Source organism: Zea mays, chromosome 1, assembly GCF_902167145.1.
Source record: "Zea mays cultivar B73 chromosome 1, Zm-B73-REFERENCE-NAM-5.0, whole genome shotgun sequence".
Lineage (NCBI taxonomy): Eukaryota > Viridiplantae > Streptophyta > Magnoliopsida > Poales > Poaceae > Zea > Zea mays.
In genome coordinates, this window is record NC_050096.1 from 135,000,850 (window position 1) to 135,072,938 (window position 72,089).

General features: G+C 49.0%; 1 protein-coding gene across 2 annotated transcripts; it reads right to left on the reverse strand.

Moving 5' to 3' along the window:
* Positions 1-2,246: 2,246 nt before the first annotated feature.
* On the reverse strand, positions 2,247-48,138 carry LOC103638898 (alpha-L-fucosidase 2). 2 transcript variants are annotated; one of them, XM_008661686.4, is made up of 10 exons: positions 47,775-48,138; positions 27,985-28,130; positions 26,955-27,886; positions 22,665-22,797; positions 14,180-14,338; positions 13,269-13,493; positions 13,036-13,137; positions 12,807-12,942; positions 6,806-7,001; positions 2,247-2,806 (listed from the first exon to the last, which is right to left on the reverse strand). In XM_008661686.4, the coding sequence occupies exons 1-10, from the start codon at positions 48,013-48,015 to the stop codon at positions 2,500-2,502; spliced, it is 2,577 nt and encodes an 858-aa protein (XP_008659908.1). In that variant the 5' UTR covers positions 48,016-48,138; the 3' UTR covers positions 2,247-2,499. The 2 variants fall into 2 exon arrangements, with proteins under 2 accessions (XP_008659908.1, XP_008659917.1); XM_008661695.4 differs by lacking the exon at positions 6,806-7,001 and having other exon boundaries at positions 2,283-2,806.
* Between the last annotated feature and the right edge of the window lie 23,951 nt (positions 48,139-72,089).

Consider the following 72,089-nt stretch of genomic DNA (forward strand, 5'->3'; position numbering starts at 1 on the left):
AAGTTATAAATTTCAGTTCCGCCTATCCACCCCCCTCTAGGCGACTTTCAATAACCCACTTTGGGATTTTTAATGGCAATTATAAGATATATCGGGATGGCCGATAGCACAAACCGCAGTAATGTTGTCCTCCCGGCCAAATTGAGTAAACGAGCCTTCCAATTAGGAAGCCGATCTGCAATCTTATCTATCCACATCATAAGATCATTTTGCTTCAGTTTCCTGTCTGAAATTGGTAGCCCCAAATAGTTACAAGGGAATGTGGCCAAACTGCACCTCATCACATTGCATCCCTCCTAAACCACTTGCTCCTCACATCTTATAAGAATATCATAACTCTTATGCATATTGGTAACCAAACCGGAAGCTGACCCAAAGCAATTCAAGACCAATCTAACATAATTTAGGTCCTCTTTAATGGGTTTAACAAAAAGGACCACATCATCAGCATAAATGGAAAGCCTGTTTCAGATTCTTGCTCCTTCCAAACTATGAAGCAGTCCCCTGCTTTCAGCAGCCCTAAAGAGACTTCTAAGAACATCCATGATCAACACAAACAACATAGGGGAAAGTGGGTCTCCCTGACGAAGACCTTTGTGATGCCTTATATGATTCCCAGGAGGCCCATTCAATGACACTTGCATAGAAGAAGAGGCCAGCAGATTGGAAATCAGATTGCGCCAAATAGGACCAAAACCCAACTGAGATATTACTTCAAGAAGAAAAGCCCACGAAACCGAGTCGAAGGCTTTGGAAATATCTAACTTCAAAAATAGACTAGCAACTTTCCTCTTGTGAAGGGATTTGATCGATTGTTGCACCAGCATAAAATTATCATGTTGACCTTCCTCTAACAAAAGCACTTTGATTAGATGCTACCAGTTCATACAGACGAGGGCACAATCGATTAGCAAGCAATTTTGTGACCAACTTAGCAACACTGTGAATTAGGCTAATTAGCCTAAAATTACCAGCCAAAGAAGCATCCATCTTTGTAGGGATCAAAATGAGATAAGAGGAATTTAGCGGCCCCATCTTCTGAGCATTGCCTTGGTGAATGACAGATAGAGCCCCCAGCAGGTTCACCTTAATGATACTCCAACAGGATTTGTAGAACCTCCCTGTACCATCAGGCCTTGGAGCCTTATCAGACGAGAGGCCTTCAATAGTGTCCAGCACTTCCTATTCTAAGAAAGGGCACTTAAGATCGCTGAGATCCACTGCATCTCTATGACAATTCATCACATCAATAGTATGTTGTCTCTGAAAATCAGCATCCAAAAGACTGGAAAAGAACCCATCTAACACATCATGCATATCCTCATGATTAGTAATCACTTTTCCCTCCTCCGATTTTGAAATGAAATTCCTTTTCTTCCTAAATCAAGCCTGCATATGAAAGAATTTAGTATTTACCTCACCTTTTAGATACTTGATTCTAGATCTCAAACGTGCAATTATTCTTTCCATAGAAGCATTAACAAAACAGTGTTTCTTTAGCTTTCCTAGCAACCAAAGTTCATCTCCTGACAAAATTCTGTTGTCATGCGCTGTTTCCAGCCTATGCATCACCTCCTGAGCAAGGCCCAACTGGTTTTTCACGTTACCCACCTCCTTATGCCCCCACGATTGCAAATGTTTAGCGAGCCTCTTAAACTTTTTTGACAACCTCTCCAAAGGGCAGGACTGCAAGTTTGAAACCAATATTTCATCAGAATTCCCATTTGAATTTCTAGAAACACATGACACTTGTATACTTGCAGCGAGCAACATCATGAAAGTACTGAAACAAATGGATGGATCGTTGAGCAACGAAGTATGAATGCATGATTATAGAAGCTCTGCAATGTTGTCTTTTCTCCAGCTGAAAAGGGGAGCACATCTATGACCATCTAAGAAGGGAACATATCAAATGCAAACCACGTTTTAGTGCAAACTTCGTGCAAACATACTAAAAAAGGTTTCAAAATTTTTTTTTAAAAAATATGAATGTACATCTTAGCTTACCTCAACTATATACAAAATTTCATGGCCAAATTTATCTTACTCTAGCAGTTAAAAAAAGAACAAATTTCTAACAAACAGTAATAGTTCAAATGCACCAAAATTTGTTTTTTTAACTGCTAGAGTAAGATAAATTTTACCATGAAAGTTTGTATATAGATAAGTTAAGCTGAGATGTACATTCATGTTTTTTCAGAATTTTTTGAAACTTTTTTTAGTAGGACGAAGTTTACACCAAAACGTGGTTTGCATTCGATATGTTCCCATCTAAAAAAATGTTAACAGAATGCACATGCAGTCGTGCACTGTATAGCACTTGGCACGGGCAACGAGTAAACATGTATACAGTGAAATGTAACTAAACATACACAGTAAATAAGAAATATGATACGTGTTATGATTGATGTATGAAATCGATTATTTTCTTGCCAGCCAGAAGTTTTCATGAATTTTTGCACAATCAATCGTATCTTTCATTTCAGCAAATGTGTGCTATCACAGGGGCCAAGTCTTCAAGCACTTCAAATCCATGCTGAACCTGTAAACTTGACCCGATGATAGGCTGACGGTGGCAATCTGGTCCCCGTAGTGCAGCCTTGAAAGGGTATTCTGCCCGCCGCTAGACCATAGCAGAGCTTCATGGAGGCTCCCTTCCTTCCAGCTGATGTTTACAGTAACACCACCTCGGGCCTTCAGACCTTTAACGTAGCCTTGAGGCCACTTGTTGCGGGGCAGAGCAGGGAGAAGGTACAAGTCGGTCCCAGTGCTCTGTACCAGCATTTCCGACAACGCAGCTGGGAACCTGTAAGAGAACCATTAGGACAAGCAGAACGTGGCCCTCTAAATAACAGTTAGACCCCGTTTGTTTCGTTAGAATTGAATTCCATTTTAATAATTATAATTTAGACAAAACTAATTAAGTTGATATATTTATATATGTAATATATTTATATATTATCCTAAATTATATGAGAGGGATAGTTATATACTATATTTATATTATAGCGAAGCAAATAGAAGAGTGTGCTATAAGTTGTACATCAGAAAAATAGTATGTAAATCTATAGAATCAATTATCATCTCTCACTCCATGAATTTGAGATAGTCTTATATGATAACTTTGGAAAGTGGTGAAATGTCACAATCTAAAAAAATAGCCTATTCCATTAGTAAGATTTCAATTCCTCAAAATGAAAGGAAACAAACGGGACCTTAGACTATTACTAGTTTTTTCCCCTGGAATTCGAAGTCTGCTTCATTCCGCGTGTCCAGTAGCATTGGTATAGGGTGATTTGAAATACTCCCACCATCCTAAAATAGATGATTTTAGACCGTGTCTAGCAGTTCACCCATATGTTCATACAAAACACTGTTTTGTACTGTTTGCAGAGTGGAGTTTGAATATGGAGGTGGAGATGGGTAAGTTGCTGGAGATATTCTTAGAGGTCTAGGCATGGGAATTTTTTAGGAATGAAAAAGATTTTGTGCACAGAAACCGAAAGAGATAGATATGTATTGGGAAAAGAGAAACGTGTAGTGAAAGAAAGGTGCATTGATATGGTATGAGGTCAAGTATTTTGGGACAAATTTTGAATCCTACAAAGTCATTTATTTTGGGACGGAGGTAGTATCTGTTTCCTACCTTCCATATTCAATATTAGTTCATATGTAGCTTCTCTAAAGTTGTTGGAGAGAAGATTGAATAGTGTATGTTGGGGTAGGGCATTAGTAGTGTATTCACTGTTACTGTTAACAATGCTTATTCTAATACTTCTACAATTACTCATCTGATGACAATCGATAAGGACTGGATCGTCTCCAGGAAGATTAGATCAGTTCAAAAAGTGTGGAGATAGAGAAAATATCTGATAGGAGTCTGTTTCATTAGATGTTCAATACCTCATGTTGGATTCTGCAGTGAAATCTGAGAAGGCATTATGTAGTTAGTTAAAGATAACAAGTTATTATGTATCTCATTTTTGTGAGGGTGGTGTGATCAAAGCAATTGATAAAATTCGACGTGGATTCCTTTGGGCAGGTCGTCATAACGCTAATGGAGGTAATCGCCTCGTCTCTTGGAAGAAAGTTCAAAGGCCGTTGCAGTTTGGTGGCAGGGGGTTCTCAACCTCGAAATAATGGGATGAGCCTTACGCATCTAATGGCTTTGGCTACAAAAAAAACTGATGCTTTGGGAAGGGCCCATTCAGGTACCCCGTAGTGCCCAAGGTTTCTTTCATATGGCTGTGGAAACAGAGTTTGAAATGGTGATGATACTAAATTCTGGACTGGCCGGTAGGTGCATGGTAGCACAATGAGAGAGCTGGCCTCTAATCTTTTTCAGTTAACTCCTAAGAGAGCAAGAAGACAACGCTCTGTATCTGATTATAGCTATATGTTAAAATCATAAATGTATTTTTACTCGGGCTACGTCCCGTGCCTATAAATAGGTGAACAGTACCCCCGTACTATTCACGCTAGATTGTAATTGTTTTCGCGTCAACATCTTCAATCAAACCGAAGGTATCAATGTAATACAAAATCTGTTAATGTTTATGTATATGTATTATGAAATAAATATATGAAGGGATGAATGAATAAATAACATCTATTATCTCCATGAACATCATAAGTGATGAATGTGTGACCTTCATGACCTTCGTGTGAAGATCATTATATCCGAAAGTAGATAATGCTTCGGAGGACGAAGGTCCTTAATCTTTAACAATTGTGTTGCCTTATTTTTAATTCACAGCATTTGAGAACAAGTGACCAACAGGTAGAAAACATATTACCTTTGAACCTGGTGATTTAGTATGGGTGCATTTAAGGAAAGATAGATTCTCTGATATGCATAAATATAAATTACAACCAAGAGCTGCTGGACCATTCAAAGTGCTTCACAAAATTAATGATAATGCATATAAAGTTGAGTTGCCTACAGATTTTGCGGTCAGATCCTCTTTTAATATTGCAGATTTAACACCATACTTGGGAGAGAAAGACATGTTTGAGTCGAGGATGACTTTGTTGCAAGAAAGGGAAGATGATGAGGATATCATTATAATTGATATAACCACACTAGTGATCACTTCACCATTCGTAGCTAATCAAGGACCAATGACACAAGTCCGTGCACGTAAACTTAATTATCAGGTGAACTCTTTATTTGCTGTTGAAGCTAATTCTGAAGCTAATTCTTCTTTAAATGAGGTATTAAAGCCTTGCTACGAATTTATTATGGTCAGGTGTTTGGGAGGTGAACCATCTTGGAGTGGAGAAGGCAACAAGGCAATAAAAGCAGTTGCACCCGAGATGATTTTGTAACTGCGGCAAGTGCATGTTTAAGAGGGCATATCTTTCAACTCCCATGGTTGTTTAAAACAAATAAGCACTTGTTGGAAAGGTCTCTTCATCTACTTTCTAGTGGATTAAAAATCAACGAGAGATCACACACTAAGTGTTTAGGAACTACCGAGTGAACTCCTCCTATACTCAAGTCAATTTCGTAACTGCAACATGCACCAGATTAAATGGAGCATATCTTTCAACTCCCAAGCTTGTTTAATGCAAATAAGTACTTGTTCAAAAGATCTCTTCGTCTTCTTTCTGGTAGATCAAGAATCAATGAGAGATACCAACTGAGGCGTCCAGAAAATGCGAAGAGAGACTCGTTACTCCACCAGAACTCCTTATTTCTATACCTCTATTTAAGCAACTAGCAGTCACCAAAGAACTTGGGTTTTGTTTGCTATAAGTTTAGCCTTTGCTACTTCCTTGTAAACGTGTGTGACAGCTAAACCACCCGGTTACTTGAAACAGGACCCCAACTTCATCAGATCTGTGTCTTCTTGTTATCTTGTTCTTGTTTGTTCTCGATTGCTTGCAGGTTCAAGGCTGTTCTAGGCACGGTAGAGCAGCAACAACAGGAGCCGATGTAAATATCGCTAAGGCGCAGCACCCTTGTGGTTGTTGTAGTCGGATAGCACAACGTCGACCTACACTCCAAATCGTAGTTATCAGGAGACACTGTACTTGTCGCTCAAGACGCCACACCATCTTGTTTGTGGTAGTCGGCTCCAACAAAATTTCCACCTCCATCATCTCTCATTGAAAGATCGGGCCCCTCCTACCCGTGGGGTTTATTACCTTCTGTCAGCTAATAATTAGGTCAAGTTTGATCACGGTTTGGTGGCTTCTAAAAGGCCGATGTAGTTGTAGTTCCCGCATTTAGTCATGGATGTGTTCATGTATGCTTGTTGGTGGCCGCCGTAGCGAGGTCTTATGATGTATCTGTCCTCTAGGACTTCAAACTCTTTCTTCTCAATTTAATGACGCGCAACACTCCTTTGTTTTCGAGAAAAAATAATGATGCACGGCTCTGCTGCGTGTTCGAGGGAAAAAAGAGGTTTGTTTGTTGTTTGTAGTTATTGGCAAGCCACTTTTTGTGAGTGTTCTGTATATGTGGTGTTGTATGGGCTCTCGTGCGTATTTGAGGAAAAAGCGTATGAACCCATGAGCGAAATGCCTAAGCCACAACTTCACTCTCCCCTTTGCCTAGTATTTTGTAATGTCCAAACTCTCTTATTTTAAATAAACATGCAGATTTGTGTAGCTTAATCAAAAGAGCTTATCTAGATCTTTAAAATTTATTTCACAGAGCATTTAGACTTAATTCATTATGGTAATAGTTTAGTGTAAATAAATATCAAACCACTTTAATTCGATCTATAAACTACCGCAATGCCAAACAGGACTATTACGCTATGCTGTATAAACCAGATTCAAGTTTAATGATGTTTACCCAAAATTTGCATCAATTTGGAAAGGTGGATGTGCAGTGAACAGATTGCTGTATAGGCCTCCTTCTCTTGAAACCTCATGTTCTGGATCCACCAAAGTGATTAGCTGCAGTATCATTTTGTATGCATGGTCACTGTTGTGAAGGCGAGCCCATAGGACCATTTTCCATGAAGTAGACCAGCCTGGGCCTTCGTCACCTGAGCAATGGATGTCACTAAACAAAGTGAACATTGCTAGTAGTGTCATGAAACTTTTAAAAATTTTAATATTTACAAATTGGCTTTATATGGACCCACAAAAGGTAAACATCCAATCCGTCAGCAAATAAATGGATAAGCCTTTGCAAGTTTCTGACCGAGCATAACGAAGAAAATGATTTCGATGTGTCAAAGAAAACAACTTTGACATCCATACTATGATCACTTCGGGCATGCCACCCCCTCTCATAATGAGAGGCAGCGTTCTTAGAGGAATATGTTTTAAGTAGTTTTACTTGAACTTTTTTCTCGAATACACGAGGGCTGTGTATCATTTCATTAATAGAAGAAGATAGCAAAACAAGAGTACAAGAAAGGACCACACTCACACCTTACAACCAGATCTAGCTACGTAATCACGAACAAACGACCTAATAGACGACCTCCTAAAAACATGAAGGCTCGGACTAGGTCAGAAGTAGCCTCCAGGAGCTGAATATCCTTAGCTCCTGCCCTATCCCAGTACCAAAGATCACTCTCAAACATAGATAAGTCAGCAGCAAGCCGAGGGGGTGCCTTCGAATAAGCAAACATTTCTATGTCTCCACCATGTCCAGGCTCCCAGGATAATGTAACACCCTGAATTTGAGGGTTAAAATTTCTTTTCTGATATCCACCAAATTCAGATGTTACCCTCTTCTTTACTTGCTTTTCTTCTCTTTTTCTAAATAATGGACAATAATTTTATTATATATATAATATATATGTTTTTAGCGTAGTAAAATAAAATCTTAGAGAAGCTTTGATTGTTGCATTCATGTCGTTGCATAGTGTTTATCAGTACAAAGGTTTTCAAACTATATCGAATTATCTTGTTTAGGTTTCCGGAAATTTTCAGGAACCTTTAAAACGTTTTTTTAGTATTAAATATGAATTTAAGATATTTCAGATATTATTTTTAATCCCTAACATTTAATATCTGTGAAAACTAAAATATTCTGAAAATTCAATAATATGTATATGTGTGTGTATATATATCTTCCTTTCGTCGACCCGTTCTTGATCTCATGCCCTTTTCGTGAGATCGTCGAACCGCTTCTCGCGAACGACATGTCGCTCGCATCTGCTATCCCTCGTCTACCCCTTTGTCTACCCCGTCTATCCTCTTTTCTCTCCTCGTCGTACAATGTTCCTCACGCTGTGCGTGCAACCGCCTGTTCCCCATCACTCGTTTTTCTTGCTGTCATCCCACGCCAGCATGTCAGTTTCATCTTCTCAGATCGTCGCCTTGGTTCCATCTATCATTATCTTCATATTTTTTTATCGTGCAGACTCATATGTCGCGATGGTTTTCTCTGTCTTGGTTTGATTTCCAAACTTCCCTCCGCTCGACCGGCTGGGTTCGAACCCACGTCAAAAACGGAAACCACCTCGGCCCCACTTTTCTCCTCACCCCAACACCGCGGTTGCCCATTCGCCCACAAAAAGGGTCAAGTTCTATGCAGTTTCGCGTAGCACACACGACTCTCTCCCTTTTCCCCCTTGTTCCCATAACGCAGTAGCACTCCATCTCCCTCACACCTGGCGCCCTTCCTCCCCTGCACTGCGCCGTCACCGGAGCTCTGTCAGTTCAGCTGAGAAATCCCCTTCTCTCTCTTCCCCAGCCTTCTTCCCCATCGTTGCCACAACCCCTTGCGCATGGCCAGGCACGGCCGACGTGCGCGCTGTCGCGACCAAGCCCGAGCCGCTCGCCCCTGCGCTGGCAAGCGCGGCCAGCCACTCCCTCCCCTTGCCAGCGGTCAGCAGGCCCTCTGCCGCGCCCCTGCACGCCTGCCTCACCACCGAGCGCCGCGTGCCCAACGAGTCGCGCCGCTTACGACACCGCCCGCCTTCAGTTGTGCGCCACATCCGGCGCCTTGCAGCATCACCATGGCCCCCTGCCACTTCTCGTCCCTAGCCCCTTCGTGCCCCCCGCGCGGCCAGCAGGCGCGGTCAGAGGCCTGGCGTGGCCAGCCTGCTGGCCCTCCTCCCGCCGATGTCGCCCCACCCCTGTACCCTTGTCGTCCTGCAGCGGCGGCCGACCTCTCCCATGGCACGCGCTGCTCGCTTCCTCGCCGACGTGCGTGCCCTGCTCCCTTGCCGTGGCCAGCCGAGTCTGCGAGCCTGCACTGTCACACAGGCAGCTTCCTAGCCCCCACGCGCATGATCTCCCTTTCCTTCTCCCCTGTTGTTTGCGTGCGTCAGAGCTTGAAGGCAGAGGAGAAACTGCCACCGGTGGGACCCTCATGCATGGCGTTTTTCCCTCACTCCCTTGGCGTGCGTTTGAGGAAGACCACTTGGGCCCCCACACATGCATGTGCATGTACCCTCCTGCACGCATGATTCCCTGCATGTGTCGAGCCAATACAAAACTGCCTCATGATGATCTCCTATGCCTGCAAACTCCGTGGCCCTTCATGTGACTTATCTCCGACCAATCATGTTGCACCACTTCGTAATTAATTTGTGAGCTATTAGTTATTCAATATATTCTATGTTACGATTCAGTTTCGATTCATTTCATATCGTTAGCTTAATAATAACGTCGTCAATATATTAGTAACATTATTTTGTCTCGACGCAAATTTTAATTAATTAGTTAATTATTTGTTCATCCGATATTTATTAGAATCACAATTTAAATAAAACTAATTTTATAGTTTTATTTGCATTTTTTATAAATATATAGTAATGTGATTAATGCCAACTCGCATGTTCTAAATTAATACTCGTTTATAATAAACGCGATATTTGTTAGTGATTCTCGCGTATCGCGAGTGCTATCGCGCACGCTGTTCGGGCGTTATTTCGCGTGTCATTCGCGCGTTGTTTACATGTCGTTGCGCTGTTCGCGCGTGATGTGCTCGTTGTCGTGCTGTTCGCGCACGTCGTTCGCGCGCTGTCGCATGCGTTGTTTCGTGTGCCCTCCGCACGCTGTTCAGCAGTGTCGTGCATCGTCACGCGTCATTCACTTGTTTAGCGCGCCGCTTTTTGCGTATCACGCTCTGTCTGCGCGCGATATCTATGCTCAGGTAAAGAAGAAGAAAGTGTCGAGGCGGATCTACAGGAGTTCCAGGACTTCGACGAATTCAAGGATTAGGCTAGCGACCTCCCCCAGTCAGCTGCTTGTGGTGAGTTTATTTACGTTGGCTACATTTCGATTCTGTGTACTTTAATTTATATTATGTAAATGACTCTAGTCTAATATTATTACTTATTCTTTATTGTTATTCGAAGCATTGTGCTACGATGAGTCATTTATGTAATCGTTGTGTACGTGAATTTCTGATCCTGGCACGTACATGGTTCGTATTCGGTTTACCTTCAAAACCGGGTGTGACAGATAACAATAGAGTTGAGACCTTTTTGCATGAGTAAAGGAATAGAGGAAGAAGCCTTCCTCCACCAATCTAGAAAAGAGATTTCATCAAGCTGTGGGGCGAGGACAGCCAGGCCAATCCGGCTAAGGAAAAGAACCAGAATTGCATTGAAAAGACGAAAGAGACAAGGAGATGGTCTAGAGTTTCAGGAACCTGGTCACACGGGACACAAACCTCATGGTGGGGCAAGCTTCTCCTTTGGAGCTTATCAGCTGTCCAACATCTGTTGTGAGCCACAAGCCATATGAAGAAAACACATTTTGGTGGAGCCCAGGTGTTCCATATTCTCTCCCAAGGCTCAAAGATTATTGAACCTTGCATGATTGCCTCATAAGCTGATTTAACAGAGTATTGCCCAGAGGTGGAGAGTCACCAGAGAATCAGAGATGCTTGTCTGGTGTTCCTGGCAACAGCTGCACCCCTTCCAAGGCCTCCCAACAAACATAGAATTCTTGCAGCACTTGCCAGGAAACCACTCCATGAATATCCTGGATCCATCTCTTGTTTGTCAAAGCTTCCACAACTGTTCTCCGGTTTGTAGTTCTCTTCGGAACCATGCTGAAAATGACGGGAGCAAGTTCTTTAATGCGCTGTCCGAACAGCCATCTGTTTTTCCAGAACAGGGTGCTACTCCCATCTCCAATCTTAGTCGTCACTGCCATGTTAACAATGCCTCTCACCACCTTACAAGACTGCAGCTGGAACGAGGCCCAAGGTCTTGTAGGTTCAGTTTTCTGTAGCCATAACCATCACGTCCTTAGAGCCCAGTTCAGCCCCTGCAGATCAGAAATACCTAGACCACCAAGTTCTTTTGGCCTGGTAATCTTGGGCCAAGATATCATCCAATGCCCTGCTCTGGTCTCTTTTCTCCCTCTCCACATATAGCTTCTTATAATCTTATCAATTGCCTTAATAAACCAATTAGGCAAATCAAGGGCCATGGTATGATAAATGACTGTGGATGTGATAACAAATTGCACATGAACCGCACTTCATCAGCTCAGATTTCCAACCCGTAAGAAGGTCTGCAACCTTATCAATTAAAGGCTGCAACTGGTCCTAGTGAGTTGTTTAATCGCCAATGGGAGTCCAAGATATTTGATGGGAAATCTCTCCATTTTTTTACACGGCAGGAGTTCCTGAATTGTCTCCAGCTCCCCAGGTGTGCATTGGATGGGCACCAAGTTGGATTTTTGGATATTAGCTTTGAGACCTGAGGCCTCACCAAATAGCCATAGTAAATCAAGCACCGAATCAATCTCCCTGGCGATAGGTTTGATGAAAAGGACCACATCATCTGCATACAAGGAAAGGCGGTGATGAATAGGCGGTGATGAATAGGCCTGGAAGCGGGCGGCTGCAAGAGACCCACATCGGCTGCCCTAGAGATTAGCAAATTCAGGACATCCATAACAATGATGAAAAGCATTGGGGAAAGGGGATCCCCCCTGACGAAGACCCCTGCGATGGTTAATGAATTCCCCTAGACTTCAATTGAGCAATATTTGGGTAGATGAAGTAGAAATGAGGCCACTAACCACATCTCTCCAAATACTACCAAATCCCAGCTTCTCCATCACCTCAAAAAGAAAGGGCCAAGAAATTGTGTCAAAGGCCTTCGTGATATCCAATTTGAGAAGAATACCGGATTGTTTTTGGGCATGTAAGAAGCGAGCAGTTTGTTGCACCATCATAAAATTATCCTGAATGAACCTCCCCTTGATGAAAGGCACTCTGATTCTTTGACACTAGCTGGTTTAAGTGACCACATAACCTATTAGCCATAATCTTTGTGATTAGTTTAGCAAAGTTGTGGATAAGGCTTATAGGCCTAAAATCAGATGGTGCCTCAGCAATCGCTTTTTTGGGCAGCAGCGTGATGAAGGCTGAATTGAGTGAGCGGAAATTTCTGAAATCTCTTCTCCATACTGTTGCAATAGCTGCCAAAATGTCTCCTTTAATGATTGACCAACACATTTTATAAAACATCCTGGTGAAACCATCAGGCCCGGGGGCCTTGTTGCTAGGTAGCTGCTTTATAGTGCTCCAAACTTCCATTTCGGAGATAGGGCTGTCCAGGGCTAATAACTCAAACTGGGTCAAATTCAATTCATCAACGTTTTTCTTCTTCTTAAATATAATTATATGCAGCTCTCCTGCATATTCGAGAAAAAAAAGAGAATTGCACCAAGGTGTTGTATGTATCAACCCGAGAGGAAAGCACCCCCCCCCCCCCCCTGCCAATTTATCTTTCCAAGCGACTATAATACCTCCACTTGCTCCCACAGCACGAATCAAGATAAAATTATCATCAAACGCAGAACCGAGCAAAACAAAAAACTAAAACATGTCCTTATGCACATTTACTTTAAGAAAAAAAAGGTACCTCTTTTATAAAGACTATTGGCAACAGCTCTGCAGAGGTCAGGTGTTTCCTCAAGTGACATAGTATGTCCAGGATAAAGACCAAACAAGTGAGACACATGTCTGTGATGAATCTCAGGATCCTGAAAGTCTTGTGCCTGCACATAGAAGAAAGAACACTAGTGTTAAGACAATATTGTAGCAGAATATGAGATGGAATGATAGCAAAAGAAAGAGCAGTATCCACTTACCCACTCCATGATTGTGCCATCTCTAGCAACTTTCATTGGTGGGAGATTTGGCAGTGCTTTTTTTATTCTCTGCACCACATTAGTGTCGGATTTACCTAAAATCTGATAAATGTTCACAATGCATTTTTATTACTTACACAAATAGATGATTCAGGAGAAAATAGAAATTAAGTTATTATTCTTATTTTCAAACTATAACACTGCAGTAGGGACAAAAAGGACAAAAGACTTACGTCAGCAGACAATATAAGAGCTGAGAAAACTTCCCTTATAATTGAGATGTCCATAGTTGTTGAGTAGCTCACACAGGCCTCCTTACCATCTGGAGCAATAAAATAATGTTCTGGAGATGTAGAAGGATTGGTCTCCAAATATCCCCTGTGTCCTTCAATTAACCAATCCAACAAAAACCTAGCTGATCCTTCCAATAGTGGATACGCTGTTTTCTCTAAAAAATGCTGCAACGAAAGTGGAATAACTCGCATCTGATCTTGTTCAATTTTATGTAAATTTTAAAATATTCAGGGAATGTGAGCATGCAATTTGTTAAAAGAAAACAGTCAGTTCAAAGCTATCGACATGCGTTCCCTCCTAGTCAAGGGCATTAACACCGAAACTTCACCATGTAATCAAAATAAACTATCCATATATTACAATCAGTAAAGCTTGTGTATTAGTAAATGACACTAGTGCAGTTTTTAGGATATCACTGAAGTGCAGCATGTGAATCATTGAGCATCTTCAGCACACTATTGACATAACAAGTTGGCACACATGAAAACATACATCTTTCTGGTGCTAGATGCTACATCTAACACATGTAGTTCAGATGATTCTCAATTCCTAACACCCTTTCTAGTGTTCATTGTATTGTGCTTTTAGTGTTGAAAAGACAAGTACCTTGACCAAATAGAGAGCATGCCATCCCAGGATGACAGCAGATGAGACTCAACTAATAGTAGCACAAGATATTGCCCAGAAGAATGGAAGTGTCATCAAGAGGTCGCAAAATAAAAATGACCATGAAACTACTCTTTGTCTCTTTTAATATCTAACTATGGAAAAACAATTTTCTCATTTTAGTTTGATACACGAAAGTAAATAAGTAATGTATATTACTATATTTTGTTCTAGTGCGGCTCACTTTGTCCAAAGTAAAACAGTAATGCTCCCAGAGATGAGTTGCAAGCCAAGGCCCACCCATTGGCCATAGAGCCCATACAGGATCACCAGCATCTGGTGATGTTTTTGCCCATAAGTCTGTGACTTGATGACTGACCCAACCACTAGCCTCATAATTCACCTGTCAGGAAAAAATATAGAAAATCAGATATAGCAAAACATGAAATCTCTAGCTTTAGTCTGTTCCGTTAGAATTTGAGGAGTAACTGTTGTCTGCCAATAAGACTTTTTTCTCGAAAAACGCAGGAGAACTGTGCCTTTTATATATTAAGAAGAAAGGTAACAAGGTCTTAAAGAAGACTGAAACAAATACAAGGCACTCTTTACGGAGGCCAAAAACATGCATACAAAAAAGAGTACATAAAATCCTGAACCACCACTGCTACTCCAAAGACAGCATCCCATAGGTATCAGGCAAGGAAGCTGCCAGATAGGCTAGCCCCTTGGCCCCTGCATTCGCACATTCTCCTCTGTTCATCCGCAAGCCTAAGGATTAGAGGCAAGCTGGGCATCCAGTTATCAAAAACACATCTATCACGGTGTTTCCAAATCATCCATGCCCCTAGGATGATGAGGGAGTCAGGACCTTTTGTCATGTACGGGCACAAGTATAGGCGCCGTCGTGACATCAGACGCGTAGCTGAGCGTGCTGCTCACGCTACACAGGATGGCACCACCATTAGTGGCTGAGATTTCGAAATTCAAATAGCAGATTAGTTTCCCTTTTCCCCAAATCAATAGTTTCCTTTCTATGCCTAAAATAAAGGAGCAGATTAGTTTCCCTTTTCCCCAAATCAATAGTTTCCTTTCTATGCCTAAAATATAGGAGCCATTAGTGGGGCAATGGCCTATATAATTTAATCAGACTTGGAGGAATGGAATCAAGCAATCAGTTATCACCAAACCTGCTCCCTTTCCCTCAACTCCCTCAAGCCGCCGGCAGGAGCTCCCCCTCTCGGTGAAGGCCTGGAGCGCGACTACAATCTGCGTAGTCGCGGTCCGACGTTGTTAGGTGCTGAGGCACTTGACAACCTGGTATCACGGTCACGTCGATCCTCACCCACCCGATCCACCCAGTCATCCACAGCAGCCGCCACCCATTCTAGTCCACCATCACCACCTTCGACCGCCCAACCTCTGGCCATGGCAGAACCCACCATCAAGGACGTCATGAAGGCGCTGAAATCCCTCGCCACGGAGATGTCCACCATGAAGGCTGAGATGGCAACACTGAAGGAGAAATCGTCCTCATCCTCAGCTGAAGATGGGGGCGTGCACAGGGAGGGGCCCCGTGATCTCGATCGCCCCCCCAAATTCCAGAAATTGGATTTCCCTCGCTATGACGGCAAGGCTGACCCAATGCTCTTCATCAACAAGTGTGAATCGTACTTTCGCCAACAGCGCACCTTGGCGGAAGAACGCGTGTGGATGGCGTCTTACAACTTGGAGGATGTCGCCCAGCTGTGGTACATCCAGCTCCAGGAGGACGAGGGCACACCTCCATGGGGGCGGTTCAAGAGCTGCTCAATCTTCGGTTTAGGCCACCTCTCCGATCGGCACCTTTGTTTGAGCTGGCCGAGTGCCGCCGAACCGGGATAGTGGAGGACTACTCCAACAAATTTCAGGCCCTACTGCCCCGTGCCGGTCGACTCGGGGAGGCCCAGCATGTTCAGCTGTACATGGGCGGTCTCCTACCTCCGATGAGCCACGTCGTCCGCATCCACAACCCGGAGACCCTCGCCGTTGCCATGAGTCTTGCCCAGCAGGTCGAGATGATGGGGTTGGCGCAGCAGGCCCAGCCACCTGGCCGCAGCGTCTCCCGGGCCTTGCTGCCGACATCAGGCGCGCAGGGTACTTGTCCACCGCTGCCTGCCCCACTGGCGGGTGCAACGACGCCGCCACTGGAACGACAGCCCTTGAAGCGCCTGTCCCAGGAGGAACAAGCCGAGCGGCGACGCCTCGGCCTTTGCTTCAATTGCAATGAGCCCTACACCCGGGGACACAACCGGGTCTGCCGCCGCATCTTCTTCATGGATGGCATTGAAATTGAGGGCGCCGACGACGACCGAACATCTACTAATCAGGGGGAGGACACCCCTGTGTTCTCTCTTCAAGCCATTGCAGGTGTGCCCATTTACAAGTCGTTGCAGGTGCGGGCCTCGTAGGGCGCTGCCACGGTCGTCGCACTCCTTGATACGGGCTCCACGCACAACTTCATCGCCGAAGCCGCGGCTCGCCAAACCGGGCTGCACATTCAGCCCCGCCCACGCCTCACAGCGATGGTGGCAAATGGGGAGCGCGTCTCCTGCCCGGGCGTCATCCAGCGCGCCCCGGTCATCATCGAGGGCGATCAGTTCTACGTCGACCTCTTCGCCATGCCGCTCGCTGGCTATGATTTGGTCTTGGGGACTCAATGGATGGTCACCCTAGGCCGAGTCACTTGGGACTTCATCGACCGCACCATCTCGTTCGCCTACCAAGGTCGGTCGGTGTGCTGGTCCAACGACGCGACGCGGCCACAGCCGCAGGTCACGGCAGTCTCGGCCACGGAGGGCCTCCTCGACGACCTGCTCCAAGCCTTCGACAGCGTCTTCGCCGAGCCTTCGGGTCTGCCCCCACAGCGGGCTCGGGACCACGCCATCATCCTCAAGCCGGGGGCTGCACCGGTGGCGGTAAGACCCTACCTCTACCACGCGGCACACAAGGACGAGCTGGAGAGACAGAGTGTTGCCATGATCGCTCAAGGTATCGTTCGTCGCAGCGATTCCGTGTTCTCCTCTCCAGTGCTGCTCGTCAAGAAGCAAGATGGGGCTTGGCGGTTTTGTGTCGACTACCGCGCCCTGAACGCCCTCACCGTCAAGGACGTCTTTCCCATCCCGGTCGTCGACGAGCTACTCGACGAACTACACGACGCGCGCTACTTCACCAAGCTTGACTTACGCTCCAGCTACCACCAAGTCCGGATGCGGCCGGCTGATATCCACAAGACGGCGCTCCATACCCACGACGGCCTCTGAGTTCTTGGTGATGCCGTTCGGGCTTTGCAACGCCCCGACGACATTTCAAGCGCTCATGAACGACGTCCTGCGGCCGTTCCTCCGCCGATTCGTCTTGGTCTTTTTTGATGAATTTACAACAAGACATGGGCAGATCACTTGCGCCACATCCGCGCCGTTCTCGACGAGCTGCGCCGCCATGTCCTCTTCATCAAGCGGTCCAAGTGCTCCATTGGTGCCCCCTCGGTGGCCTACTTGGGCCATGTGATCTCGGCTCAGGGGGTGGCCATGGATCCGGCCAAGGTGCAGGCCATCCACGACTGGCCAATACCGCGCTCGGCGCGTGCGGTGCGCGGCTTCTTGGGCCTCGCCGGATACTACCGCAAGTTCGTCCACGACTACGGCAAGATCGCGGCACCCCTCACCTCACTCCTCAAGAAGGAGGGGTTCTCCTGGAACGACGATGCCATGGCAGCCTTCCAGGCGCTCAAGGCTGTCGTGACGTCGGCCCCCATGTTGGCACTGCCGAACTTCTCCAAGGGGTTCATCGTCAAATGCGACGCGTCCACCCATGGGTTTGGGGCAGTCCTTCTCCAAGATCATCATCTGATCGCCTATTTCAGTAGGCCGGTCGCGCTCCTCCACCGCTCTTTGGCAGCATATGAGCGCGAGCTCATTGGGCTGGTCCACGCCGTCCGACATTAGCGGCCGTACCTATGGGGACGTTCGTTCATCGTTCGCACCGACCACTACAGCCTCAAGTTCCTTCTTGATCAGCGGGTCGCGACGATCCCACAACACCACTGGGTGGGCAAGCTCCTCGGGTTTGACTTCACAGTCGAGTACAAGCCGGGCACCGCCAACACCGTCGTCGATGCCCTGTCCCGGCGTGATACCTGCAAGGAGGGGGCGGTCTTGTCTCTCTCGGCACCTCGCTTCGACTTCATCGACCGTCTTCGTCAAGCACAACTTCAAGACCCCGCTCTCGTCGCCATCCGTGATGAGTTTACCGTGGGCACCAAGGGGGCGTCGTGGTCCCTCCTGGACGACATGGTGTCTTATGCCGCCCGGCTGTACGTTCCCCTAGACTAGCCGCTGCTGCAGGAACTGGTGGCAGCTATACACGAGGACGGCCTCGAAGGGGTACAGCACACTCTACATCGACTACGTCGTGACTTCCACTTCCCCGCCATGCGCCAGGTGGTGCAAGACTTCGTCCGCAGCTGTGCAACCTGCCAGCACAACAAATCAAAGCATCTACATCCGGCGGGACTGCTGCTGCCCCTGCCCATTCCACAGGCCGTGTGGACCGACATCGACCTGGACTTCATCGAAGCTTTGCCCTGTGTGGGGGGCAAGTCGGTGATCCTCACCGTGGTGGACCGTTTCAGCAAATATTGCAATTTCATTCCGCTGGCTCACCCTTACAGTGTCGAGTCTGTGGCACAAGCGTTCGTCAAACAGATTGTTCGCCTCCATGGGATGCCTCAATCCATGGTGTCGGACAGGGATTCCGTGTTCACTTCGACATTTTGGCGGGAGTTGATGAGGCTCTCCGGGGCCAAACTACATATGACGTCTGCCTTCCACCCACAGTCGGACGGCCAAACAGTGGCAGCCAACAAAGTCATCGTCATGTATCTTCGGTGCTTCACAGGGGACCGGCCCAAGCAGTGGCTGCGCTGGCTGCCATGGGCGGAGTACATCTACAACACGGCGTACCAATCATCACTCCGGGACACCCCCTTCAAGGTAGTGTATGGCAGGGACCCTCCATCTATCCGGTCCTATGAACCGGGCGAGACGCGGGTGGCTACGGTGGCCAAGACCATGGCTGCTCGGGAGGAACTCCTCGCTGACGTCCGCACGCGACTGGAACAAGCTCAAGCCATATAGAAGAAGTTATATGACAAGCTTTACTGGTCGGTCTCCTATGCCGTGGGCGACTGGGTGCTTCTACGCCTCTGACAGCGCGCTTCATCTTCACTACCGCAGTTGTCCACGGGCAAGCTCAAACCACGGTTCGTTGGGCCATATCGCATCACCGAGTGCATCAACGAGGTTGTTGTCCGCCTCGCTTTGCCCCCGCGTGCCAAGCTGCATGATGTCTTCCATGTCAGGCTTCTTAAGAAGTTCATAGGTGATCCACCAGAGAGGCCTCCACCACTGCCACCATTGCTTCATGCGACTGTGACACCAGAGCCAGAACGTGCTGTCAGATTCCACTGGACGCCCGGTGGTCGTCAAGTGCTCATTCACTGGAAGGGACACTCTGCGGCTTCAGCAACTTGGGAGGATATGGCTGAGCTCCGCGACAAGTTTCCACAATTTCAGCTCGAGGACGAGCTGGACGTCGAGGGGGGGAGAGATGTCATGTACGGGCGCAAGTATAGGCGCCGTCGTGACATCAGACGCGCAGCTGAGCGTGCTGCTCACGCTACACAGGATGGCGCCACCATTAGTGGTTGAGATTTCGAAATTCAAATAGCAGATTAGTTTCCCTTTTCCCCAAATCAATAGTTTCCTTTCTATGCCTAAAATAAAGGAGCAGATTAGTTTCCCTTTTCCCCAAATCAATAGTTTCCTTTCTATGCCTAAAATATAGGAGCCATTAGTGGGGCAATGGCCTATATAATGTAATCAGACTTGGAGGAATGGAATCAAGCAATCAGTTATCACCAAACCTGCTCCCTCTCCCTCAACTCCCTCAAGCCGCCGGCAGGAGCTCCCCCTCTCGGTGAAGGCCTGGAGCGCGACTACAATCTGCGTAGTCGCGGTCCGGCGTTGTTAGGTGCTGAGGCGCTTGACACCTTTGCTGACAGGCCCATTCACCACCTCTGAGACTTTTTCCCACCACTCAAGAAAGGATGTGGCACCTGGTTGTGGGGCTAAAGAATGCATGTCAAACTTCCGCAACATCATGTACTAGAATGATCTTGCAAATACGCATGACACAAGCAAATGATTTATTGTTTCAGCATCCTGGTCACATAAAGTGCATTTGCTTGGATGATTCAGACCTTTCTTAGCTAGTCTGTCAGCCGTCCAACACCTGTTTTGGGAAACCAGCCAAATGAAGAATTGACATTTTGATGGGGCCCAAGATCTCCACACCCTTTTGTAATGTCCAAAGGAGCTTGATCCCAAGAAAAGACTCTTATAAGCAACCTTTGCAGAGTATCTTCTATCTGAAGCAAAGCTGAAAATATGCTTATCCTCTATATTGGTTTGCAGGTCAATATCTGAGAGAGCTTCCCAAAGATGAAGATAGTCAATTAGAGCTCCAACTATGAGAGCCCCTTTAATATCTGAAATCCATCTCCTATTTGATAAGGCGTCTTGGATAGTTCTCTTGTTAAGGACTCTCTTTGGTATTAGGTCATACAGCTGAGGTGCCAAATCAGAAATTCTTCTCCCATGAAGCCACTTATCTATCCAAAACATGGTGTTTGCTCCATCCCCAACCTCAAAGAACAAGGCCCTAGAAAAGAAAGCCCGAGCCTTAATAGGAACATGAATAGGTAAGCCAGACCAAGGGCGATCAGGGTTAGTTTTTTGCAACCAAAGCCATCTCATCTTGAGAGCCCAGCAGAGCTCCTGGAGATTAGAAATATCCAATCCACCCAGCTGTAAAGGTCGACACACCTTTCCCCATGACACACCCAGTTGTAAAGGTCGACACACCTTACTTCCTTTCGACCTCTCCAGAGGAAACCTCTCCTTATCTTATCAATAGCATCCAAGACCCATTGGGGGATGTCAACAGCCATCGCTACATAGATGGTCATGCTTGTGAGGACATGCAACACTTGAATCCTTCTTCCTGTCGTGGTCATTAAATCAACCTTCCAGTTTGGAAGCTGGCCAGCAATCTTTTCCACAAAAGGCTGAAAGTGTTGCCTGCTCAACTTAAGTAAAGATAATGGGAGCCCTAAATAATGGCACGGGAATGATGCAATCCCACATGGCAGCAAGGGAAAAGAATATCTCTTCACAACCATACAACGAGATACGGGAATTCCACGCCACGCCCTGCATGTGCGTCACGATCGTTGAACCGGTCGGACCACATTTCGTGGGGGATGTCACGGATGGATCGGGACGGGGCGGGATAGGCCAGATGGTGCGTCGGGTGGGGCAAGAGTGGTCCGGGTGAAGCTTCACCCTAGGTGACAAATAGTCCTACCCTCTATACACACACAGGTCTCTCCAATCAATCAATCCATTATTTTGTGCTCTCTATTACTTTGATGGTATCATTCGCCAAACCGACCAATGTCGCTCACCTTGCCTAGGAGGAACGCGAGCGCACAACCCAAGTCGTCTTCGATACCGCCTTGCTCATGTTGCTAAGGCTAAGCGCAATGTCGTCCTCGCCTAGGCAGAGCGTGATGTCGTGGATGCCCGCATCCACGCCACCCTCGATCGCACCGCTCGTGCGTGTGCTATGGTCGAGCCGCCTCCGAATGACGCCAACCTTGATGGGGACGACCTTGAGGACAACGCCTTCATTGCCGATGCACCACACATCCATGACGTCACACTCCTCAATCTCCACGCCTCAGTTGTTCTTGTGCAGAACATTCATGCGCTTGTGCCACTCATCCACGATGTTCAACGCCCTATAGAGTGAGGTGTTCCTCCTCGCTATCGACTAGTACTCCCTTCAGGACCACTTCTCTCTGATGTTTCTGCCTTCCGGCTGGGACAGTATGGATTGCGTCATGCGGACGTGGATCATCAACATCGTCTCCGATGAGCTCACTGAGGCCATCGTTGAGTGTGGCAACCCCACCCGAGCCAGTTGGCTTGGCCTCGAGTCGCAGTTCCTCAGTCTCATGCCCTCTTCCTCAGCGCCGCCTTCCGCACCTTCACCCAAGGGGACCTCACCATCAATGACTACTACCACAAGCTCAAAGGCATGGCCGACACCCCCTGTGACCTTAGTGAGCATGTTTCTGACCTCTTAATGTCCTTTGCACCATTGCAGTCTCAATGGACATATCGAAGCTATTGGGCTTCATCTTGGTCGCAGATGGGGCCTCTCTTTTTTGCAGGCACGCAACAATCCTCCTTGAAGAGCTCACCATGGTAGGAGTTCCTTCGACAACCACATTTCACGCCGGGGCCGCCAACTCCAGCGGACTTAAGCCACCGACCCATGTGCCTCTGACTTTGGCCTCTATGGCTCTCCTACCCTAGTCGTCGTTCTCGCCATTACTTTCCTTCAACTCGGCTAGCGACGGCAAACGCGACAGGCGATGCAAGCGGGGAGGCTACGACACTCTACCCGACGATGCGTTCAGGGCCAGGGTTCAGGAACCAAGATTTACAATGATATACATTTTAGTATGCTCAGCCGAGGCTATTGAATAAAAGGAAATGCTAATGTTCTTAAGTATGCCAAGTAGAAAACTAAAAACATTAGATTTTTCTACCAATTTGACTTACTTTTGCAGTCTTAGCTCCATTGATTGAGAGGGAACCAATAAAGTCAAACAGTGGTTCTTGGCACTCGCTAAGATTACAAGGAAGCGCAGGCCAATAATTCATTTGTAGATTTATATTTGGATGGGGTGCTGCACTGGGAAATGAATCATACATAATGTTAATTCAATCATGGGATGATGAGGGTGGTGGAAAATAGTGAAACATGAAAGAACAAGATACTCACAAAAATAAGAATTTTTTGAAAAACTTATTAATCAGTAGTTACTAGTAAAAAAAAGGAAACGAAACAATTTTAATGTAATGCAGGAGAACTAGCATTAGAAAGATGTGCATGTTTGAATTTATACATGATTATTCAACACTAATTTCTGTTTTTTTCTTTGCATAAGTAGTCTAGATTTATGTAAATCTTTTTGGAATTATAAAAATTATCTTCATCCACAACTAAATCAGGATAGTGTCTCTAAGGCAAATCATCATTGATATGACCCAATTAAAATATTTAATAGCAAGGCCAGTTTAAAATTGTGAACAAGATTAAAGCTATTGTGGAAAAGCGGGTAAGAAAATTTAAAGCTTCTTTAGCAAACAAACTAAAGTTAAAAAAGTTCAATTATATGGTGTCATTATTTTCTTCTTAATATAATGATAAGCGGCGTATTCAAGAAAAAAGAACATGTTGTCATTCTTCTCATGTGGCCACTTTTTTTTCTCGGAAGCACAGAGGAACTGCGCTTTAGAATATATTAAGCAGAAGTAGATGGTCTAAAGAAGACCTGGGGTACAAAAAGACCTCCTTATGGATGCCAAACACACGCATAAATAAAAAAGACCACTAATTTGTTTGTGTTTAGAATATTATAGTGTCTCCAATAGCAGCTTGACTTAGAAAAAAGGGCTCAACCAAACAGCAAAACATATAAAAGAAGACCAAAAAAGATTATCACAATACCAAAGACTAAAAGATGTAGAACCTAGTATTTAAAGGATTGACTTAGGGTGAATTCAACTTTGGCTATATTGTCTCTACATAGCAGGTCAGAAGCCCTGGTAAAGGAGGGTTGTGATAGGCTTGGCGAGCCAATGTTAAACCTAGCCACTAGCCATTTTAATGGAGATGGAACACGAATGCAACTGTTGGGACGTAACCCTTTTGGCGACACGCCATATCAAAACCCGAGTATGGTGTTAATGGGCAAGGGTCAGGTCAGCACCCCCTTGGTGATGCATCATATCGTGATCTGGGCACTGTGTCAAGTGAGCAAAAATTGGGTCGCTACTTTCTTAGTGGTGTGCTACATTAATGTCCAGGCGTAGTGAAAAATGTGCAAGGGTCTTTATACCATCAATGGGTGCGAAGGGTAAGGACGATAATCTGACCAACTAGGATCCATTTAGGTGGTTGAAATGTAGGGTCGCTTAGAGGTAAGTTAAGGGAGTTAATTGAGACCATGACTAGGAGACATGTATTTATATAAACAAAACCAATCAATAGAGTTCTTTGCCTAATACAGATGGATTTATCTATCAACGGAGATCCTTGCATAATAGAGATCGACCTATCTCCTAGCCATATAGGCAGGATTCTAACACCAATCAACGGATATCCTTGTCTAATAGAGATCGATTTATCTATCAACAGAGATCCTTGCCTAATAGAGATTGATTTATCTATTCTAGCCATATAGGCAGAATTCTAGCAGAAATTATGATATACGTGATAGGCTAGAAGTAGCATCAATTGAAGAAAAGATTGTCCAACATCGATTGAGATGATTTGGACGTCCAACGGAGACCTTCAGAAGCACCGGTTCGTAGTGAGATCCTAAGGCACGATAACAATGGGAAGAGAGTGTTAGACTATGTGTGTGTGAGTGTGTGTGGGCCGGCACCACTGTTGGGCTGCCGGCCCATTAGGGTTAGGGTTGAGTCTATATATTGTACCCATTCTCTATGCAATATCATTCACTTTCATATTCTTACATGGTATCAGAGGATTAGGGTTTTTCTTCCTCCCACTCCACAGCCGCCACCTCCTCCCAGCCACCACCGGCTTCCGCGTCGCCGCCCCGGGAGGCTCATCCAACCCTCCCGGGGCGGCCCTTCTCCCAGCAGCAGCCGCCGCCAGCCATGCCCCACCGCGTCGCTGCCCTCCTCCTCCTCCCGCTCGCTGCCGCGTCGGAGGCGCCGGGACCGGCGGCTGAGGCCGCGCTGCTGGAGCGGCACGAGGTGCAGCTCGCCAAGCTAGAGGAGGTGGCGGAGTCGCTTGCGAGGTCCGTCCACGCGCTCGAGTCCGCGCTTGCCAGATCCGCGGACCCGGATCCCTCGCAGCCTGTTGCCCTGGCGGCGGCCGTCGGGGACCGTCCCACGGCCGCGTCTTCGTCTTCTCCGCCCGCGCTGCTCGAGCTCGAGGCGAGTGCCGCGTCACCGCGCTCCTCGTCTACCTTTCGCCGCGGAGCCGCCAACATTTGTCGTCTCTTGCGCTGCTCGCCACTGCGGCCGCCTCTCCAGCCGCCGCTCCCCAGCAGCTCCCGCCTCCTCCCCTCTCTCTCCAGCCGCCGATGCCCTGCAGCCGCCGCTGCTCCCTCCCCGGCGCCCGCGCCCATCGCCCCGCGACGCTCCGCGTCCTCCCACCGCGGCTGAGCGCATCCGGCATTCCAGCCGCCGCCGCCGCGTACCTGCAGGCTGCCGCCGCCGCCATAGCCGCTGGCAACGCCGCAAAGCACAGGCCCTGCCGCTGCGGACGACCTTCTCCGGGCCGGCGCGACCACCCGCCTCCTCACTGCTGCCGCAACACCTCTACTATGGCCTGCGCCATCTCGCAGCACCCCCACTCTGGTCTGGCACCATCTGGCAGCCGCCGTCCTTGTAGCCCTCCCTCTGTCCGCCGCGGCCGGCCCCGATGCTCCTCGGCGCTAGCGCGCTTCCCCAGCCACGGCGCGACAGCCCCTCACCGCAGGCACCCCCGGCAGCGGCTTGCTCTCCTCATACGCTGTCGACTCCCTATCCATGTACGAGCAGGCGCCTGCGCTGCTCACCCCTCCCTCCTGAGGCTCTACAGCGTCGCCCGGATCCGCGCCGCCGCCGCGTCCTCTGACTGCGCCGTCACCGAGCAGTGCCTCCTCACGCTTCTCTTGTCACCAGCGTCACCCATCCCCTGCCAAGTCCGACGCAGGCCCCTGCCTGGCTGGAACCGCCCTGTCGCCCTCCCCTTCCTCGCCTTCGTTGGATCCGTCGCTGCCGCGGCCTTCTCGGCCGGATCCACGTTGTTGCGTCCTTCTCGGCTCGATCAGCCGTCCCTTTGGCTGGATCGTGTCTCCCCGTCCGGATCCGTCGCTGCCGTGGCCTTCCCGGCCGGATCCGACATTCCCCTTCTTTTCTGCCGCGGGCGCGGACACCTTGACCAGCGCAGCCGCGTGCGCTGCTGTCGGCCTCCCTGGCGGGGCTCCTTGACGTCTGGTCGATCGAAGAAGCAGGAAGGTCGGCCTGCCGGTGCCCTTTTGTTGTGTCGCCCTGCCGATCGTTGACGCTCGAACGTCGACCCCTCCCGAAGATCAGGCTTTTGTTGCGCGTCTTCCGACCGCGACCACCTCGACTTCGGCTACCTCGGCATCTAGGGGCTATCGTCTTCTTAGAGCACACAACAGTCTCTACTCCAGCCGCAACATTCGCACCATCACGACGCTGCGACTGCGGGGGGATTTCAACCCGTCGGCTCCTACCTTCGGCCTCTATTCCAGTCTCATCGTGTGTGGTGCCCCCGTTGCGACTGCAGGGGGATGTTAGACTATGTGTGTGTGAGTGTGTGTGGGCCGGCACCACTGTTGGGCTGTCGGCCCATTAGGGTTAGGGTTGAGTCTATATATTGTACCCATTCTCTATGCAATATCATTCACTTTCATATTCTTACAGAGAGGAAGAGAAAGGACAAAGTTAACATGAAAAAAAGGCAGTAGAAAGAGACTTGAAAGGGTCAAATATACCCACAAAAATTAGCTTGAATAGAAGTGCATGAAAAACAGCTATTCATATGCCTGAACCTTAACTTGTGGGTTCTATTAGGTTTTTAACTCTAGGCTACTTGTGGGTTCTGTTGGTTTTAACTCTAGCCTACCCCAACTTGCTTGGGACTAAAATGCTTTGTTGTTGTTGTGACTTAGAGTGAAATCAATATTCTGCTCCATCTATTTACCTTCGAAAGTTATAAACAACATTAATAATTCAAAGAATACATAATTTAATAAGGCAAAGAAATAAAGAAAAACAAAATATGCAATTGTAAAATCATACTCCCATGGTGGTGAAGTGTCATTGCTCCATATCCCTTGTAGATTGGAAATTTGGGTTCCAGGCCTTGAGCACGAAATGAGTAGATAACGACCAAACTGAAACAGAAGTTCCACAAGAGAAGGGTCTTCATTGTCTTTGAAAGTTACAATTCTTTCTACCGTAGGCTTCACAAAACTATTAAGGGATGTCAATCTGGTGCAGCCAGATATTTGAAAACCATAATCCGATACATTAGCACCCTGAGAACTAGTCTCTGCTGACTGAACTAGCCTACTCCTCCGAAGATCATAATTAGAGCCTTGTGATAGTTGCAAGGAAACACGCTGGAAAAGAGTCTGGTAATCATCAATGTGGTAGGCTTTTAGTTGTGAATATGACGTTCTCCTAGCAATACTTAATGTCGTAAAAGCAGACACTGTTGGATCCAGTTTAGATTCTGAAGGTTTGATGAATGCACTTTGAAATGAAGTGGTGGCTGCAAGAAGTAAAACAACAGAGTCGGCACAATCAAGTTTCAGCATGTTATCATTCAATACTTCCACTGTGCTATTGGCACCATTTATCTGCAGATAAAGAATCGCAGAAAATTTAATTCCAATAGGTTGATCAGCAGCAGTCTTGATCTCTTCAGGCCTTTGGCCTGGACAGCTACCCTCCATGATTATTTCATTTGCATGTGTTACACGAATCTTGTGGTCTAGTGGACTAGTTAAAGACACTGTGAAAGAGACATTTCCTGGTTTATTTGCAGAGATCTTAGTCACAATGACTTGATGTGGGTTTGAGGAGAAATGTTCCCTTGTGTAGACTATATCCCCAACAGTATATGTGACGGTGACTGTTGCAGTGTGAAGATCTAGCTCTCGTCTGTAATTTGTGTACTTGATGTCCTCACCAAAGACCAGATCAATATCCCCAAGAGGTTGAAAGACCTTCAATAGAAACATAGGTAATATTTCAACTTGGTAGTGTCTCCATTTTTTTGTGCAGTTATACAATCCTTTTATCGACCTAAAAGTACAACACATACCTGTGTTTGGTCACCAGATAGATCATATGCAGCAGATGTGGCTTCAGGGTACTTTCCGTTCTCAACAAGGCTCCTTACTTTAGAAAGAACAGCAGGTGCATTGGGATTTGTATAATTACCAGGTCCACCTGTCCATAGAGTGTCATCTGCACCAACATTTTTTTCTTTGAGATGTTCACAGACATTTTTAAACAAAGCAATCAGCTAAAAAATAAAGGTAATTACAAATATTTTTACAGAACCGAGTATATGAGATGTGACTTTGGTACTAAAATTAGTGAGGATGTAAATGTAAGTTTGGGAAGCCAGGTAGTACCAAAGAAGGACATCTTCCATTATTTGGGATCGATGCTACAGAGAGATGTTAGCCATAGAATCAAAGCGGGGTGGATGAAATGAAGTCAAGCATCAGAAGTCCTATGCGACAAGAGAGTGTCACAGAAGTTGAAAGGCAAGTTCTACAGGACAGCGATTAGGCCTGCTATGTTATATGGGGTTGTGTGTTGGCCTACTAAGAGACGACATATCCAATAACTAAGTGTCATAGAGAAGCGTATGTTGCGTTGGATATGTGGGTACACAAGATTGGACCGAGTGAGAAACGATGACATATGCGATCGGCTAGGAGTAGCGCTAATTGAAGAAAAGCTTATTCAACACCGGTTGAGATGGTTTGGCATGTCCCCCGGAGACCCCCAAAGGCACCGGTGCATAGAGGCATCATAAGACGGAACAATAATGTGAAGAGAGGTAGAGGTCGACCAAACTTGACATGGGAGGAGGCAATCAAAAGGGACTTGAAGGAATGGAATATCCTAACGGAGTTGTGTTTGGATAGAAGTGCTTGGAAAGAAGCTATCCACGTGCCCGAACCGTGATTAGGCCTTTTTCATTTTAGTGCTCTCAAAAGCTTTTCCCCTCCCCTTTCTCTCTCTTTCTCTTTTTGGTGATATCTTGTTGGGTTTCAACTCTAGCCTACCCCAACTTGCTTGGGACTAAAAGGCTATGTTGATGTTGATGGACAAATATTTTTACAGAAATGTGAAACATAGATTTCAAATTAACCAAAACCTAAACCTGGTTGTGGTGCCTAGGGCTGAGTCTTATAACTTCTCAGCCTGGTGGTGCAACACAATCCAGGAAGTGTCGGAAGACTTAAGTAAAGGCCTAAACTCTCATCATCCTCATGGCTTAGGAGGCTTGGATGCACCGCAACTCCTGCATGTTCAACGGTGTACACCCTAACATCCAGGTGCTCCTCCAAACAGTGGCAAACAAGAGCTCCTTCTGGTGCTTGGCTGGGGCCTCCAAACTCCAGGAGCTGCTCTCCAGGTCGCTAGCACTGGCTGCTTAGGCATGGTGGTTCTCGGTCTAGTTCCTTTGTTTTTTTCTGGAAATAGTTATTTAGATTCTTTTTGTTGTGGGTGTGTAGGCGTGTGTTTGTGCTTACATTTTGGACTCCCTAATCTTTTGTACTCTTCCTTCTTTTCCAGAACCGAAGATACGGATGACATCAAGGGAGCCCTTACAGTTCCAGTTCTCTTTTGAGTGTCTGCAACTGTGGGGTTTGGTGGATGAAGTGGTGCTGCAGCAAAAGGTGCCAGATCAATATGTTTGGAAGTTAAACCAATCTAGACTTTACATAAGTCAGCCTATGCTGCTTTCTTAATTGGTACTATTAAGTTTGACCCTTGGAGAGATTTGGAAAACTTAGGCACCCCCCATTGTAAGTTCTTTATTTGGATGGTTTTCCATAACCGTTTGTGGACCACAGATCGCCTTGCCAAGAGAGGACTGACCCATCCAGAGGCTTGCCCTCTGTGTGATCAGGCTGAGGAGTCTATTCACCACCTCCCGGTCGGTTGTGTCCACACTTGTCAAATTTGGGCCAAAATCTTTCAGCACCTAGGGCTTCTAGCTCTAACGCCAACTCATGTATCATATCGATTCTCTAAATGGTGGTGGAGGACAATCTAGGCAGTTCCCAAGGAAATGAGAAAGGGTCTTAACTCCTTGATAATTTTGGTGGCTTGGGAAATTTGGAAACACCGCAACTCATGTGTGTTTGAAAATGCTACACCAAGCATCTAGGAGGTACTCAAGGATGTGCGCTGAAGGCGCTCTATGGTGTAAGGCTAGAGCAAAAAGCTCCAGGAGCTCTTGGTCAGGGCATCGGGCATGGAGTTTTAAGTGTCCCTCTGGTTGAACCTTTTATTTTTGCGGCGCATCTGTTTTAGGCACTATAGTGGGGGTGTTGTTCTTGTACTCTAGTTGGGTCTATCCTGACTCTTCTATTTCTTTTTCTACCTCAAATGAAATGGCACGCAGCTCTCCGGCATAGTTCTTAAAAAAAGATACTCGTACACACAAGGTTTCTCTAACATTCTCCCTCTAATCCTTGTGTTCCACACTGATCCTGACCATTCGATCTTTGCAATGAACTCCTAGATCGAACTTGACCTAATGCCTTACTTAGAAGGTTAGCGAGCTGGTCTTTGGTGCTGACAAAATCAGCAGAGAAGCTCCCATTCTCCAAGCACTCGTGGATGAAGTAGTACAAAATGTCGATATGCTTGCTTCGCTCATGGAAGATTGGATTCTTGCTGAGTGCCAACGCAGATAAGATGTGCATCTTCAGCTTCAAGGTGGCAGCTTCCTTTCCTATAAGGTCGCCCAACAACCGTGCCACCCAAATGGCTTGGCTTGTCGGTGTTGTTTTCATAGCCAACCAATTTGGCCTATCATGTGCCACGCGGATAAACGAGGTCAAGGTCAACAATGTTAGCGAAGTAGTGTATTAGACGTTTCACCCATGTGCTCCACTGTGGGATGCTCCATGAAGTGTCTGACATAATCCAATACGAATGTGTCGGCGTTTCGACCCCGGGGGGTCCCTGGACCGACGAGTAAATTGTCGCTGCGTGTCCCAGCCCAGATGGGTCGGCGCGAGACGAAACACAAGGGGGAACAATAAGGGGAACCGCGGCCTCGTGTTGTCCTGTGCCCAGGGCGGATGTGCTTGCAGTAGGGGGTTACAAGCGTTCGCGAGGGAGAGAGAGAGAGCCTGTGCGTCAGCCCGTCCTCCCGCGCGGCCACCTTTTCGTACGAGGGCCCTGGACCTTCCTTTTATAGATGTAAGGAGAGGGTCCAGGTGTACAATGGGGAGCGTAGCAATGTGCTAACGTGTCTAGCAGAGAGGAGCCAGAGTCCTATGTACATGCCAACGTGGCTGTTGGAGAGGTGTTGCTGCCCTGTTCATGTGATGTTGTGGCCGTCGGAGGAGCGCTTGAGCCCTGTAGGAGCACAGTTGTCGGAGCTGTCGGGTCCTTGCTGACGTCTCCTTGCTTCCGTAAGGGGCTGAGAACCGCCGTCGTCATGGAGCACGCGGGGTGCCATCATTACTTGTTTACCGGGGCGAGCCAGATGGGACGCCGGTCTTGTTCCTCGTAGCCTGAGCTAGCTAGGGGTAGGGTAATGATGGGCCCTCCTGTAACGTGGTCGGTCCGAGCCCGAAGTCGGGCGAGGCGGTGACTCCTCCGAGGTCAAGGCTGAGTCCGAGCCCTGGGGTCAGGCGAGGCGGAGACCGTCCTCCGAGGTCGAGGTTGAGTCCGAGCCCTGGGGTCGGGCGAGGCGGAGACCGTCTTCCGAGGTCGAGGTGGAGTCCGAGCCCTGGGGTCGGGCGAGGCGGAGACCGTCTTCCGGAGTCGAGGTTGAGTCCGAGCCCTGGGGTCGGGCGAGGCGGAGACCGTCTTCCGAGGTCGAGGTGGAGTCCGAGCCCTGGGGTCGGGCGAGGCGGAGCTTCCTATGGCGCCTGAGGTTGGACTTGGCTGCTGTCAGCCTCACTCTGGCGAGTGGCACAGCAGTCGGAGCAGGGCAGGCGGCGCTGTTTTCCTGTCAGGTCAGTCAGCGGAGGGGCGAAGTGACTGCGGTCACTTCGACTTTGTCGACTGAGGAGCGCGCGTCAGGATAAGGTGTCAGGCGATCCTTGCATTAAATGCTCCTGCGATCCGGTCTGGTGAGGCGATCTGGCTAAGGTTGCTTCTCTGCGAAGCCTGCCCGAGCTGGGCCTCGGGCGAGTCGAAGGTGCGCCCGTTGCTTGAGGAGGCCCTCGGGCGAGGCGTGAATCCACCTGGGTCTGTTGTTCCTGCCCGAGGCTGGGCTCGTGCGAGGCGAGATCGTGTCCCTTGAGTGAGCGGAGCTTTGACCTGTATTGCGCCCCAGGCCTCTGCAGCTTTGTACTGATGGTGGTTACCAGCCGAGATTAGGAGTTTTGGAGGTACCCCTAATTATGGTCCCCGACAGTAGCCCCCGAGCCTCAAAGGGAGTGTTGGTACTCGCTTGGAGGCTTTGTCGCACTTTTTTGCAAGGGGACCGGCCTTTCTCGGTTGCATTTCGTTCCGGTGGGTGCGCGCGAGTGCACCCGCCGGGTGTAGCCCCCGAGGCCTCGGAGGAGTGGTTTGACCCCTCCGAGGTCTTAGCGCTTTTCGTGACGCCTCGGCCGGTCTGGTTGTTCCCTCATGCGAACTGGTCGTGGCCCGGGTGCATAGTCAGGTTCCGAGTTCTCGGGCTGGTATGTTGACGCTGTCAACGGTTTGGCCGGAGCCGGGTTTGCGAGAGCAGTCCCCGAGCCTCTGCACAGAGCGAGAGGACGGTCAAGGACCGACTCGGCTTTTATCATACGCCCCTTCGTCGCCTTTCCGCAAGGAGGAGGGGGGGAAAGCGCCATGTTGCCCTCGGAGGGCGCCGAACATGGTGTCTCCAGTGAGTTGCTAACGGGTGATCCGAGTGGACGCACGTGCCCCGTTCGATAAGGGTCGGCTAGTGGCCCAGAGGCGCGCTCCAAAAGTACCTGCAGGTGATTTGCCAGACCCGGTCCCGTTTGATAGGGTCCGAGGGCTCGATGCCTCACTTGATGGGATTCCGTTACAGAATCGCTCCTGCCGGTCTCGGAAATGTCCTAGGGTACCTCGGGAGCGTAGCCCGAGCCTCGGCCATGTATCGGACGTACCTAGAGTCATCCCTCGCTCTGCGTGTTCTGAGGCGGCTGTCAAACCCTTCGGGGGGGCCAGCCTTCGAACCCCTGATTAGTAGTAGGCGCGGAGCCCGAGTGGCCTGAGGCGGCTGTCGAACCCTTCCGAGGGGCCAGCCTTCGAACCTCTGACCAGTAGTGGGCGCGGAGCCCGAGTGCTCTGAGGCGGCTGTCGAACCCTTCCGAGGGGCCAGCCTTCGAACCTCTGATCAGTAGGAGGGCTCGGGGCCCGCTTCCTTCGCGGAGAAGGATCCCTTTCAGAGTATCCCCTTTCCCGGTCCCTGTAGCAAGAGAGAGAAAGGGGAAGAGGAAAAGGATACGAATTTGAACGACGTGGCGCACCTTTTTTTGACGCGGTCATCATGGCGGAGGTGAAGCGTCGCCCGCTTCGCCTGCCAAAGGTGCCGCCTGCCCTGCCGCAGAGTTAATGCGACGAGACGAGTGGTTCGCGGGGCAGCCGTTGTACATGCGCGAGCCGTTCGAGGAACGGAACACGGGCGCGTCGTCTTAACGTCGTGGGAGAGGGCTCTCTCGCTGTCCCAGGAGGGGACGTGAGCCTGCAGACGATTTGACTGCTGCTTCCGCCCGCCTGCCGCCGCCATTACTGTCGGTCCACTTTTGGCCATATCGACCGTCGCGCCTTCTCCCGCGGCTGACTGACCCGTGACCGATGTGCTCGGTTGGCACTGTTGGGTCATGCGCAGGGTTGCCTCAAGTCGCGGCACCGGTTCCGCAGTCGAGAAGGCGCGGTACTGGCGCAAGTGGCGGTGCAGTTTCTCGCACGTAGTAACCGGCGCGCCGGTTACATGACGTGTGGGCCTGAGCCTCCATGCTGGACGCGTCGAAGTCGAAAAGGTGCGTCCCCTTGGTGCAGTTGCATGCCGCCTGCATGGCGGTCCGCCCTTTCACCCGCTAGTTTGGGCGAAAGTGGAGGAGTGCTTGTAACCGCTGGGTAGTTACGCGCTCCGCGCGCGGCGGTTTGGCTTCTTCTGTCCTGGGCCAGCTCGCATGACGCGTGGGACCCAGCCCCCATGTCGTAGGGGGAGGACCTTGGAGCGTGTTGGTGAAGACTCAGTCCGCGACGACTGAGGACGCAAGTGGGGAGAGTCGCCTTTAAAAAGGGGGCGACCCCCTTGGATGGCAGCCATGCCTTCGCACTCCCCTTTATGCATTGCGCCCTTCCACCTTCCGAGCCCCCGGATGGGGAGCGTCCGCGTTGCTTTCGTCTTGCTGTCGTTGGAGGAAGTTGGTACCTTTCAGCCATCGCTCGGCTTCAAGGATTTTCATCAGGCAGCCCGGCTGCATCCCCTCGCCGATGGTCACCCAAGACGGTGACCACCAGTTTGATGGTGGGGAGAAGCAAGCCGGGCTGCGGCCTCTGCCCCGCCCTCAGCTTCAAGGATCTTCATCATCCTTGCTGGGGCGGAGGGCGAGGCGAGCCGGGGCCTGCCTTCGCGTGGGCTGGCGTCCCGCTTCTTCCTCCAGCTTCTGGGGGTGGAAACCATCCTCCAGCTCTGCGGGGGAGGCGCCCTCCAGCCATGCCGGGGAAGGCGAACTGCTGCTGCCCAGCCAGGGTGCAACATTCCGTCCTTTGTCCGGGCGACGGTGGTCAGCCGCACCGGGGGGGTCTCCCAACACGTCGTATGCCGCGAGGGCGGTACTCGTGTTCTGGGACGGTCCCATTCTCGTTTTCGTGGCGAGGACGGGAGTGAGGACCTGCCGGTGCGCTTTGGGGCGGCCAGCGCCCGCTGGTGCGGTGTTGGTGGGCAGGTGGACGCCGCCGTCGGCGCTGAGGTGGTGGCAGCTGGAGAAAGCTTCTCCGCCGACGAGACCGTCAGCGCTACCCGCGGACCGACCTCCGGCTCTTTGGCTTTAATGTCTGGTTCTCGTCCCTTGAGTGGGGACGCGAACGAGAGCCTTCCGGCGGCAGCGTCCGTCCTGGGACCATCGCTGCTGCTGCAGAGGTCGCTGGCGAGTCACCGGAGTTTGTCGTCCCGCAGGCTCTCCGATGTGGAGGTTGTTCATACCCGCGGGAGTGGAACCGGAGTTCCGTTTGTAATGGCACCTTGAGTGCCGGTGTCTGTTCATTGTGGCTGTCGGGGCCTGAACATCGAGGTATTTGAGCGCAATACCGTGTTTTTTCCTCATTTCGAGCACCAGGACTCGCTTGTCGGCTAGCTGAACCGCTTAACCAAGTGTGAGTTGCCCTGTGCGGAAGGTGACGAGTGAGGTATCCGTATCCCGGAGGCGTAGGAGTCCCTCGGCTCGGTCGGCCTTGCCGCCCGGGGCTTCTCTTGCTCAGTTAAAGAAAACCCTCGGCCGCTCTGCGATGAGCCGGAGCCAGAGGCAGCGGTGTCAGCGTGGACAGAGGCGGAGTCGGCTGGAGAAGAAGACTTCGTCGGCCCAGGAGCACGTAACTTCCCAGGCCGAGGAGGTGTAGCAGCGGCGGCTGGAACCTGGCCGGGACCAACGCCGGAGTCGGGTTGCCGAGGCCATGAGCCGGGCTGATGTCCTCGGGGGACAGCTGGCTGAGGCTACGGAGCGGCTGGTCGAGCCGTCTGCTCGGGCCGGGTTCCTGGAGGAGACCCCGGCGGCGACGGCTCAGGCGCGATGTTGACATCTTCCTTCGAGGTGGAGATCCTTCGCCTGTGTCGCCGTCCGAGGCCGGGTCGGATTCCGCCGAAAGTGGAGTTGACGCCGAGGGTGCTGCTGCTCCCCCTATTGATGTCTGAATCTGCAGGACCAGTTTGTCTGTAGTATGCGTATGTTTTTGCGGCCGTCGAGGCCCGAACATACCGTCGTCGTGTTGTGAAGCTGTGTTTCTTTTTCCCCTTGTTTCGAGTATCAGGACTTGTTCGTCGGTAGCAGAATCGTTTATCCGAGCGAGAGTTGCTTTTCACGGAAGGTGATGAGTGAGGTATCCGTATCCCGGAGGCGTAGGAGTCCCTCGGCTCGGTCGGCCTTGCCGCTTACGTGTACTCTTAGTCGTTCGTAGGATTCTGTTATCGATATAGTCGAGAAGGCACGAAAAATCGTTTCGGCAGAAAAGTTTTCGAGCGTTAAGACTTGTTCGGTCAGCGGAATCGCTTATCCGAGCGTGAGTTACTTATCGCAGAAGGTGATGAGTGAGGTATCCGTATCCCGGAGGCGTAGGAGTCCCTCGGCTCGGTCGACCTTGCCGCTTACGTGTACTCCGTCGTTTTCAGGATCCCACTATCGAAGTAGTCGAAAAGCACGAAAGATGTTCTGGCAGAAAGACTTTTTCCGAGGAAAATTTTGACGCAGAGGGGGTTCCCCCCTTCTAGCCCCCGAGGGAGGGTTGGGCTTTGCCGAGGCAAGCCTGACCCTTCCTTGATGGTTAGACTTTATTTGCGTATGTAAACGAGGTGTATGAACGACTTGAAAACATCTTAAGGGTAAAAGCGACGTAGCTGTCGGATGTTCCAAGCGTTGTTGTAGACCTCGCCTTGACTGTTGGCCAGCTTGTATGTTCCGGGCTTCAAAATCTTGGCGATGATGAATGGTCCCTCACAGGGAGGCGTGAGCTTGTGGCGCCCTTGGGCGTCTTGTCGTAGCCGAAGCACTAAGTCCCCCACCTGGGAGGTCTCGGGACCGAACCCCTCGGGCGTGGTAGCGTCGCAGAGACTGTTGATACCTTGCCGAGTGTAGTAAGGCCATGTCCCGAGCCTCTTCCAGCTGGTCCAGTGAGTCTTCTCGGCTGGACTGGTTGCTTCGGTCGTCGTACGCCCTCGTTCTCGGGGAACCGTATTTTAAGTCTGTGGGCAAGATAGCCTCGGCCCCATAGACTAGAAAGAACGGCGTGAAGCCCGTGGCTCGGCTTGGCGTCGTCCTCAGACTCCAGACCACCGAGGGGAGTTCCTTCATCCATCGTCTGTCGAACTTGTTGAGGTCATTGTAGATCCTTGGCTTGAGTCCCTGCAGAATCATGTCGTTGGCACGCTCTACCTGCCCATTCGTCATGGGGTGAGCTACGGCGGCCCAGTCCACCCAGATGTGGTGGTCCTCGCAGAAGTCCAGGAACTTTCTGCCAGTGAACTGGGTGCCGTTGTCGATGATGATGGAGTTCGGGACCCCGAAGCGATGGATGATGTTGGTGAAGAACGCCACCGTCTGTTCGGACCTGATGCTGTTTAGGGGTCGGACCTCAATCCACTTGGAGAATTTGTCGATAGCGACCAGCAGGTGCGTGTAGCCCCCGGGTGCCTTCTGCAAGGGACCTACGAGGTCCAGACCCCACACAGCAAACGGTCAGGTGATGGGTATTGTTTGCAAGGCCTGAGCGGGCAGGTGTGTCTGTCTTGCGTAGAATTGACACCCTTGGCAGGTGCGTACAATCCTAATGGCGTCGGCCACCGCGGTTGGCCAGTAGAAACCCTGTCGGAAGGCGTTTCCAACGAGGGCCCGAGGTGCTGCGTGGTGACCGCAAGCCCCCGAGTGTATTTCTTGCAATAGCTCCTGACCTTCGGCGATGGATATGCATCGCTGGAGGATGCCTGAGGGGCTGCGGTGATAGAGCTCCTTTCCGTCACCCAGCAAGACGAACGACTTGGCGCGCCGCGCCAGTCGCCGAGCATCGGCTCTGTCGAGGGGTAGCTCTCCTCGGTGGAGATATTGCAGGTACGGGTCTGCCAGTTTCGATTAGGCGTGACCCCATTCCGCTCTTCCTCGACGCGCAGTGCCTCACCCTCGGGGGCCGAGGGTGCCTCGGGCTGGGCCGAGGCCTCCTCGGGCTCGGGCGTGTCGTCGGTCTTAACGGAGGGTTGATGTAGGTCTCGGGAGAAGACGTCCGGAGGAATCGTTGTCCGCCCCGAGGCTATCGTAGCCAGCTCGTCCGCAGTCTCGTTGTATCGTCGAGCGATGTGGTTGAGCTCGAGCCCGTAGAACTTGTCCTCCAGGCGCCGAACCTCGTCGCAGTAGGCTTCCATCTTCGGGTCGCGGCAATGGGAGTTCTTCATGACTTGATCGATGACAAGCTGCGAGTCGCCACGAGCGTCGAGGCGCCGGACCCCTAGCTCGATGGCGATGCGCAACCCGTTGACCAGAGCCTCGTACTCGGCCACGTTGTTGGACGCCGGGAAATGGAGGCACAGCACGTAGCGGAGGTGCTTCCCGAGGGGCGAGATGAAGAGCAGGCCCGCGCCCGCTCCTGTCTTCATCAGCGACCCGTCGAAAAACATGGTCCAGAGTTCCGGTTGGATCGGAGCTGCTGGAAGCTGGGTGTCGACCCATTCAGCCACAAAGTCCGCCAAGACTTGGGACTTGATGGCCTTCCGAGGAGCGAACGAGATTTTCTCGCCCATGATCTCCACTGCCCACTTTGCAATCCTACCCGAGGCCTCTCGGCACTGGATGATCTCCCCCAGGGGGAAGGATGACACCACAGTCACCGGATGAGACTCGAAGTAGTGTCGCAACTTTCGCCGCGTCAGAATTACCGCGTACAGTAGCTTCTGAATTTGCGGGTAGCGGATTTTGGTCTCGGACAGTACCTCACTGATGAAGTAGATCGGCCTCTGGACGGGCAATACATGCCCCTCTTCTCGTCTCTCGACTACGATCGCGGCGCTGACCACCTGAGTGGTTGCGGCTACGTAGATCAAGAGGGCTTCTCCGGCAGCGGGGGGCACCAAGATGAGCGTGCTTGAAAGGAGCGCATTTAAGTTCCCGAGGGCTTCCTCGGCCTCAGGGATCCAAGTGAAGCGCTCGGTCTTCCTTAGGAGGCGGTACAGAGGTAGGCCTCTTTCGCCGAGGCGCGAGATGAAACGGCTCAGAGCCGCAAGGCATCCCATGACCCTCTGTACTCCTTTCAAGTCTTTGATGGGCCCCATGTTGGTGATGGCTGCGATTTTCTTCGGGTTGGCCTCGATGCCCCGCTCGGAGACGATGAACCCCAGGAGCATGCCTCGGGGGACTCCGAAGACACACTTCTCCGGATTGAGTTTTACGCCTTTCGCCTTGAGACACTTGAATGTCGTTTCAAGGTCGGAGAGGTGGTCGGAGGCTTTCCTCGTCTTGACTACGATGTCATCGACGTAAGCCTCGATCGTTCGACCAATGTGCTCTCCGAACACGTGGTTCATGCACCTTTGGTATGTCGCACCCGCATTCCTCAAACTGAACGGCATAGTAATATAGCAGTACATGCCAAAAGGTGTGATGAAAGAAGTCGCGAGCTGGTCGGACTCTTTCATCCTGATTTGGTGATACCCTGAGTAGGCATCGAGGAACGATAGGGTTTCGCACCCAGCAGTGGAATCCACGATTTGATCGATGCGAGGCAGAGGGTAAGGAACTTTCGGACATGCTTTGTTTAGACCAGTGTAGTCTACACACATCCGTCATTTCCCGCCTTTCTTTTTCACAAGCACAGGGTTGGCTAGCCATTCGGGATGGAATACCTCTTTGATGAACCCTGCAGCCATCAGCTTGTGGATCTCCTCGCCTATGGCTCTGCGCTTTTCTTCGTCGAATCGGCGCAGAGGCTGCTTCACGGGTCGGGCTCCAGCTCGGATATCCAGCGAGTGCTCGGCGACATCCCTCGGTATGTCAGGCATGTCCGAGGGACTCCACGCAAAAACCTCGGCGTTCGCGCGGAGAAAGTCGACGAGAACTGCTTCCTATTTGGGGTCGAGCTCGGAGCCGATCCGGACTTGCTTGGAGGTGTCGTCGCTAGGGTCGAGAGGGACGGACTTAACCGCCTCAGCTGACTCAAAGTTGCCGGTGTGGCGCTTCGCATCTGGCACCTCCTTGGAGAGGCTCTCTAGGTCGGCGATGAGGGCCTCGGATTCGGCGAGGGCCTCGGCGTACTCCACGCACTCCACATCGCATTCGTACGCGTGTCGGTACGTGGAGCCGACGGTGATGACCCCGTTGGGGCCCGGCATCTTGAGCTTGAGGTAGGTGTAGTTGGGGACGGCCATGAACTTGGCGTAGCATGGTCTCCCCAGCACTGCGTGGTAGGTTCCTCGGAACCCGACCACCTCGAACGTGAGGGTTTCCTTTCGGAAGTTGGAGGGAGTCCCGAAGCAGACGGGCAGATCGAGTTGCCCAAGGGTTTGGACACGTTTCCCGGGGATGATCCCGTGAAAGGGCGCCGCACCGGCCCGGATCGTGGACAGACCGATCTGCATGAGCCCGAGGGTCTCGGCGTAGATGATGTTGAGGCTGCTGCCTCCGTCCATGAGGACCTTGGTAAGCCTGACGTTGCCGATGACGGGATAGACAACGAGCGGGTACTTTCCCGGGCTCGGCACGCGGTCGGGGTGGTCGACTTGGTCGAAGGTGATGGGCTTGTCGGACCAGTCTAGGTAGACTGGCGCCGCCACCTTCACCGAGCAGACCTCCCGGCGCTCTTGCTTGCGGTGCCGAGCTGAGGCGTTCGCCACTTGCCCACCGTAGATCATGAAGCAGTCGTGGACCTCGGGGAACTCCTCTGCCTTGTGACCCTCCTTCATGTCGTTGTTGTGGGCTCTGCCACCTTCCGCCGGGGGCCCGGCCTTGTGGAAGTAGCGCCGAAGCATAACGCACTCCTCAAGGGTGTGCTTGACGGGACCCTGATGATAGGGGCACGACTCCTTGAGCATCTTGTCGAATAGGTTGGCGCCTACGAGAGGCTTCCGAGGGTTCCTGTGCCCGGCGGCGGCGACAAGGTCTGCGTCAGCGGCGTCGCGTTTCGCTTGCGACTTCTTCTTGCCCTTCTTCTTGGTGCCGCGCTGAGCGGACGCCTCGGGGACGTCTTCCGGCTGGCGCCCCTGAGGCTGCTTGTCCTTCCGGAAGATGGCCTCGACCGCCTCCTGGCCAGAGGCGAACTTGGTGGCGATGTCCATCAGCTCGCTCGCCCTGGTGGGAGTCTTGCGACCCAGCTTGCTCACCAGGTCGCGGCAAGTGGTGCCGGCGAGGAACGCGCCGATGACATCCGAGTCGGTGATGTTGGGCAGCTCGGTGCGCTGCTTCGAAAATCGCCGGATGTAGTCCCGCAGGGATTCTCCCGGCTGCTGGCGGCAGCTTCGAAGATCCCAGGAGTTCCAAGGGCGCACGTATGTGCCCTGAAAGTTGCCGGCGAAGGCTTTGACCAGGTCGTCCCAGTTGGAGATCTGCGCAGGGGGCAGATGCTCCAGCCAGGCTCAGGCGGCGTCGGAGAGGAACAGGGGGAGGTTGCGGATGATGAGGTTATCATCGTCCGTTCCACCCAGCTGGCAGGCCAGTCGGTAGTCCGCGAGCCACAGTTCCGGCCTTGTCTCCCCCGAGTACTTGGTGATGGTAGTCGGGGTTAGGAACCGGGTTGGGAACGGCGCCCGTCGTATGGCCCGGCTGAAAGCTTGCGGACCGGGTGGTTCGGACGAGGGCTCCGATCCTCCCCGCTGTCGTAGCGTCCCCCACGCCTGGGGTGGTAGCCTCGACGCACCTTCTCGTCGAGGTGGGCTCGACGGTCGCGGCGGTGGTGCTCGTTGCCGAGGCGACCCGGGGCCGCAGGCGCTGTGTTCCGCGTGCGCCCGGTGTGGACCGAGGCTTCCCTCATGAATTGGGAAGTCGCGGCGCGATGCTCCGGGGGGTACCCCTGCCTTCGGGAGGCAGAGCTTTCGGCCCGTCGGACCGCGGCATCCTCCAGGAGATTCTTGAGCTCTCCCTGGATACGCCGCCCCTCGGTGGTAGATGGTTCCGGCATCGCTCGGAGTAGTATTGCTGCTGCAGCCAGGTTCTGGCCGACCCCACTGGAAGCCGGGGGCAGCCTTGCCCTGGCATCGTCGGCGATGCGGTGCTGGACGTCCTGGGCCAGATGACGCGCTTCTCCGGCTGGTGCTCGGCCTGCCCACTCCTGCCCGATATTCTGCCGGAGCTGCACAAGTTGTCCTGCTTCCTCGTCGAGCCTGGCCTGCATCTCGCGGATTTGCTCGAGCTGTGCGTCCTGACCCCCCGCAGGGACTGGGACCACAGCTAGCTCCCGAAGGATGTCAACGCGAGGCGCAGGCCTAGGGGGATCACCGTTCTCCGGCATACCAAGGTGGTTGCCTTCGTCGAGACCCCCTAGATCGACGTGGAAACATTCGCGACTTGGACCATAGTCCTCGTCATCAAGGCTGTGGCCATCATCGGAGCAATCGGAGAGGAAGTAGTCACATGCGGTCATGAAGTCCCGCATGGCACTGGGGTCACCGAGCCCGGAGAAATCCCAACCAGAGTCGGGCTCGTCATCTTCCTCGGAACCCGGGGGCCCGTAGGTCGAGACGGTCGTCAGTCGGTCCCAGGTTGACCACATATGGTACCTCGGAAGGTTAGGATATGCCTTTATGAAAGCGTCCACCGAAGCGGGATCGCTTGGTGGGTCGGAGCTGAATCTAAAAGGCACAGGATGGAAAACGGACGGTACCTCTTGATCGACGGATGGTGACGAAGTCGCGTCAGGGACGGACTGCACCGTTATCTCAGGTACGAGGCTAACGCCCAGCAAGTCCTTCGCGAGCGTGCTGGCGTCGTCCGTCTGCTTGGGGTTGGCGTGTTGCGGGGAAACGACGCTCGTCTTCGTCTTAGACGCGAGGTCAACGTCCGCTGTGTCCCCCGTTGGGGCGCCGGCGCCGTCGACTCGCTCGACAGCCAACGAGGTGTCGCCTCCTGCTTGGCCATGGCTGCCCTGCCTCCTCCTCCGTCGGCAGGGAAGGTGACGGGACGGACCCGGATGTTGCTCTTCCGCCACGTGGGGAAGACGTCGTCGATTCCGCCGCCGTCGGGTGGGCTGACGGCCGCCATTGTCGTTGTCGCGCGGCGGAGGAAGGAGTACCATGTCGTAGCTGCCGTCGAGGGACATGAACTCAAGACTCCCGAAACGGAGCATCGTCCCAGGTTGGAGAGGTTGCTGGAGACTACCCATCTGGAGCTTGACGGGAAGCTGTTCGTCAACACGCAGCAGGCCCCTACCTGTCACGCCAACTGTCGGCGTTTCGACCCCGGGGGGTCCCTGGACCGACGAGTAAATTGTCGCTGCGTGTCCCAGCCCAGATGGGTTGGCACGAGACGGAACACAAGGGGGAACAATAAGAGGAACCGCGGCCTCGTGTTGTCCTGCACCCAGGGCGGATGCGCTTGCAGTAGGGGGTTACAAGCGTTCGCGAGGGAGAGAGAGAGAGAGCCTGTGCGTCAGCCCGTCCTCCCGCGCGGCCACCTTTTCGTACGAGGGCCCTAGACCTTCCTTTTATAGATGTAAGGAGAGGGTCCAGGTGTACAACGGGGGGCGTAGCAATGTGCTAACGTGTCTAGCAGAGAGGAGCCAGAGTCCTATGTACATGCCGACGTGGCTGTTGGAGAGGTGTTGCTGCCCTGTTCATGTGATGTCGTGGCCGTCGGAGGAGCGCTTGAGCCCTGTAGGAGCACAGCTGTCGGAGCTGTCGGGTCCTTGCTGACGTCTCCTTGCTTCCGTAAGGGGCTGAGAACCGCCGTCGTCATGGAGCACGCGGGGTGCCATCATTACTTGTTTACCGGGGCGAGCCAGATGGGACGCCGGTCTTGTTCCCCGTAGCCTGAGCTAGCTAGGGGTAGGGTAATGATGGGCCCTCCTGTAACGTGGTCGGTCCGAGCCCGAGGTCGGGTGAGGCGGTGACTCCTCCGAGGTCGAGGCTGAGTCCGAGCCCTGGGGTCGGGCGAGGCGGAGACCGTCCTCCGAGGTCGAGGTTGAGTCCGAGCCCTGGGTCGGGCGAGGCGGAGACCGTCTTCCGAGGTCGAGGTGGAGTCCGAGCCCTGGGGTCGGACGAGGCGGAGACCGTCTTCCGGAGTCGAGGTTGAGTCCGAGCCCTGGGGTCGGGCGAGGCGGAGACCGTCTTCCGAGGTCAAGGTGGAGTCCGAGCCCTGGGGTCGGGCGAGGCGGAGCTTCCTATGGCGCCTGAGGTTGGACTTGGCTGCTGTCAGCCTCACTCTGGCGAGTGGCACAACAGTCGGAGCAGGGCAGGCGGCGCTGTTTTCCTGTCAGGTCAGTCAGCGGAGGGGCGAAGTGACTGCGGTCACTTCGACTTTGTCGACTGAGGAGCGCGCGTCAGGATAAGGTATCAGGCGATCCTTGCATTAAATGCTCCTGCGATCCGGTCGGCTGGTGAGGCGATCTGGCCAAGGTTGCTTCTCTGCGAAGCCTGCCCGAGCTGGGCCTCGGGCGAGTCGAAGGTGCGCCCGTTGCTTGAGGAGGCCCTCAGGCGAGGCGTGAATCCACCTGGGTCTGTTGTTCCTGCCCGAGGCTGGGCTTGGGCGAGGCGAGATCGTGTCCCTTGAGTGGGCGGAGCTTTGACCTGTATTGCGCCCATTAGGCCTTTGCAGCTTTGTGCTGATGGTGGTTACCAGCCGAGATTAGGAGTCTTGGAGGTACCCTTAATTATGGTCCCCGACAGAATGCGAGATGAGGTCGCATGTGGAGAAGGTACCGTAGACTCATGATGATCCGCCAGCACATGGTTGCATCAACCTCCTTTGTCGTGCTCTCCCAACTCAGTTTAAGTCGCTCCCGATGGTGTGTGTTAGCGCCCGAGGAAGGCCATACCCCTGGTTGCCGCCAAGACGCGCTAAAGAGTCCCACTTCGAGAGACTAATTTTGGGGAGCAGGACCCCTTCTCCTAGGGCCCCAAGTCCAAGTGACCTCCCCTAGCCCCAATCAAGGGAGGGAGCTGACTCTAAGTGACATTGTATAGAAGACTCCAGATAAAGATGACTCCCCAAACTGCTAGAAGACCCGGTGGCCTACCGGGTCTCTTACACGGTAAGAGGTTTGAGCCTAAGATGACTCCCCAAACTGCTAGAAGTCCTGGTGGCCTACCGGGTCTCTTACACGGTAAGAGGTTTGAGCCTCCTAGCAACTCAAGACATCTAGGGGTAAAATATTCCCAAGTCCCTAAGGCACCTTGTGCCATGGGGAACTAACCTGAAAACAAGTTTTGGGGCCCCCATGCCCCAAAGCAGTCACGGTACTTGAGTCCTTAGGGTATCACGTGCCCCGAGGCACTTGTTAGTATAAAGTCCTTAGGGCCCCTTGTGTCCCAAGTACTTGTTGGTATAAGTCCTTAGGGCATCACATGCCCCGAGGCTCTTGTTAGTCTATGCCTCTTGAGCCCCTCACGTCCCGGGACGCTTATAATAAGTAAAGATGTGCTAGGGGCACTCCGACCCCTGAACACATACAACACTTGGCCACTCAGGGCCCTCCATTGACCTAAAAGCTCCTAGGGTTCCTGACCTCATACCCCAAGGTCGGTCAAAGCCCAGGTCCTCTAGGGCCCCAAAGGTGTTAAAAGCTCAAGGCAGCTAAGTGTAACCATGTCTCATGATAGAAGAATGTGTCAGACCCATCAGGGATAGTACGACGCCGAGACATGGACCCCACATCTAGGCAGATGAGGATAAGATCATAGCAAAACATTAATAGATAAATCTCGGATACAACACATTAAATGTGTGATAGATGACATTACAGGCCTGACTAAATGTGCTGACATACGACTTAGGTTGTACGTTGTAGGGCACTCGAGACCACTACACGGTATGTGAATCGATCTTGTAGCCACATGTGTACTGGCTACCAATTACATCATGCCAAGTGGCTCGAGCCTCAATGTTCGTAGGCGCAGATTATCATACTTGTCCCTATTACCGGTATGGCGATCATCTCTGGAAGGGATGACTCTGGTACAGCCACAGCTTCACCCTGACACACTCTCATGGGAGCAGGTGTATGTGATGCCACTATGCAGGTGTGCCCTCACATTTAATACCATATCTACTTAGGCAATCATGTCGGTTACCAGGGAATGGTAAAAACACTATTGCTATGACTAGGCAGTACATCGATACTTTCATGTAATAAAAGGTGTGAAAGAACGTACTAAGCTCCTATTACGGTGTATCCGCACCATTAAGACACTTGTCCTCACTCTAGGCAGGACCCGAGAAGATCACCTCAATAGGAATAATTACATTGGCGCATGCCTGGTCTACATCACATGACTACAAGGTAGAAGACCTGCAATTATACAAGGCAACAATGGGACATGGGCAGTTGGTCCGATGACAAGTACGGCCCGCATGTAGACCACACATCTAAGCTCAACCACACCCTTGGACTATAAAGGGGGGATAGAACAACATTTAAGTGGACTTCAGTCAATTCACCCACTCCAGGACAACTCCATTCATTTGGATCGATCTAGGAAATAATACATCCATCAAGGATCTCCTTGGCCATGTAACTTATCCCAAAAGAAATAATACATCCATCAAAGAGGACGTAGGGTATTACATATACTATGACTCAAACCTCTATAAAAATTCGTGTGTATAAGACATAGATGTCATGACTTCGTAGACATACTCTACGGTGCCAGGACTCGCTCTCTACTCCCCTTGATGTGTTTTCTCTAGTACTCTTGGTACCTGGTATTTTCAATACAATAGTGTGGGTGAGGAATTGTGGGTTGCTTCTATTTCCCTTTGAATCACCACCAATTTCTTGTAGATCAAAGAATAAATATAGAGAGCACATGATTTTCAGTGCTTCGTGCCAAATAACAGTCGCCACCGTGGAGAAGAAAACCAGAGAGAAAATAAAAGGAACCTTCGGATGAGGAGCTCGTCTTAGGACGAAGAGCAACACCAGCCACCGCTGGTGAACGGGAGTCATCACGCCTGTGATTAGGAGCCATCGTGACTGTGATCTGCCAAGGAGAGGTGCTACGAGATCGAGAATCAAGCGGGTGGTTTTGGAAAGAGAAGCGTCAGAGAGGCTTTTGACAGGGCTGCAGCAAATGACCCTTGGTCTCCTGTAGCCGGCCCGACAAAAGAAAGAAGCCAGTGAAACAAATAACAATAGCATAACCTAGTCAGATTTGATGACCTGTTCGGACGACCAGTCAAAATTAATCGCCGATTAGTTAGACGCTAGGACGACTATCCTAATCGGGTCGCTAGACCTGATCGTGGCCGCTAGGACGACTCTCCTGATCGGGTCGCTAAACCTGATCATGACCTACCAATCGACCTGCCCGACTAATCACGAGTGATCGCAATTAGTCAGACAACTTGAAAACATTATGTGCTAAACATGTTTTGACCTGTAACACAAACCGTTTATGGCTATATATAACCCACCCTAAGGGACCTTCTACAATGTGGAATAAAAATAGAAGCTTTCAGATATCAAAAAAAGAAGACACGAGAGGCCATGATCTACAAATATGTGAAAAATGTAGAAAAAAATGAACTCAATAATTCTGATTTCTGAGAAACGAACATATAAGAACAGTAATATCAGTGCAAGGCCTAGGATGCTTTGTTAACATCCACTTGCCTAGACTAGCGCCAATGCTAACATGGGGCCTGTTTGGGCATGCTTCAAACCATGTTTTTTAGCTACGTCCCATGTTTATCAGCAAACGGGTTGAGAGAGCGCCTAGACAGGTGCTCCAAGTTTTTTTAGAGCTACTCCATGCTCCATGGTGGAGTTTCAACAGATTATGTGTAGCAGTCATACACAGACCTGAGCCAGAATTGTTTCATAGTAACATATCATCTGTGACTCAAACAGACACCTAGAATTACGCCGAGAATGTGCAATTGATCGTAATTATCCAAATAAATCAACAACAACACAAGATCAAACGAGACCCGCTCATGAAATGAGTTATAATTAAGAAGTCCTTTTCGCTCCAAATTAACTGATCCACGGCTAAATAGAGAGCAAAGAAGTCAACTACAGAGAACCAAAGCGGTGGCTTACGGTTAAGCTGGAGCCTCTCAGATTCGACGCAGCCCCAGACCATGGCGCCTAGGCGGCCGTTCCCGATCGGCGCTGCGTCGGTGAAGTACTTAGCCGGGGAGCCGAAGACCACCTTGAGCGGCCGCGCCTCTTCATCCGCCAGCCATCCGGCCGCCGCGGCAGCGGCCTCAACCTCCGACGGACGGCGTACCCAGACCCACTCGGCGCCGGCGTCGGAGCCGCAATCATTGTCACTGTCCATGGGTGGGACCGACCGGCCGAGGAGTACAGCTAGAAGCCTAGATGCAAGTGAGCAAAGCGGTCGTGTCCAGAACTTCACATAAGAGCGAGGGGCAACGGCTGGACTTCTTCGATCGTACCGCCGTTATGATATATTGTAACTACCGTATACTCTATTTTAAACTTTTATATATAAAAAGTATCATCTAAAATTTTGTGTCCCCTATTTTTAACATTTTATTGAAGACAACCTTAATTACAATTGTATTTAGGACGATAATAGATCGCGATTTAAATATTTCTTCACAATTTTAATTTTTAGGGTTTTGAATTAATTTTAATTCAAAAATAAATATAAATAGAGCATAATCCTAATTCGATTCGATCCTTAGATTTTTTATGTAAAATTTAGAGCACATTGTCACATAAATGTGCATCGCTATGATTTCTTTTATATCACTAGATATATATCTATACATTGCGACGTCACACAACCATGTAACTCCTTTCTAATATATGCAACATAGCCCATCCTCATTGAAGATTGGGGTTTCCAACAAGAACCATCCATAGTGCGATTCGGCATGATATATAAGGTACTAAAAAGATCAGTAGCTAAAGCTACATTCATATTACAAAACTACAAAATTATGGATCCTCAGCAACTCAATGTCTGATAGTCTACACCATGGCTCCTTCATTATACGATCACCCGAGTAGAATCCATAGTTATAATATAGAAGCCTACACCATGGCTCCTTCATTATATGGTCACCCGAGTAGAATCCATAGTTGTAATATAGAAGCCTACACCATGGCTCCTTCATTATACAGTCACCCGAGTAGAATCCATAGTTATTTATATAGAGTCTGTTGATAGACCATAAATTTAGGTATAGTTTGCCCATACTTTGCTACGGTTTTTATAATATACATGGTTATAATATATAAAAACAGGCCGCAAACCTTTGCATGTTTCTACTTTGTGGTCATTACAACATTTGGGTTTGGAATGGGTGAATGGAGATACTTGAATTCTTTGCAGCCTGTTTTCGCATATTTAGGTATTGATGTTCCTTTGTGGTGCACTTGTCGTGGATAGCTGCTCCCATGTCCAACAAGGTAGCTAAGATTCATTAGGTTGTCTCCCAAGATATAATTAGTCTGGAATACAACATCAGAATATAATTAGAAACTTCATGATATATTTTGATTTACCATGTAGCTTAGTAAATCTTAGGAACCAGCAATGTCATATGAACACATGATGATCTAGAATTTTTCACATGGTACACCTGCGATGCAGCAAAATTGCGATTATCGCTAGGGCTGTAGTACTTTCCACTACACTACATTGTTGTTGTCAGCGTCGAGAGCATGTAGTCACTGTACACAATAGCTAGGAATGCGGCATTAGTGGCATACTGGAGTGAATTACACCCGCATATCCACACCAACCATCCTGTAAAAGGTTGCACTTTAGGATTAATCCACACATTTCTAATACATACTCAACATATTCTATATCTAACAAAAACCATAAAATCCTCATTGTATTTAGCATGTAAAAAGGGAAACTTGACCATCACATGGTGAGTGTCATCTTTGTATTTCTAGGTAACACGAGATCAAAGAGCATGTTGGGCGGAGGCTAAACGTGAACCCGATCATGAAGCGAAGGGGCCTTCGACTCGTCGAATCGTTTTGACTAATCAGCACACAGGACCACAGACGAAGAGGCCTTCGACTCTTCGCTCGACTATAACGAAGGAAGAAGTCAAGTGGAGGCCACGGGACGATCGACACCGACCAAGGCCTTCGCCATGGCGCCGCCACATCAACTCGCGCCATACATCCGTCGGGGAAGAGCGAAGGGCATTGAGTCGTGAAGACTCTGGAGGTGGCGGCAAAGGCTGCGACGCGACTAGCCCGTCGTTGGTCCACTAGAAGACGCTTCAGAGGCCCACATGTCAATGTAATGTATGGGTGTATTATTTAGTGTGTGTCGTGTGCAGGGAGCATGGTGTTGTAATATTCTTCGAATATAGTTGGTCGACGGGGGTAGGACCATACTTTGGACCACCTACCCCCCCCCCCCCCCCCGACGGTCCTATAAATACCCTCGGCCTGTAGATGGACGGGACATGCATAACGAGACGTTATAGTTCCCACTCAACGCCTTGTCCCTCTCTCTTGTTCATTGCTTTTTGTCTCTGAGTGTTTGGCCCACCAAACCACGTGTTGGTACCCAACATTTGGCACCCACCGTTTGTGCGATGAAGACTAACCCCATGATGCCTCCTAAGAAAAACACCTGACCCAGTTGACCAGTTGATGGCGACGACCTAGTTCACCCGAAGACGGCGAGGTCCACACCGCTAGCTCAGACGATCTCCCACCAAACCGAAAATCTGGCCCAATCTCACCAAAAACCTACCCTCAGCCCCCTAGGCTTCGATGCAGCGGCAGGCCACCAGCACCAGCTTGGAATGCTCTCCGAAGACAACAACGAAGACTTGCAAGACGGGAAAGACCTCTGCATTAGCACTGAAGAACAACGATCGCTCAAAAGCCTTTGCATTCGCAGCTACAACTTACAGAAGCAAAGAAATGTCTTGGCAGCCAAGAAGCAATGCAGTGAGGTCTAGGCCAGGATCCATAACCTCATTCAACAAGAAAAAGAGCGTCTACTAGCTCTTGAATAAGAAATCACATAGCTCTAGGCCTAGTAGGATCCAGCTCACCCCTCGCACAATAGAGCAAGATTGAGCAACTTTGACGAAGCTAGACACACTTCACCGAATGATGCCTACAACTTCATAGATGACAAGTGTCAACTCTCAGCCACATTGCAAGCAACACATTGGCCAAGCAACAGAGCAGGCAATTGGCCAAAATATAATGGGAACGCTGACCCTTCGCAGTTCATAATGAGTTATCAGGTCGTGGTGGCTTCGTCGGGGGGCAACGACAATGCAATGGCGAAGTCACTAATAATCGCACTCGAAGGCCCCACCTTAACATGGTACAACAGGCTGCCTTCGCTCTTAATTGACTTGTGGGCAACTCCTCAGGAGAAGTTCCTCCTCAACTTCCAGGGGTACAGGCCACAGACCGATGCCCTTGTAGAGTTATCATTGTGGAGGCAGCTAGAAAGGGAGAGCCTTCTTGATTATTACAACAAGTTCTTGTCGCTCAAGTCTTAGTTACCATCTATTGAGATGGAATTGCCATCCACTACGCTATCAGCGGCCTTCGTGTAGGCCAGTTATGCAGTCACTGCACCCGAGATCCCCCAACAACCCTTCAAGAACTCTACCGGCTATTTGAGAAGTATGCACGGTCTGAGGACCTCCACTACTGCAAGATTAAGGCATATCGCAAATCGAGGGAGCCCTCACACCCAGGAAACTCCAAAACATGGTCAAGAGGACACCATCCTCCATCGTCTAACCAGCAAGTCAATAATATCAACCACCAGAAGCAATTCGAGGACCACCCTCGCAACTATGACCACAACCAACAATCAGGAAGAGGTAGTAGAGCGCCAAGGTGCAGGGGGCGTGGTCGTGGCCATGTCCCCACTAGTGATCGCAAACTCTACTATGTTTTCCATGGTGATGACGCTAGCCACTCAACTAGGGACTGATGCGCCACCAAGGAAACCAAAGAGAGATTAGAAGTTGAAAGGGTAGCAAGGGGACACCAAAATCAACCATCGAAGGCCATAAATCATAACTTCCAACCCCAATTCCACCACTTGTACCAAGAAAGGTACCAACAAAATCAATAAAATTATCAGCCTCTGCCCAACCACCCTAAAAGACTACAACTCCCACCTCCACCCCCTCAACCAACACAATACCAAAGGCAGCTACCCCCTCCTCCACCCAAAGAGGAAAACGATTACCCCCAACCTCTAGTTCACATCATAATCAACGTGATCATGGAGGCTCCAATGTAGACTTCGACACAAAATGGCAGAGATGAGATTACTATCGAAGTGTAAATCATGTTGCCATCAATGACTCGGTCGTCCAGACAAAATGGTCACACGTCCCCTTGATGTTTGATGCAAACGACATCAACTTTCGGAACGCCCCACACATAGACGCAATGGATGCTAGCTGCAACATAGCAGGCTGGGAGATTCGGAAGGCCCTCATGGACAACGACAACCAAGTCAACATCATCTTCCTCCATGCCTTTGACAGAATGGGCATCAACCCAAAATAGTTGCAGCTAGCAGACAATACTTCGTTTAGATTCTGAGGAAAAGCTACTCTACCCCTCGGCAAAATAGTCCTACCACTGTCCTTTGGCGCCAACCCAAACACGCGAATAGAGTATGTCACCTTCAATGTCATCGACATGGTGTATCCGTACAACACAATCCTAGGCAGAGGGGCAATCAATGCCTTTGAAGCAGCGATCCATGGGTTGTACTTGTGCATGAAGATTGTCACACCCAGTTTTGGAAGGCAAACCGAATGCGGACCATGTACGTGCTAGGATCAGAAACTCACGTACACAGTGATTACATAATTGGACATCATCACACATTGCTCAAAATAATAACGGAAAAGGTACTTTATTACATCAAGATGTCCAAGACATCCACAGAGTCATTAACATAACATAGTCATTTAACGTGATCAAAGTGCAGAATACGAAACATAGAGATACGGCCTTCAAAGGCAGCTGACTAGGGGTTTGCCACTAACACAACTAGAACTCATCGTAGTCCTAGAACTCCTCAAAGTCCTCCATGTTGCCCGCATCTCCTCCTAAGCACTGATTGCAATGGGGACAACCTAGGGTGGGGTGGTTTTTAAAGCAAGGGTGAGTACACATTAACGTACTCAACAAATATCCCGTTTGGCTAAAGTGGACTAGCTGTATGTGGAGTTAAGGTTAAAGCAGTTACTTTTAGTTGGTCAAGTATTTATAACTAGTAGTAGGCCAAGTTTTAGTAATAAACCCAGTTATTACCCAAGAGTACTTGAGAGCACCTAGAGGGGGGGGGTGAATAGGTGATCCTGAATAACTTCAAAACTTAAGCCACAAAAACTTGTTAAGTGTTAGCACAATTATGGCCAAGTGGCTAGAGAGGAGTCAAAACACAATAACCACAAGAAATCAGTCACAGAGATGACACGGTGGTTATCCCGTGGTTCGGCCAAGTACAAAACTTGCCTACTTCCACGTTGTGGCGTCCCAACGGACGAGAGTTGCACTCAACTCCTCTCAAGTGATCCAATGATCAACTTGAATACCACGGTGTTCTTGCTTTTCTTTTCTCAATCCCGTTTGCGAGGAATCTCCACAACTTGGAGCCTCTCGCCCTTACAAAAGATGTTCACAGAGAATCACGGAGCAAGGGAGGGATTAGCAACTCACACACGACACAAAGATCACAGCGAATACGCACACACAAGACCCAGACTTGAGCTCAAAAGACTAGCACACTAGAACGGAGCTCAAATCACTAGAATGTCGAACAAGTGCGCGAGATTGATGTGTGAGTGATCAAGAGTGCTCAAAGAATGCTTGGGTGTACTCCTCCATGCGCCAAGGGGTCCCTTTTATAGCCCCAAGGCACCTAGGAGCCGTTGAGAGCACATCTGGAAGGCTATTCTTGCCTTCTGTCGTCGGGCGCACCGGACAGTCCGGTGCACACCGGACAGTGTCCGGTGCCCGATTCCTTTCCTTAATTGGCGAAGCCGACCGTTGCCGACCGTTGCAGATCTGGCGCACCGGACAGTCCGGTGCACACCGGACAGTCCGGTGCTTCCCTCCGACCGTTGGCTCGGCCACGTGTCGCGCGCCGATCACGCGGCCGACCGTTGGCCCGGCCGACCGTTGGCTCACCGGACAGTCCGGTGCACACCGGACAGTCCGGTGAATTTTAGCCGAAGTCGCCGGAGAAAAACCCGAGAGCGGCCTCTTCGGCCGAGGCGGCCTGGCGCACCGGACACTGTCCGGTGCACCACCGGACACTGTCCGGTGCACCACCGGACAGTCCGGTGCCCTAGACCGAAGCAGCCCCTTGGCTGCACACAGCCAAGTCTTCTCTTCTCTTCTTCTTTCTGTTTCTAACACTTAGACAAATATATTAGTACACAAAACCAATGTACTAAGACTTAGAAACATACCTTTGTTGAAGATTTGCACTTTGTTCATCCATGGGCATTGATTTACATTTAAGCACTTGTGTTGGCACTTAATCACCAAAATACTTAGAAATGGCCCAAAGGCACATTTCCCTTTCAATCTCCCCCTTTTTGGTGATTTATGCCAACACCACATAAAGCAACTAGAACAAGTGCAAAATCACTTCAAATAAAAACTCAAATTGGTTTTGATTCAATTTTGGCATATATGGATCATCCTTTGCCACCACTTGGTTTGTTTTTGCAAATCAAACTCAAATCTCTATTTCTATGTCAACCACACATGTTGAGGCATAAAGAGAGTCATTCCAAACGAGATTGATCAAAGATTTCAAAAACTCCCCCTAAATCCCATAATCAATACTTCTCCCCACAAGAAACCAACTTTTGACAATAGAGACAATAAGAGACAAAAGCTTTTGACAAAACAAAAACTCTATTCTACTATTCTACTATTTTCAAAATTTTCAAAATCTCTCAAGTGGTAGCTGATCCATTTTATCACTTTGGCCTTTATTTTCTCCCCCTTTGGCATCAAGCACCAAAACGGGATCAATCTTGGCTCTATAACCCCATTGCCTCACCAAAATCTTCAATTAAGAGCAAATGGCAATAAGAGTTCATGAGATGGACTTGGAATAAGTTACCCTCTCATCGGAGTGCAGTGGAAGTCTTTCATGGTCCAAGTCCACCTTTTCCCTTTCAATCCTCCTCCGAGACTAAATCATCAAACTCAAGCACATGGTTAGTCTCAAAAGGGTCAAGTTGTAACACATCTCCCCCTAAACATGTGCATCACTTTGCAACGGACTTGTGAGGTCCAGGGAGTGTTTGTACAACTTGAGCACCATAATAAGCAACAAAATGCAAAAAGGAACATGATCAAAGGCATAAACACATGTATGCTACAGTTCAATCCAGGTTCCGCGAATCTAAGACATTTAGCTCACTACGCAGCCTGCAAAAGGTCTTCTCATCTAGAGGCTTGGTAAAGATATCGGCTAGCTGGTTCTCGGTGCTAACATGAAACACTTCGATATCCCCCTTTTGCTGGTGGTCTCTCAGAAAGTGATGCCGGATGTCTATGTGCTTTGTGCGGCTGTGTTCAACAGGATTCTCCGCCATGCGGATAGCACTCTCATTATCACATAGGAGTGGGACTTTGCTCAGATTGTAGCCAAAGTCCCTGAGGGTTTGCCTCATCCAAAGTAGTTGCGCGCAACACTGTCCTGCGGCAACGTACTCGGCCTCAGCGGTGGATAGGGCAACGGATGTTTGTTTCTTAGAGTTCCATGACACTAGGGACCTTCCTAAGAATTGGCACGTCCCCGATGTACTCTTCCTATCGACCTTACATCCAGCATAGTCGGAGTCTGAGTATCCAACTAAGTCAAAGGTAGACCCCTTTGGATACCAGAGCCCGAAGCAAGGCGTAGCAACCAAATATCTAAGAATTCGCTTCACCGCCACTAAGTGACACTCCTTAGGATCGGATTGAAATCTAGCACACATGCATACGCTAAGCATAATATCCGGTCTACTAGCACATAAGTAAAGCAAAGAACCTATCATTGACCGGTATGCTTTTTGATCAACGAACTTACCTCCTTTGTTGAGGTCGGTGTGTCCGTCGGTCCCCATTGGAGTCTTTGCGGGCTTGGCGTCCTTCATCCCAAACCGCTTTAGCAGATCTTGCGTGTACTTCGTTTGGGAGATGAAGGTGCCGTCCTTGAGTTGCTTCACTTGGAACCCAAGGAAGTAGTTCAACTCGCCCATCATCGACATCTCGAATTTCTGCGTCATCACCCTGCTAAACTCTTCACAAGATTTTTGGTTAGTAGAACCAAATATTATGTCATCGACATAAATTTGGCACACAAACAAATCACCATCACATGTCTTTGTAAAAAGAGTTGGATCGGCTTTCCCAACCTTGAACGCATTAGCAAGTAAAAAGTCTCTAAGGCATTCATACCATGCTCTTGGGGCTTGCTTAAGTCCATAGAGCGCCTTAGAGAGCTTACACACATGGTCGGGGTACCGTTCATCCTCGAAGCCAGGGGGTTGCTCCACGTACACCTCCTCCTTGATTGGCCCGTTGAGGAAAGCGCTCTTCACATCCATTTGGTACAACCTGAAAGAATGGTGAGCGGCATATGCTAGCAAGATTCGAATTGACTCTAGCCTAGCCACAGGAGCAAAAGTCTCCTCAAAATCCAAACCTGCGACTTGGGCATAACCTTTTGCCACAAGTCGAGCCTTGTTTCTCGTCACCACCCCGTGCTCGTCCTGTTTGTTGCGGAACACCCACTTGGTTCCCACAACATTTTGCTTCGGACGAGGCACCAGCGTCCAAACTTCATTTCTCTTGAAGTTGTTGAGCTCCTCCTGCATGGCCAACACCCAGTCCGGATCTAGCAAGGCCTCCTCTACCCTGAAAGGCTCAATAGAAGAGACAAAAGAGTAATGCTCACAAAAATTAACTAATCGAGAACGAGTAGTTACTCCCTTGCTGATGTCACCCAGAATTTGTTCGACGGGATGATCCCTTTGAATCATTGCTCGAACTTGGGTTGGAGGTGCCGGTTGCGCTTCTTCCTCCATCACTTGATCACCTTGTGCTCCCCCTTGATCAAACGCCTCCACTTGAGGTACCTGTACGACACCTTCGGTTGGGGAATGCACCATAGTTGAGGAAGAAGGTTGATCTCGTTCATCTTGTTCCTGTGGCCGCACTTCTCCAATCGCCATGGTTCGTATAGCGGCCGTCGGAACATCTTCTTCATCTACATCATCACAATCAACAACTTGCTCTCTTGGAGAGCCATTAGTCTCATCAAATACAATGTCGCTAGAGACTTCAACCAAACCTGATGATTTGTTGAAGACTCTATACGCCTTTGTATTTGAGTCATAACCTAATAAAAACCCTTCTACAGCTTTGGGAGCAAACTTAGAATTTCTACCCTTCTTCACTAGAATGTAGCATTTACTCCCAAATACACGAAAGTATGATACATTGGGTTTGTTACCGGTTAGTAGCTCATACGACGTCTTCTTGAGGAGACGATGAAGGTAGACCCTGTTGATGGCGTGGCAAGCAGTGTTAACGGCTTCCGTCCAAAAGCACTCGGGGGTCTTGTACTCTCCTAGCATCGTCCTTGCCATGTCGATGAGCGTCCTGTTCTTTCTCTCTACCACACCATTTTGCTGTGGTGTGTAGGGAGCGGAGAACTCGTGCTTGATCCCTTCTTCTTCAAGGAACTCCTCCACTTGAAGGTTCTTGAACTCGGACCCGTTGTCGCTCCTTATCTTTTTCACTTTGAGCTCAAACTCATTTTGAGCCCTCCTGAGGAAGCGCTTGAGGGTCCCTTGGGTTTCAGACTTATCCTGCAAAAAGAACACCCAAGTGAAGCGGGAAAAGTCATCAACAATAACTAGACCATACTTACTTCCCCCTATGCTTAGATAGGCGACGGGTCCGAAGAGGTCCATATGCAGCAGCTCCAGGGGTCTTGAGGTGGTCATCACATTCTTGCTGTGATGCGCTCCTCCCACCTGTTTCCCTGCTTGACAAGCTGCACAAGGTCTATCTTTTTCGAAATGAACATTGGTTAGACCTATCACATGTTCTCCCTTTAGAAGCTTGTGAAGGTTCTTCATCCCCACATGTGCTAAGCGGCGATGCCACAGCCAGCCCATGCTAGTCTTAGCTATTAAGCATGCATCTAGACCGGCCTCTTCTTTTGCAAAATCAACTAAATAAAGTTTGCCGTCTAATACACCCTTAAAAGCTAGTGAACCATCACTTCTTCTAAAGACAGACACATCTACATTTGTAAATAGACAATTATACCCCATGTTGCATAATTGACTAACAGATAGCAAATTATAACCAAGAGACTCTACTAAAAACACATTAGATATAGAGTGCTCATTAGAAATTGCAATTTTACCTAGCCCTTTTACCTTGCCTTGATTCCCATCACCGAATATAATTGAATCTTGGGAATCCTTATTCTTGACGTAGGAGGTGAACATCTTCTTCTCCCCCGTCATATGGTTTGTGCATCCGCTGTCTATAATCCAGCTTGAACCCCCGGATGCATAAACCTGCAAGGCAAATTTAGGCTTGGGACTTAGGTACCCAACTCATGTTGGGTCCTACAAGGTTAGTGCAAATATCCTTAGGGACCCAAATGCAAGTTTTGTCTCCCTTGCATTTTGCCCCTATCTTCCTAGCAACAATTTTCTTATCCTTTCTATAAATAGCAAAGGAAGCATTTAAAGCACAATAAATTGTAGAAGATTCATTTACTACTTTCCTAGGAGCACTATGAGCATCATTTCTCCTAGGCATTTGATGAACAACATTTCTTCTAAGCACATTTCTACCAGGCATAACATGAGAACTAGAAGCAGTCATAGCATAAGAGTCATAAGCATGTGAACCAAAAACATCATGACCTTTAAAAGCATTTCTAGAATATCTCCTATCATGATATAAAAAGGCATGGTTCTTTTTAGCACTAGTAGCCATAGGAGCCTTCCCTTTCTCCTTAGTGGGAATGGGAGTCTTATGGCTTGTTAAGTTCTTGACTTCCCTCTTGAAGCCAAGTCCATCCTTAATTGAGGGGTGTCTACCAATAGTGTAGGCATCCCTTGCAAATTTTAGTTTATCAAATTCACTTTTGCTAGTCTTAAGTTGGGCATTAAGACTAGCCACTTCATTATTTAACTTTGCAATAGAAGCTATGTGTTCACTACAAGCATCAATATCAAAGTCTTTACATCTATTGCAAATAACAACAGTTTCACCACAGGAGTTGGATTTATTTGCTTCTACGAGTTTAGCATTTAAATCATCATTTATGCTCTTTAAGTTAGAAATAGAATCATGGCATGATGACACTTCACAAGCAAGCATTTCATTCCTCTTAATTTCTAATGCAAGGGATTTTTGAGCCTCTACAAACTTATCATGTTCTTCATACAACAAATCCTCTTGCTTTTCTAAAAGTATATTCTTTTCATTCAAGGCATCAATTAATTCATTAATTTTGTCTATCTTAGATCTATCTAAGCCCTTGAATAAACATGAATAATCTACTTCATCCTCACTAGATTCATCATCACTAGAAGAATCATAAGTATTAGCATTACGAGTGATTACCTTCTTTTCCCTTGCCATGAGGCAAGTGTGATGTTCGTTGGGAAAGAGGGATGACTTGTTGAAGGCGGTGGCGGCGAGTCCTTCGTTGTCGGAGTCGGACGAGGAGCAATCTGAATCCCACTCCTTTCCAATATGAGCCTCGCCCTTTGCCTTCTTGTAATTCTTCTTCTTTTCCCATTTTCCACTCTTCTTTTCCTGGTCACTATCATTATCGGGACAATTAGCGATAAAGTGACCAATCTTACCACACTTGAAGCATGAGCGCTTCCCCTTCGTCTTGGTCTTGTTGGGATGCTCCTTGCGACCCCTTAACGCCGTCTTGAAGCGCTTAATGATGAGAGCCATTTCTTCATCATTAAGCCCGGCCGCCTCAATTTGCGCCACCTTGCTTGGTAGTGCCTCCTTGCTTCTCGATGCCTTGAGAGCAATGGGTTGAGGCTCGTGGATTGGACCGTTCAACGCGTCATCGACGTACCTTGCCTCCTTGATCATCATTCGCCCGCTCACGAATTTTCCAAGTACTTCCTCGGGCGTCATCATCGTGTACCTGGGATTCTCACGAATATTGTTCATGAGATGAGGATCAAGAACGGTAAAGGACCTGAGTAGTAGGCGGACGACGTCGTGGTCCGTCCAACGCGTGCTTCCGTAGCTCCTTATTTTGTTGATAAGGGTCTTGAGCCGGTTGTAAGTTTGAGTTGGCTCCTCTCCCCTTATCATGGCGAATCGTCCAAGCTCGCCCTCCACCAACTCCATCTTGGTGAGCATGGTGATGTCGTTCCCCTCGTGAGAGATCTTGAGGGTGTCCCATATCTGCTTGGCATTGTCCAAGCCGCTCACCTTATTGTACTCTTCCCTGCACAAAGATGCTAAGAGAACAGTAGTAGCTTGTGCATTTCTATGAATTTGTTCATTTATAAGCATAGGACTATCCGAGCTATCAAATTTCATTCCATTCTCCACAATCTCCCATATGCTTGGATGGAGAGAGAATAAGTGACTACGCATTTTGTGACTCCAAAATCCGTAGTCCTCCCCATCAAAGTGTGGGGGTTTTCCAAGAGGAATGGAAAGCAAATGCGAATTCGAACTATGTTGAATACGAGAATAATCAAATGAAAAGTTCGAATTGACCGTCTTTTTGTAGTCGTTGTCACCATCCTTTTGGGAAGAAGTAGATTCATCACTATCGTCGTAGTAGATGATCTCCTTGATGCGCCTTGTCTTCTTCTTCTTCCCATCTTTGCGCCTGTGGCCCGAGCCCGAGTCGTTGGACTTGTCATCCCTTGGCTCGTTGACGAAGGACTCCTTCTCCTTGTCGTTGATCACAATTCCCTTCCCCTTAGGATCCATCTCTTCGGGCGGTTAGTCCCTTTCTTGAAGAGAACGGCTCTGATACCAATTGAGAGCACCTAGAGGGGGGGGGGGGTGAATAGGTGATCCTGAATAACTTCAAAACTTAAGCCACAAAAACTTGTTAAGTGTTAGCACAATTATGGCCAAGTGGCTAGAGAGGAGTCAAAACACAATAACCACAAGAAATCAGTCACAGAGATGACACGGTGGTTATCCCGTGGTTCGGCCAAGTACAAAACTTGCCTACTTCCACGTTGTGGCGTCCCAACGGACGAGAGTTGCACTCAACTCCTCTCAAGTGATCCAATGATCAACTTGAATACCACGGTGTTCTTGCTTTTCTTTTCTCAATCCCGTTTGCGAGGAATCTCCACAACTTGGAGCCTCTCGCCCTTACAAAAGATGTTCACAGAGAATCACGGAGCAAGGGAGGGATTAGCAACTCACACACGACACAAAGATCACAGCGAATACGCACACACAAGACCCAGACTTGAGCTCAAAAGACTAGCACACTAGAACGGAGCTCAAATCACTAGAATGTCGAACAAGTGCGCGAGATTGATGTGTGAGTGATCAAGAGTGCTCAAAGAATGCTTGGGTGTACTCCTCCATGCGCCAAGGGGTCCCTTTTATAGCCCCAAGGCACCTAGGAGCCGTTGAGAGCACATCTGGAAGGCTATTCTTGCCTTCTGTCGTCGGGCGCACCGGACAGTCCGGTGCACACCGGACAGTGTCCGGTGCCCGATTCCTTTCCTTAATTGGCAAAGCCGACCGTTGCCGACCGTTGCAGATCTGGCGCACCGGACAGTCCGGTGCACACCGGACAGTCCGGTGCTTCCCTCCGACCGTTGGCTCGGCCACGTGTCGCGCGCCGATCACGCGGCCGACCGTTGGCCCGGCCGACCGTTGGCTCACCGGACAGTCCGGTGCACACCGGACAGTCCGGTGAATTTTAGCCGAAGTCGCCGGAGAAAAACCCGAGAGCGGCCTCTTCGGCCGAGGCGGCCTGGCGCACCGGACACTGTCCGGTGCACCACCGGACAGTCCGGTGCCCTAGACCGAAGCAGCCCCTTGGCTGCACACAGCCAAGTCTTCTCTTCTCTTCTTCTTTCTGTTTCTAACACTTAGACAAATATATTAGTACACAAAACCAATGTACTAAGACTTAGAAACATACCTTTGTTGAAGATTTGCACTTTGTTCATCCATGGGCATTGATTTACATTTAAGCACTTGTGTTGGCACTTAATCACCAAAATACTTAGAAATGGCCCAAAGGCACATTTCCCTTTCAGTACTCCTTCCAAGAGGAAATACTAGAGACCATAGTTATAATCATCATCATTAACCATCATCATATAAGTATCCACAGTGATTCTAATCAATGAGGATCCCAAGGCTGCTCTTAACCATGAGCACGACTGATATATGAGTTTCTAACACTCTGTAGAGGTTGCATACTTTACCCACGAGTTGTGATCCCTTTTTGCCTTGGGTCGATCAAACCCTTAAACACTACCAAGGTGAGTCGGCAAGGTTCCACTACGTAGCCTTTACAAAGACTCCACTGGTGCATAGCTGCTCATTAGTGTAACACCCCAGTGTTACTTAGGGTTTCCCAGTACCGCAACTTGTGATCATTATCACATGTGGCTCTAATGATGCAAGAAACACCAAACTTAAAGGATTAAAAGCCTAAGCAAAGTCTTTTTCAGCTCAAGAATCATACACTAAGCTCATCATGCACCTTAAGTAAGAAAAACATCCAAAACCCTAACACCTTCAAATTGGCCGTGTGAGCACAAAAGGGAAATTGAGAAAAGACTTGGGAAAAATACAAAATATTAATATGGACCAATTAACAAAGTTATAGTGCATAAAATAAACTACAAAGTGTAGTAAGAAAGATTGGTCATTTGATTTTTCCAAGATCCCCAAACAGCCCATGAAGTGAAGCCTCTAGGGAAAAATTCAGAAATTCAAAAAACTGAATTTTAGACCATTTCCAAAGTTCAGATGTGTTCCCTGTTTTCTAAAACTCAAATCCATAAAGTCCAAATATCAAAGTGGAGCCAAAATACCCTAGGAACACTCTGGTGAAGTTTGAAATCAAACCAAAATCGTTTGACACGATTTGACATAGGTTTTGTCCCAGTTTGAATAATGCTGACAGAGCTATATTCACGCCACAATATCTTCTCACTCAGGCCATATCTTCACTTGGGACTCACACACGACAGAAAGACCTTGGCATGGTGAAGATACGCTACATAGGATCCTTGGCAAGATATGCACGTTTAGGTCGGCCAACCGGCATTTGAACTCGGGTAGAATCACACTTCCACATGTTCGATCGCGTGCTCAAGCGCTCGGTCGTGCACTGGTTGCCCTCCGCGCGCGCGCCTCATGCAGTCGGTGCCTGCTCCTCGTGCCTGCTCCCAGCCATGCCTAAGGGCGCCTATAAGTACCTCTAGTGCGCAACAGCCCGCTCTTCACTTCGCCTCATGCCCCGAGCAAAAACTCCAACTCCGGCGAGCCCTCCACTGCCCGCCATCCCTACCCGAGCACGACCACCGTGGCCAGCTCTTCCCGACGACCCCCAGCCTCGCCCTAGCCCCTAGACGGCTTCCCCGAGAGGCGATGAAGCTTTCCCAAGCTTGAGCTGCGGCATTGCCTCACCGGAGAAGCGAGCGCGACCTCACCGGACTTTGGCCAACCGCCACGCGCGTAGACCAGGTCACATAGTGAGCTACTCTCCAATTCTTTGCACCCACATCATCGCTGACCTCCCCTGAAGCTCCCCGAGCACTTTAATTTGACTATACCGCTGTGAGCAGGCCGGAGCACGCACCGCCACCGAGCCCGACCGCCTGCGCACGCGACCAGCCCATCTCCGACCACCGCCGACGATCCGCACCTCGACGTGATCGCCAGACCCCTAGACCTCATCCGACCTTTCGCCGGACCTCTACCATCGTGGGTAAGTCGCGCCATCGCTTTTTCTTCTTTGGTCACTATTTAGGCGAGGGAGGAGCGCGAGGTAGAGGGGATAAAAAGCTAGGGGGTTAAGTTCTAAGTCAATGACTCATGTGAATAGTTCTTCAGGGGCACGGATTAAATGACTCAGATAGGAATAAGCCCAGGGACCCCGATGCAAAGTCCTTTTCCTTTAACCTTTTGTATTTATTCTTTTTAAATGAGCAGAGAACTTGGAAAATTCATAACTTGAGTTATATCTGTTAGAATATAATATAAGTGAATTGCCTACCTCCTCCTATCAGCTTAAGCTTTTGGGTTGAATTGGTTGGTGCATGCAACTTAATATGGTATCAAAGCCAGAGGTCTCGAGTTCGAATCCTGGTTAGCACAATTAAATAAAATAATTGTTGCTCGCTCCTATATTCCACGTCAGAGACCCAAAAGAGGCTCGACGTGAGGGGGAGTGTTAGAATATTATAAAAGTGAATTGCTTACCTCCTCCTACCAGCTTAAGCTTTTGGGTTGAATTGGTTGGTGCATGCAACTTAATAATATCCAACCAAATTTGATCAAACAAATTTTGGTAGGACCTACATATTATAAACTATCAAGCAAAAATAGTAAACCCTATGGTTTCTACAATACTTTTTAGAGTTTTGATTTAAATTAGGAAAATACCCAAAACTTATTAATCCAAAGAAAAATAGAAATACTTCTATACTAGGCAGAAGAAAAATTATAGAGATACATACCCAACATACACACTGTTTAAAAATATTAAGCACCCCAGTATACAAGAATAACCCAATAATGTCCATTGAAAACTATTTCTTCCCAAACCTTAGCAAAATAAGAAAGGCAATGGAAAATAATAACCAGAGGATGAACATATTTTTCCTAGAATACCTAAGTGATAAATAACATAGGAAAACTGTAGAGAACCCTAGTCCAGAGCTAATCCAAGGTTATTTATTTTATTAGGCACTAAGAAATCAATAAAAGGCATGATTGAAATTATAAGGACCATTGCAAAAATGGCAAGAAAATTCAGTAGACTCCTAACTGATAGAACACCACTACAAAATTGATAAACACCCCAACCCATCACAATAAGTGAGTTGAACAATTAAAACTTGAATTTGGCTCATGTTCTAATTAAATCATGAGAAAGCCAAAAATTGTGCAACAGTGGGCAAACAAATTTTTATCCAATTACTTATGAGGTAAACCACCAGAGAAAAATATAAAACTCAATTAAAAATATAAGGTAACACACATTACCCCCTACCCCATGAAAAAGAACTTATATTCCAAGAAATTCTACCACCATTTCACCTAAGCAAAAAGTTGCCAAATTCTAGAATGATTGCTCTTGCATAAAGAAGAAGATAGGAAAATTAGGAAATCTGTTGTTTGATATTTTTCAAGTATAGTGGTAGTAGAAAGCACCCCTATGGCCAAGAACTTTAGAAAATCACAATAAAATGACCAATAGGTATCAGTGGCTAAAACTTGGTACAAAGTCATATTGTCGCACCTAAATGCTAGCAAAAATAAGCCTTAGGGAATAATCCACTATTAGAAGAGAGTTGTAGTTCAAAGCACCCCTGTGCCCTAAAATTTAATAATTTTGTACAGAGTGAACCCTTAACATTTTAAGCCTCAATTTTTGAGACTGAGAGTTATACACCAGTGACAAACTACAATAATTTGTGCAGAAGTTTTGGAAATTTATAAAGCTAGGTTGTAGTTCAAACCCACTTTAAAAAGCATAATAGAAAAAGGGAAAAGAGAGAATTAGTAAGAATAATGAATCTCACCCCAATGAATTCAGCAAGGATCATAATAAACTTTCACTAAGACACTAAAAGAAAACCAGTGGAATACCCCAATAACCTTAACCATACTTGACCCTAAAATTGCTAAGTATACCACTAGAATTCTCGTGGCTCCCGAGCCAACCACAGAGGATCTCCCCGCAACCCCAGCATTTGAAGGCAAGCCCCGGTTTTATGCATAACCGTTTATATATGCTACTTTACCACACTTAATGTTTGTAGGCTTGTAATGTGCACTTAAGTGTAGGAGTTGCTTGAAACCTTTAGTTGCACGAACTCAGGATTCCTTTTTGAGATGGATACTAGTATGCTAGGTCGAGTAGCTGCTTGCTAATCAGGATCTCAGTAGAAGTCGAGTGATTTTTCGCACTCGCTCGAGGCTAGGCATTGATTGTATACATCTTGATAATGGGATCTATGATGTTCTACGGACTTGGATCTAGGGTGGATGCCTTGTCTATGAGACAGAAATTGAATTAAGGATTAATGTGTGGATACCTGAGTCAAGCGTTTGAATGTACTAAGCACATGTCGGGAAATATGATAACCGGTAAGCCTAGTACCTAGGTGAAGCCTTTTCCTGAGACTGGGTCTCCCATGCTAGCTGTGTTGGGTACAAGTGTTGTCACTGCACGGCGGCAGCCGGGGTCAATGGAGCATTGTATGCCAAGACGGTGAGCCCTGGCCGCGAACGAGGGATCAATGGGGACGGAGTGCCCTACATGTCGTGTGTTTAGATTTACCTTGTAAGGTTTAAAACTCGATTCGAATCGTCTGCTTCTCGCAGCTAATGAGACCGCTTGACCCCTTGTACTTCATTGAGTAAAAAGTGGAATGAGGTTTTACTTGAGATAACTTGTTGATTGTATTAAATGATTGTTACCATGTATGCTTAGAAAAGAGTCAACGTAGCTAAATTAATGATGCTAGAATTGGAAAAAGGCTAAAATTGATCTTAGACTCAGCTAGTGCATTTGGCAAATCAAACCCCTCAGCCAAACAGCTGCATGGTCTAGAGGTAGGGGAGTAGACTCCTCACACTGGGTAAGTCTAGCTGAGTATTAGTATACTGAGCCTTGCTTGTGGCATAATTTTTGCAAGTATGCTACATGACATGGTTGATGGTGTGACTTGGCCTTCCACCCTGCCACCGGGTTGGACGGTTGAGTGGGATGCTGCTCCAGCAGGAGAGGAGTAGGAGGAGTAGTGGGCTAGGCCTTGCCCTATTCCTCAGCATTCGATGTTATCGATTATCCGCTGCACTTTATTTATGAACTTGTCCCCTTTTACTTAAAACTCCGATTTATGTAAAAACTCTAGTACTTAATTTGTGGATTCATGCTTTATTGTATTTTCTCTATGACTCACCTTCGAGTGAGCTAGTGGTATTTGATCCCGGGGAAGTGGCTTCATCAGACTAGATCTGAGCGACTGACAGGTTATTCCGATTTAAGTGTGTTGCTGCCTCTAAGGCGTGACTTGGGCACTTAAGCTGGAATAATTCGGCCGGCTCCGCCATAGTTAGGTTTTGCTAGTCGTACAAACACAGTACTCCTCCCTAAGGTGGGTGGCTAACAAAACCAAATCGAATGAACCTCGGCACCCACCCTTAGTAGAGCGAGCACTATGCCCCGACCCCCATTGGTGGCCCTCCGGCAAAGCCAACTACACCCTTAGGTTCATCTAATTATTCAACTAAGGGCGTCCCATTCCACCCTTATGGTTGCACTGTTATCCCGGGTGGTCACTCAATGAACAGGTCCTTACGGAGAGGTACTCACGAAAACAGCCCGAGTCCCCTAAAGTGTCATAAGAACATCATCATAAACAGGATAACATGATCATATCATAAATATTCGCATCATGTTTGTTGATTAAAGTAAAGCAATGGCATGAAGCTAACCATAATAACCCAAAAGGTAATCAAGGACAAGGTAAACACAGACTAGTCAATCCTTAGGTTTCAATTAAGTAATGCGGGACAATGAATTATAAAGTAAGTAGGACATAATAAGTCAGAGGACACTTGCCTTCACTAGTTTGTTGCTCAGGAAGATCTTCGGCAACACACTCAGGAAGCACGGGCTGCTCGTTGTCTACTCAAAGCGATCATGCATTCAACACAATTGGATAATTACAAATAAACAATACACCAAACATGTACAATCAAGCGAACACGAATTCAAAAGAAAGTAACAAACTCAAAAGCGAAGTCTAGGGTCTAGGGTGGACTAATACACCTAGAGGTTTGGTGTTCTCTAAGTATAACTTAATTTCATTTATCTTAGTGAGACACAAAAATTACACCAGGGATAGGTTCATATATTACATATTATTAACCTCACAAAGTTAAACATCTAATTACCATTATGGTTTCCCTTTTACCATTCTTATTAATAAATAAGTCATCAATTACACTAACCTATAGTCTAGGCATAAAATTAGCACACACAGATAGTAAAAGGTTATAATTTAAACAGGTAGAGAATAATCTTATGAACATTTTGCACTTTGAATCACTCAATTTGGTGCTCATATGCAAAAGATATGAAATAAACAAGTTTTGGAATTCAAAATACAAAACCAGGTGTAATTCTACGATTAACTAAAAGGTTAGGGGTCTTTCTGCATAAATATAGGGGCCTACGCGCGAAAACCAGGGACGACGGGTTGATTCTCACAAAGCTGAGGGTCTCTTTAGCAAATCTACCGCGCGAAGGGATATGGGGTTCTGTCAGCCGTCCGATCTCAGATCAACGGCTCGGATTAGAAACAGCGGGTGAGAGCGCAGCCGCGCAGGACGTGGGGCCTAACCAATGGACCCAGGGCGAGGTGGGGCGCCGACGTACTGGGCCCACGAGCTAGTGGCTCGAGCGGGTGGCTTGGGCGCAGGTCGGGCTGACAGGGAGACCCCAGCGGAACGGGGCCCGTTGGTAAGTGACGAGGCCGGTGCGTGGCTCGGTGAGACGCGAGATCGTGCAAGCAGGTGGGGTCTGCCCGTCGATGATCTAGTGAGGGGAAAAGAAGGGAGCGGTGTTGGGGCTGATGGGTGGGCCCTAGGTGTCAGGGTTCCCGTTCCTCTAGCCGAGCACGCGCGGCGGCGCTTCGGGCGTAGGCCCACGAGCTCGCCGGCGTGTCCACGAGCACGGTGCAGGGCGTGGGGGTTTGGCCGATCGATCGAGCGGTTATGGTCGGGGAGAACAGAGGAGGGGAAGATGGTGCGATGGATGGAGAGGGGGAAGCGGGTGCTCACCCACAGGGTCACCAACGTGGACGAAGCTTGGCTTGGCAGAGGTCGAATCTGGTGAACGAGCGGTGAATGGCGAGGCGCGGTCGGTGGTAGAGCTCCAAGCACAAGGTGGCACGGCGAGTCATAGCGCAGATGTAGGCCTCGGCGAGGTGCATGGGCACGATAGGACGAGAGGGAGCGAGGAGGAGTTGAGTGAGGCAAGGGAGAAAAAAGGGTGAGGCGCCTCTAACCAGGGAAGTGGGACGGGTGGAGCCGGTTTTCCTGGCGACGTGAGCGAGCGCGGAGTCCCGCGTGGCGGGCGGGCGGTTGAAAGGGAGGGATAACAGGCTGGTGAAAGTCGCCTAGAGGGGGGTGAATAGGGCAAATCTGAAATTTATAAACTTAAGCACAACTTCAAGCCGAGTTAGCGTTAGAAATAAGAACGAGTCCGAGAGAGAGGGTGTAAAACAAATCGCGAGCAAATAAAGAGTATGACACAAGGATTTGTTTTACCGAGGTTCGGTTCTTGTAAACCTACTCCCCATTGAGGTGGTCACAAAGACCGGATCTCTTTCAACCCTTTCCCTCTCTCAAATGGTCCCTCAGACCGAGTGAGCTTCTCTTCTCAATCAAACGGGAACCAAACTTCCTGCAAGGACCACCACACAATTGGTGTCTCTTGCCTTGATTACAATTGAGATGATCGCAAGAAAGAATGAGAAAAAGAAGCAATCCAAGCACAAGAGCTCAAATGAACACAACAAATCTCTCTCACTAATCACTAAAGCTTTGTCTGGAATTGGGAGAGGATTTGATCTCTTTGGTGTGTCTTGTATTGAATGCTAGCTCTTGTAAGGTGTAGAAGTGGGAAAACTTGGATCACTTGAATGTGGGGTGGTTGGGGGCATTTATAACCCCAACCACCAAACTACCCGTTTGGTGGAGGATGCTGTCGCATGGCGTACCGGACAGTCCGGTGCGCCACCGGACACTGTCCGATGCGCCAGCCACGTCACCTGGCCGTTGGGTTCCGACCGTTGGAGCTCTGTCTTGTGAGCCCGCCTGGCTGTCCGGTGGTGCACCGGACAAGTCCTGTAGACTGTCTGGTGTGCCACCCACGCGTGCTCTGTCCTCTGCGCGCGCAGGCGCGCATTTAATGCGTTGCAGTCGACCGTTGCGCATGAAGTAGTCGTTGCTCCGCTGGCACACTGGACGGTCCGGTGTGCACCGGACACTGTCCGGTGACTCACCGGACAGTCCGGTGAATTATAGCGGAGCGGATTCCCGAAGCTGGCGAGTTCAGAGTCGCTCTCCCTTGGGGCACCGGACAGTCCAGTGAATTATAGCGGAGCGCCTCTAAGAATTCCCGAAGGTGATGAGTTTAGCTTGGAGTCCCCTAGTGCACCGGACACTGTCCGGTGGCACACCGGACAGTCCGGTGCGTCAGACCAGGGAGCACTTCGGTTGTCCCTTGCTCTCTTTGTTTGAACCCTTTTATTGGTCTTTTTATTGGTTTATTGTGAACCTTTGACACCTGTAGAACTTATAGACTAGAGCAAACTAGTTAGTCCAATTATTTGTGTTGGGCAATTCAACCACCAAAATCAATTAGGAAATAGGTGTAAGCCTAATTCCCTTTCAATCTCCCCCTTTTTGGTGATTGATGCCAACACAAACCAAAGCAAGTATAGGAGTGCATAATTGAACTAGTTTGCATAATTGTAAGTGCAAAGGTTACTTAGAGTTGAACCAATAGAAATTCTCATAGGATATACATGGATTGTTTCTTTGTTTTTAACATTTTGGACCACGCTTGCACCACATGTTTTGTTTTTGCAAATTCTTTTTGTAAATCCTTTTCAAAGTCCTTTTGCAAATAGTCAAAGGTAAATGAATAAGATTTTGCGAAGCATTTTCAAGATTTGAAATTTTCTCCCCCTGTTTCAAATGCTTTTCCTTTGACTAAACAAAACTTCCCCTCAATAAAATCCTCCTCTTAGTGTTCAAGAGGGTTTTAAGATATCAATTTTGAAAATACTACTTTCTCCCCCTTTTGAACACAATGAGATACCAATTTGAAAATCATAGTTTAAAATTAGGTGGTGGTGCGGTCCTTTTGCTTTGGGCTAATACTTTCTCCCCCTTTGGCATGAATCGCCAAAAACAGATACTTAGAGTGAAATATAAGCCCTTTCCTAACTACTTTCTCCCCTTTGGCAAATAAAACATGAGTGAAGATTATACCAAAGTCGGAGAGTTGCTTGGAGCAACGGCGAAGGATGAGTCACGGAGTGGAGTGGAAGCCTTTTTTTCGCTGAAGACTCCAATTCCCTTTCAATACACCTATGACTTTGTTTGAAATTCACTTGAAAACACATTAGTCATAGCACATGAAAGAGACATGATCAAAGGTATATTTATAAGCTATGTGTGCAAAACATCAAAAGAAATTCCTAGAATCAAGAATATTTAGCTCGTGCCTAAGTTTGTTAAAAGTTTGTTCATCTAGTGGCTTGGTAAAGATATCGGCTAATTGATCTTTAGTGTTAATATATGCAATCTCGATATCTCCCTTTTGTTGGTGATCCCTTAAGAAATGATACCGAATTAGTGCGGCAATGCTCAATGGGATTATCCACCATGCGGATTGCACTCTCATTATCACATAAAAGAGGAACTTTGGTTAATTTGTAACCATAGTCCCTAAGGGTTTGCCTCATCCAAAGCAATTGCGCGCAACAATGGCCTGCGTCAATGTACTCGGCTTCGGCGGTAGAAAGAACTACGGAATTTTGCTTCTTTGAAGCCCAAGACACCAAGGATCTTCCCAAGAACTGGCAAGTCCCCGATGTGCTCTTTCTATTAATCTTACACCCCGCCCAATCGGCATTCGAATAACCAATTAAATCAAAAGTGGATCCCCTAGGATACCAAAGCCCAAACTTAGGAGTATAAACTAAATATCTCAAGATTCGTTTTACGGCCGTAAGGTGAGCTTCCTTAGGGTCGGCTTGGAATCTTGCACACATGCATACAGAAAGCATAATATCTGGTCGAGATGCACATAAATAGAGTAAAGACCCAATCATCGAACGGTATACCTTTTGATCGACGGATTTACCTCCCGTGTCGAGGTCGAGATGCCCATTGGTTCCCATGGGTGTCTTGATGGGTTTGGCATCCTTCATCCCAAACTTGTTTAGAATGTCTTGAATATACTTCGTTTGGCTAATGAAGGTGCCCTCTTGGAGTTGCTTCACTTGAAATCCCAAGAAGTACTTCAACTCCCCCATCATCGATATCTCCAATTTATGTGTCATTATCCTACTAAATTCTTCACATGTA

Coding starts and splice junctions, on each gene's coding strand:
- LOC103638898 (XM_008661686.4), bottom strand. CDS start 48,015: ATGGACAGTGACAATGATTGCGGCTCCGACGCCGGCGCCGAGTGGGTC. Junction 14,339..22,664: donor ATGGAGCTAAGACTGCAAAA/GTAAGTCAAATT, acceptor TTTTCCTGACAG/GTGAATTATGAGGCTAGTGG. Junction 2,807..6,805: donor CAAATTGATGCAAATTTTGG/GTAAACATCATT, acceptor GTTCTCTTACAG/GTTCCCAGCTGCGTTGTCGG.